General features: G+C 36.7%; 3 protein-coding genes, 1 long non-coding RNA gene and 1 pseudogene across 5 annotated transcripts; 2 read left to right on the top strand and 3 right to left on the bottom strand.

The window, feature by feature from the left end:
* The first annotated feature begins 17,979 nt into the window (after positions 1-17,979).
* On the top strand, positions 17,980-34,065 carry LOC132191857 (DNA gyrase subunit B, chloroplastic/mitochondrial). The gene is made up of 21 exons (XM_059606970.2): positions 17,980-18,182; positions 18,498-18,639; positions 18,870-18,950; positions 19,081-19,194; positions 20,049-20,105; positions 22,800-22,901; positions 23,488-23,638; positions 23,749-23,825; positions 24,013-24,123; positions 24,877-24,947; positions 25,356-25,497; positions 26,175-26,273; positions 26,432-26,560; positions 26,702-26,816; positions 27,986-28,053; positions 28,569-28,682; positions 28,871-28,987; positions 29,126-29,179; positions 29,266-29,371; positions 32,955-33,085; positions 33,533-34,065. The coding sequence occupies exons 1-21, from the start codon at positions 18,022-18,024 to the stop codon at positions 33,599-33,601; spliced, it is 2,211 nt and encodes a 736-aa protein (XP_059462953.1). The 5' UTR covers positions 17,980-18,021; the 3' UTR covers positions 33,602-34,065.
* Positions 34,066-38,043: 3,978 nt separating this feature from the next.
* Positions 38,044-42,359, top strand: LOC132162054 (uncharacterized). The gene is made up of 3 exons (XR_009438199.2): positions 38,044-38,168; positions 40,413-40,511; positions 42,274-42,359. It is a non-coding gene; the product is annotated as an uncharacterized LOC132162054 (long non-coding RNA).
* LOC132162053 (uncharacterized) lies at positions 39,247-44,512 on the bottom strand. Of its 2 annotated transcripts, XM_059572300.2 has the most exons (8): positions 43,386-44,512; positions 42,990-43,122; positions 42,287-42,502; positions 41,935-42,090; positions 41,413-41,665; positions 40,426-40,826; positions 39,728-39,844; positions 39,247-39,632 (listed from the first exon to the last, which is right to left on the bottom strand). In XM_059572300.2, the coding sequence occupies exons 1-8, from the start codon at positions 44,390-44,392 to the stop codon at positions 39,297-39,299; spliced, it is 2,619 nt and encodes an 872-aa protein (XP_059428283.1). In that variant the 5' UTR covers positions 44,393-44,512; the 3' UTR covers positions 39,247-39,296. The 2 variants fall into 2 exon arrangements, with proteins under 2 accessions (XP_059428283.1, XP_059428284.1); XM_059572301.2 differs by lacking the exon at positions 42,990-43,122 and having other exon boundaries at positions 42,287-42,533; positions 43,386-44,511.
* Positions 44,513-46,851: 2,339 nt separating this feature from the next.
* Positions 46,852-55,023, bottom strand: LOC132191709 (pentatricopeptide repeat-containing protein At1g80270, mitochondrial). The gene is made up of 3 exons (XM_059606801.2): positions 54,866-55,023; positions 52,701-53,304; positions 46,852-48,299 (listed from the first exon to the last, which is right to left on the bottom strand). Exons 1-3 carry the CDS (start codon positions 54,898-54,900, stop codon positions 47,055-47,057), a joined length of 1,884 nt encoding a protein of 627 aa, XP_059462784.1. The 5' UTR covers positions 54,901-55,023; the 3' UTR covers positions 46,852-47,054.
* A 10,593-nt stretch (positions 55,024-65,616) lies between these two features.
* Positions 65,617-66,967, bottom strand: LOC148583306 (uncharacterized; annotated as a pseudogene).
* Positions 66,968-72,089: the final 5,122 nt, after the last annotated feature.

Raw genomic sequence — 72,089 nt, forward strand, 5'->3', positions numbered from 1 at the left:
ACAAAGGGTGGAAGGACAAGTTCTTCTTCGCTTAAGGCAACTGGGAGTTCGGATCTTTAGAAGTTATCAGGGACCTGAGCATCCCTTGGGAGAGATGGCCCTCGGTATCAGGTAACTACTATTGCTGAATTTTTTTATTTATTTATTTTTTTCTCTTTTCTTCTTCTTTTAATCTGACAACTATTCTTTTCAAGACAAAAAGAAGCAAAGTTATCCGAGAAGGTGGAATCTCAGGTGAATCAGATGTTGACATATGCTCAAGAGAACCCTGATGAAGTGGATTATGACGCTCTGGTCACCCAGACTCGGCTAGAGGAATACTTGGGGTACCCCACCCCCCAACTGAAGAATCGGATGAGGTGGGTCATCAAAGGAAAAAGAAAAAATAGCAGCCCCCACCTCAGGCTTTAAAGAAAACGGTTGCAACTTCTTCGAAGAAAGGCCTTCTCCTGAAGCTACGAAGAAGACTGCTACTAATGCTTCCAAGAAACGAGCTCTTGAACCTTCAAAGAAACCGATCGTTGAGTCTCCAAGGAAGAATGTTGCCGACCGGGGCAAGAATGGTGATGCTCTTCCGAGAATCCCTATATTACCCAGACTTCAAGCCCTTGCTAAAGCTTCTTTGAGGCTCACTAATGAGCTTGAAGACCTGAGGTTCCTCCTTTGAAGAGGAAGAAAACGGAGATGACCGAGGCTCGTTTGAGAATAGCAAGTCCTGAGGTTAACTTGGAGGCAGAAAGGCTTGAAGGTGGCTCAGAAGTAGAGGTGCTTGAAAGTGGATCGGCAGCGGAGATGCCTTTAGATGGCTCGAGAGCGGAGATACCTGCTCCTGTCATGCTTGCTCCAATCGTCAAAACTTTCAGCAATGTCTTGGGTGGTGCCAGAAAGCTCTTGGGGAAAAATCTAACGATTCAGGAGGCTCTTCTCAAGGGTAGACCTGCCAAGCTGTCAACAATAACTTTGCTGGATGGGCAACCTCTAGCAATTGAGCCCCTCTCAGCTGTGCCACTATCATCTACTCTTATGGAGGTTGTGCACTTGACTACCTCCGAATCTGAGGCAGAGAGCTCCCCGGATATGGAGCATATTCTCAGGGATCTTGTTTCTAAGGCGCCTCTAATAGAGCCCATTGCTATGATGGTTCCAGAGTAGACCGAGTCAAGAGATCCCATTGTGATTCCTAAGACTAGCTACGGCGGGCTTAACCCTGAGCCTGTGATCAATGAACCTATGGCCACTGAGCCTTCTGCTACAGTTGCCGAGGCCGTTGTTACAGAGCCTGTGATCACAGAGCTTATGATTGTCGAGCCTACTTCTACAGTTGACAAGGCTGAAGAAAATGAGCTGACTGATCGTCAGGTTGGTGAGGAACCGATGAATATTGAAGAGCCTACCTAGTTACCTTGGAATGACCCGGTTTGCCCTAAAATAACATTGCCAGGACTTCACAAGCAGCTGGTTCTTCAGGGAATCATACATCGGAGTCGATCTGCTAGACATTTGGGGAACCCCTTTCTTGACTGGGCGACAATTGACTAGGCAACCCTTTTAGTACCTTAGCCGGTTTGATCCCATCATATCGCACGGCAAGTAGTAGCATATATCCTCCGAAAGAAGTGATGGAACATACGTTATACCATCAGCTCTATGTAAGTGTTTCTATCAGTCTTTCAATTTCTTCTTCTTTAATCTTTAGACTTAGCATATTATCTCTTTGCAGGGATCCATGAAAAGCCTTGAGTGCTTCCTTAGCTTTAGAAAGTCTACTGAAAACTCTGCTCCAAACACTAAAGTTTTAAAGAAGAGACTTGAAGATTCTGAGCCTGAAGTCACTCAGTTGCGAGATTTGTCAGCTCAGCAAGACAACGAGCTTCTACTTTTTGGAGAACGAGTAGTCTTGCTAAAAGCTCACTCTACTCGAGCTTCTACTGACAACATTGAGGCACAATCTTGAATCCGAGAGTTAGAAACTGAGCTTGCTGCTACTCAAGCAAAATCCGAGAGGCTTCTAATAGACCATTCAACTCTTGAAGATGAAGCTAATCAAATCAAGGAGAAGCATGCCAAGGTTGAAATCCAATGCAGAGCTTCTAAAGCTCGAATTAACTCTGTTTTCAAGGATCTTCAGGAAACGTAATAGGAAACCGCAGTTCAATGTGCAAAAGCTGAATTTGCCGATGAGACAGTGAAGATTGCTGAAGGAAAGTAGAAGGTTGCTGAGGAGAGAGCTTCAAACTTCAAAGGGAGGTTCTACCGAGCGAAAGAGCAAGTGCGCAGATATAAGGAGAAAGCTCGAAGCTTCTACAAGCAACTATCCTTTGCTTCTTAGGCCCTTGACTCAGGCTGGGCGGAGGTTATATTGCAGGCTTTGAGACTTTCCAAGACTAGCCCAAAAATCCTTCTAATCTCATCAACCTCGATACTATCAATGTTGAAGATATTCTTCCTGATGAAGAGGCCATTTAAGAGATTGCTAGCATCGGCCAGAAGGAAATGCCAAACTGTAAGGGGATCACATTCTTCGGCTATAATCCTTTTGCTGGGCCTGAGATTAGGGAACATTTGGAACACCTGGAGACTGAGGAACACTCGAATGATCACTTTTTAAAGTGAGTGAGTGTATCAGAGGAAGTATGGGACTATGTGTCAGATGATGCCGAGAGTCCTAAGACTTAAGCTTTGTAAATGTAATTCTCTGTAGATGTTTTTAATGAAGATCTTTTGTTTAAAATATTTGTTTATTTCCTTTACTTGCATCTAATGAAAGAGATTCTTCACTTAACTTATTGTTTTGCTCTTTTTCCCTTTCCTTTTCTTCGCAATATTGGAAACAACCTTAAATTTTGAATTTCTAAAATGATTTTTAGCCTTGATTATAAACTCGAGAAGCCTTAAAGCTTCCAAAGTTAACCTTTCTGAGGCGAAAGATTTTGCTTGCAAAAATTTTAAATTCTGCTTTGTCAGCAAAACGTATAAAATTTGATTTTAAGAGTTCCCCTGGTATGATTGCATTCCCCCGGATTTCCGTGACTAAGATGTTAGCAAAACTTATTTGGCATCGGGAATCTTAAGTGTTGGGTAAGAATGTGAACTCGGGAAACCATTAAGTTTTTGAGTCTGACCCTGCTGAGGCTAAAGATTTGCAAAAATCTTTGAAATATGTACGATAAGAAAGGTGTTTTGCTCAACCTGATGATTTTGCTTGTTTCCTTTTCTTTTCATAACCTTAAAAATTAAACTTAAAAGTTTATTCTTTGTGGTTATTTGGCTGAATGCTCAATCTCAAGAAAGCACCTTTATGGTTATATTTCTCCGAGGATATATTAGCCTCAGAATGATCCTACTTTAGAGGCTTTTCATTCTTAAAATGGGCTATGTTCAGAAAGTGCATTTATGACTATATTTGTTGAACATTTGTCTTGGGAAAACGCTTTGTTCAGCTATATTTATCCGAGGTCTTTAGTTCAGAAAGTGCTTGGTTCAACTATATTTCTTGAATGTTTACCTCGGGAAAACGCTTTGTTCAGCTATATTTATCCGAGGTCTTTTAACCACAGAACAATCCTTCTTCAGAGGCTTTATGTTCTTAATGGGTTAGTTCTGGAAAGCTCCTTTACGGCTGTATTTCATGGACTTCATCCTCGAAAAAGCGCCATAAATATATTGTACCGAGATTAAACTCGAGTTAGCACCTAGGCTATATTTTACTGAAGGGTTTAGCCTCAGAATTAACCTACGTGGAGGTTCTAAATTCTTAAGTTTGGGAAAGCGCCTTTACAGCTATATTTCACAAACATGATCCTCGGGAAAGCACCATTGCGGCTTACAAAATTATAGTTACTTACACAAAGTATTTTTTGAGATGCCCAGCATTCCATGGCCACAGAAGTGCTTTTCCTTCAAAATCTATGAGGTGATATGCTCCAGCTCTTTGGCATCCAACCACCTTATACAGTTTTTCCCAGTTTGGAGCTAACTTTCCTTCAATTGGATATTTGGTAGCGATAGTGACCTTTCGCAGAACTAAGTCTCTGATTTTAAAGCTGTGATGCTTGACTTTCTGATTGAAGTACTGAGCTACCCTCTCCTGATACGCTGCCATGGTTACTTGGGTCTGGTCCCATTTCTCCTACAGTAGATCGAGGTGTAGCTTGAGGCCTTCATCATTGAGTTCTGGTTGAAAGGTCTCTACACGGAAGCTTCCCTATCCAACCTCAGTTGAGATGATCGCCTCAGTTCCAAAGACTAGAGCATAGGGACTTTCTTCAGTTGGAGTTCTTTTTGTGGTTCGGTATGCCCATAGAACTTCTAGAAGATCCTCTGCCCAATCTCCTTTGCGCTCACCGAGTTTCTTCTTCAAAATTTTGAAGTTGGTCTTATTAGTAGCCTCTACTTGCCCATTTGCTTAGGGATGTCCCGGGGATGAAAAGTAGTTTCTGACATGAAGCTTAGCACACCATTCATGGAATGAGTCACAATCGAATTGCTTCCCATTATCTGTGACAAATGCGTGTGGACTGTCATAACGACAAACTACATTCTTCCATAGGAATTTCTCCATGCTTTTTGCTGTGATATTCACTAAGGCCTCCACTTCTGCCTATTTGGTGAAATAATCCACGACAATTACAGTGAATCGAATACCCCTTTACCTCAGGGTAATGGTCCTACTATATTCACCCCTCATTGCGAGAATGGCCAAGGTGAGGAAATTGAACTCAGCTACTCAGGGCGTTGCTTGGAAATATTGGCGAAGCGTTGGCAATTGTCACAAGTTCTGACCGTTTGCATCGAATCTCGACTCATATTCGGCCAATAAAACCTACTCGAACAGCTTTGTGTGCCAACACTCTTGCTCCTGAGTGACTGCCGCAAATTCCTTCATGCATCTCTCGGAGGATATAATCACCTTCCTCTTTAGAGACACACTTGAGAAAAGGTAACATGAAACCCCGTTTGTAAAGGGTTCCATTTACTATAGTAAATCGGGCAGCTTTGGTTCTTAGCTGGATTGCTTTCTTCTTGTCTAGTGGCAGAGTACTCTTTTCCAAATATTTTACTAATTCTTCAGCCCATTTAGGCATAACTTCAATTATAAAAATTGTAACCTTTTTGGTTATAGAAGGCTGTAGTAGACTTTGTATTGGCTCCCCTGTTAGTAGATGATCTATTATTAGTAGTCTTGAATTCCAATTTCAAGGAACTACACAACTCTTCTCCATCTGGTGCGATCAACACTACTCCAGCTCCACCATGTTTCTTTGTAGATGATCCATCTACGTAGATCACCCAGGTTTTGTCCTTCGGCCACTCTTCTGTTTCTGGCAGAGTGGTAAATTCCGCCAAAAAATCTGCAAGTGGCCCTTGATAATGGTTCGAGGGAGAAACTGAATATCAAACTCCCTAAGTTTGATTGCCCAATTTATCAACCTGCCGGATAAATCCAGTTTTCGCAAAACTTTCTTCAGTGGATACTCGGTTAGTAAATTGTATGAGCTTGGAACTATGGTCGGAGCTTCCTTGATGCAACTGTTAAAGCGAAAGCAAGCTTTTCCATTTGAACGTACCTCTCCTCAGCCCCATGCAATGCTTGGCTAATGAAGTATACTAGCTTCTGGACACCTTCTTCTTCTAGGATTAAAGTTGCACTAACCTCAGTTGGAGATACAGCTAGGTATAAATACAATGCTTCTCCGGGAATAGTTTAGCTCAATAAAGGCGGGCTGGTCTAGTATTTCTTCAACTACCCAAAGGCTTGTTCACACTCTTCGGACCACTCAAATGCTTTCCTCAAAATCTTAAAGAGAGGGAGACATTTTTCAGTTGACCGAGAGATAAACTTGTTCAATGCTGCAATCCTTCTTGTTAATTGTTGAAGCTGCTTTGTATTCTTTGGGGATTGCATATCTAGAACTGCTTGGATCTTTGCAAGGTTAGCTTCAATTCCTCGGCTGGATACCAAATAACCGAGAAACTTTCCTGAAGAAACTCCGAAAGCACATTTGGCAGGATTGAGCTTCATCCCATATTGCCTCAACGTCTTAAACGTTTATTGCAAATCATTGGTATGGTCTAGTGGCAATACACTTTTGACAAGGATATCATCAACATAAATCTCCATGTTTTTGCCGATTTGCTCTCGGAACATCTTATTCACCAGCCTCTGATAAGTGGCTCTAGCATTCTTCAATCCGACTGCCATAGCTTCATAAAAGTATAAGCCTCGATTGGTAATGAATGCAGTCTTTTCTTGGTTAGCTAGGTGCATATAAATCTAATTGTAGCCAAAAAATGCATCCATAAAACTAAGTAACCCCATATCCAACTATTGAATCCACTAATGCATCAATGCGTGGTAGTGAAAAGCTGTCCTTTGGGCATGCCTTGTTGAGGTTGGTGAAGTCTATGCACATTCTCCATTTACCATTAGACTTTTTGACTAGCACTACATTGGCCAACCAATTAAGATAGTAAACTTCTTCAATGAACTGAGCTTTGAGCAACTTTTTCACTTCCTCGGCAATGGCCATAATTCGCACGGGAGCAAACTTTCTTCACTTTTGTTTGACCGGCTTCATCTCTGGATCTACATTCAACTGGTGGACTATATCCTTGGGACTAATCCCTGGCATGTCTTCATTGGTCCATGCAAAGACTTTCACTTTCTCCCGAAGAAAGCTAATGAGGCTTTCTTGGATTTTTGGAGTTAATTGTGAATCTATCTTTACACCTTTACCTTCCCCCACTACAACATCTACTAGTTGCTCAGTTGGTTCTCCCTTTAGATCACCCTCTTTTTTGTTGCCCATATTACTGACTGTATAGGGTGCAAATCTCGAGGGTTTTTTTAGGGAAGTGTTGTAACATTTTCTTGCTACAATCTGATCTCCTTTAACCTCCCCAACTCCTTCAAGCGTCGGGAACTTCATCTTAAGTGGTAAGTTGAAGTTGCAGCTTTCAACTCATTCAAAGCTGGGTGACTAATGATTGCATTGTATGCAGTTGGTCAGTCAACCACTAAGAAATCCACCATAACAGTTGCTTGTTTAGGAGTTGTACCTGCCGTAACAGGAAGGGAAATCAGCTCTATGGGTTGAACTTGTTCACCAGCAAATCCAACTAACAGGGTTGCAAAGGGTTTGATCCTTTCCCGATCAATGCCCAGTTGCTGAAAAACTGTCAAATACAGGATATCATCCGAGCTTCCATTATCCACCAAAACTCTGTGAACAGCATGGTTAGCTACTATTACAGTTATCACCAATGCATCATCCTGGGGCATTGAAATTCCTTTACATCTTCCTCTGAAAACAACAAGATCATCGGGTCCTTCTATTGGGTCTTAGAAGGCCTTTCAAGAAGAATAATCTCCTCTACATTCACTTGTCTTGCATGAGCCTTCCTCCCCGAGTTGGACTCTCCTCCACCAGCTAATCCACCTAAAATTGTTTGAATCTCACGGATCACAGCTTGATTCTGAGGATTCTGATGATCATCTCGATCTCTCCTCGGTTCATCAAGCCTACTTCGCTAATCACGCTCCCTTCCAGGGGCATCATTATTCTACTCTAGGCTCCGAGCTTGGTTTTATTGAGGGTCTCTATCCTTCTCTCTTTCTCCGACTAGGAATTTTAGCAACTTCCCATTTCTGATGAAGTTCTCAATTTCCATTCGTAGAGATATGCAATCCTTGGTCAAATGACCATGATCATTATGCTATTCACAGGATTTTTGACTATTGCGTCTCTGTGGAGGAGTTCTCATCTTCGTTGGCACTTGAAATTAGGATCCCTCGTGATCTACATGAACACCTCAGAAACAGTAGTATTTAGAGGGGTCCATTTCTGGTTCTGTGACTGGATCTGCTTACAGAATGGCTCTGTCTTCTTCTCCGGAGTTTTTGGATTCTTCTTATCCTTCCTCTTCTTCCTAGAAGAAGCCTCTGGTTCCACCTTGGAGACCCTCTGCTTTAGACTCCTTTGCTTTATTCATAAATTGCTGAAGAGTTCCCAATGTTGGTCTCCGAGCTAGCTCGACCATCAGTGGCCCCGTAGTTTTAATTCCATTCATCAAAGCTGAAAGCACTGTTTATTCATTCTGGCTTTCCACAATCAGCTTCTCCCGATTAAATCTTAGTAGGTAATCTTTCAAGGATTCAGTCTTCCCTTAGATAAGAGACAACAAACAAGCAGGGTTTTTCTTCCTTTTCCGAATTGCAAGGAATTGGCTTAAGAATTTATGACAATCTTAAGTCCCTTTAGGGTATTTTTAGTTGACTCATAGGTTTTTTTTTTAAAAGGTTGGCTTAAGTTAACAATGAGAATGGACCACCGAATAATAAAAAAACAAAAAAAATAAATAAAGAAATAAAATAAAGAATATAATAATAATAATAATAATAATAATAATAATAATAATAATAAAGAAAAAAAAAAGAAAAAAAAAAAGAAGAAAGAATGAAAAGCCTACCCTTTGAAAACCCTTTATGTTTTTTTTTTCCCTCTTCTTGCCCACCCTATTTAATTGTATAAGACAAACCCTATTCAAGTCAGCCGCTCTTATACTCTTACAGCACACCAAAATTTCTTAGTGCTCTCTTCTCCTCAGTGTGCGTGTCAGGTATGGTTTCTCTTGCCTCAGATTGTTTTTTTCTTCTTCTTTTATATAAGAGTACCTTGTCTCTTGTGGGAATAAACTATTAGCAAGTGCCATGCATACATATTACACCCAAGATATATATATATATATAATGATTTGAAGGATTTATACATATATACATGAGTACTTTAAAGTATAGAGATACATAATGATTTGTAGTATTTCTTAATATACGTACAACTACATTGCTTCAAAATATGTAGATATATATAATGATTTGGAGGATTTCAAATATATGTACATCTGGATTGCTTCAATACATATATATATATATAATGATTCAAGGTATATATATATATATATATATATATATATATAGTACTTTAAAATATATCAATACATATAAAGTTGCAGGTTTTTCATATATACATATAATTGTACACATATTAATATATATAGTATCTGACGTGTATATTTATATATGCATGGTAGAGTTTAAAGTGTACTATATATATATAAAAGAGCACTACTAAATAAAATCAGTTATGGAAATTTTATGGGAAAACATACCTAAATACCTAAGTGAGTTCATTCTCAATTAATTAGCAAGCCAACTCATAGTAGTAATAGAATGCTTTACTGTGATGTGTATGAGGGTAGTAACGTGTTTGTATCTTCTTCAAGAGACTAGTTAGAAGTCAGAGGAAATTTTTACTGCAGTCAAGAGGTAAGTGAATTTACTATCCCTTCCAGAAAAATTATCATGTCATGCTATTTATGCAATTTTGTTTCAAACTGCAAATGATTATTTTGTTTATATTATGGAATTATTATGCATGCTTGATAAGTTTGAGAAAAAGAAACATTGTGAAAATATTGATGTTATAAAGAGAATTTTGAGAAAATGATAATAAACCCTCATACATTTTGCCCTAAGATGTACCAAGAGAAGTACAAGAAATGAGAAAAGAGTGTTATAAAATGAGGGCACATGTAAGGAGGAGTGTATTTTTGGCCCAAAGAGAAACAAGAGAGAAGCTCGGTACTGATGCTAAGGATGAAGGCGCAACCGCTGAAAGAGACTTTGCCAGAAGGTGGTTCTATCATAGTTTTTTTTACCATGCTGAGTGCACCTAGAGTTAATTGGCTGGTCAGGGGACGGGGCCGCGGCCACAGTATCTCATCCCAAGTCGCAAGGACTGCGCAACCTTAGTATACGGGGGTAATAGTATACATGGGCCTAGTATGAGATAAAAACTATCACAAATTTTATTGATGATAATATATTTTATTGCTTTCTATTTTCTTTAAAAATATACTGAGAACATATGTAGTTATGAGTTCCAATTTTTAAAACGGGGCAAGGAGTAAAACTGCTTATGGTTGTAGATTTCACTTACTGGGCCTCCTTTGGGCTCATCAGTTTTATTTCTTGTTTCAGATGGTGATCAGGTTGCACTAGGAGGCCGGAATGGGGGCGGGCGTATTTAGGAATTCTTTTGATTTCATATTAGTCAAGTTGATAAGTGCGTTGGCACAATTTTCTTTCAGAGATTGACAAATTTATTTTAATAAGGATCTCTATCTCGTTGTGAGACATATTTCTGTTAAACAAGAATATTTCAATTTAGTTATTATTTTTGGACATGATATTCTAAACTTTCATGCATTCATTGTTATACTAGTATTGTTTATTTGATAAACCTTATGGATCTTTGCAAGTAAGAAAAATTGTTAACAAACCTAACCCTAACTGGGCTGGGGATGTTACAATTTTGGTGTCCAAGTGAATCAAAACTATCCAAAAATTTGGGAACCAATTTCCAAACCACTCCTTGGCAACTTCTTTTAAAGTCAAAGGAAAGGCTCAACATGCAATCTTGTTAGGGTATCATGAAGAATGAGATGAGCTCAGAAACCCTCCATGTGATCAGCAGGATCTCCATTTCCATCATACTTATCCACCTGAGGTACTTTAAACTTGTTAGGGAGGGGATATCTCATCACCCGATCTGTGAAGGGTAGATTAGTATTCTACATAAGATCTTCAACTATTGAACGATCTTCTCCATTTTCAATCAAAAGAGTCATCTTCGCATACTTCTGTTTTAGAGCCTGGACCTCCTTGTCTACCATGGTCTCCTCAATCTTAGTATGATAAGATCGGTCATGGTAAGATCGACTATGTTGGGATTGGCTATGACGGGACTTTTCACTATGAGATCGTTTAGGACAAGCCTTCTCATGATAAGAGCTCTTTCCACTTTGAATAGCCGTATTATGGCTGCCATGAACAAAACTCTCATCATCTAGACGACTTTCTGGTTACTTCTCTTTGTGTATCACTTCATGTCTCTCTTTAGGTTCTAGATCCTTTCTAGTAGGTAGCCGAGATGTAATATCTTCATTTTGCTTCTTCATAGCTTCCATAGAATCATTGATACGTTTCATGAAATCTTCCAATGAAGCTATCTGAGCATTTGGATCATGAGATGTTCCAGGAACACCAATCTGAACATTCAGATCAGGATGTGGGGGTGTAGTCACTGTATCAGATTTGTGAATGGTAAGAACTGATGAAAATCGAGATTCCCATAGACGGCGCCAAACTGTTGATGACAGTTTTTTGAGAGCTGACGTGGCACGATTCCTGAAGAGTGTTGTGATGTCTGAGGATTCTCTAGGTTGCAAAATAGCAAGTGGCAAGGTCAGAGTTGTCGGTGGTGTGCCGGCAGGGGTAGCTCTGATGCCTAAGTTAGCAATGTGTTTGAGAGAGTGTACAAACAATAAGAACTCAAATAAGAGAGAGTTGAGATTACTCCAATTGAGATCCCTGAAAAATGAGCTGGAGTTCCCTTTTTAAAGGCGTTTGTTAGCGGCTGCCTTGTTGGCATAGTAGGTCCCACATTTCCCGAGGATCCATGTATGGCATCTGAGTGGAGTGGATCTTGGGTAGAGGATACGTGCGTTGATGACATTCGTTCCCAAGTGTGGCTCGGGAATGTGATCGTTTAGATAATGGGTTATCATCTAAAAGACTAATGAACCCTCATTGGACCGATCTATTAGTCAATTGGACCAACTAAGTCTCGGTTTGGGCCTAGTCCTTAATGGGATTATGCCTCGGAACATGTCTAGAGGTCTGTTGGGCCTCATGTGGCCGATCTATGACCTAACAATGCCCTACACTTGTATGTCGATCAACTCTACCAAATCTTTTATCCCCACTCGGTTCCCCATGAATTCTTGATGGCCCAAAAATTTCTCTCTTTGCCGTCCTCCTTTTAAACCGTTTCGAAACCAATAATGACAACCGTATGATTAATCCTTTCAATTTTAACTGTACCATCATACACTTGTTCTAATTCTTTTGGAGTTGGCCCTTCCCATGTTTCCTATCACATGACAATAAGTGAAAAAATTAATAAGAAAATAGCACAACATTAATAATTGTAATTTCATTACATGCATGCACTAGTGCTTATCAGCCTGCCCAACAGTGCAAAACTTTCGTACGACAAGAGTTTCACAGCGACGAGTTTTTCCTTCACCGAGTCCATAAGGAGTGACTCGTTCTCCCAATCAAATTTCTGAATATCTCATAGAGATACGCACCCCTTCTCCTCCTCATCCGTCTTCACCATGTATGGTTGCTTTTTACCCACAAATGGGTAATGACGCTCCATCCTTATATTGTATGCTCTGATCCATCTTAGAGCTAACTCGTAGTCGTAGGCATAGATCTCAGATTCGTTGTCGGGGTCAAAACACACATCGATCAAGTCTTGAATAAATAGAGTCAGCAAAGGTATTTCTCTATTCTTTACCTTCATTTGCAGCTGCCAATACCTTAGTCGCTACAATGGCCCAACAGTTGCCTACAACATAATTCAAATTTATATATAATTAGTAATTTTAATAACTTTTAATGCCCAAAATTAGAATTACATATATACTTAGCGGATGTCTGCTTATAGATCGGTTACTGTACACCTTCCTCTTCTTGCTAGTCGTAAACATCATAGTGCTTCTAAGAAAATCTAGAAAAAAAGATTTGTGAGGATTTAGAAAAATCTTCTTTTAGAGTTGGTGTGTACATGTAGATATGGTCATCATAATATTGCAGAGGATTGGAGAAATTAAATGATTAAGATATATGGTCTTCATACGTTACCAGCAAAAATTTTATCTTCTTGGGTGTTGATTATAACTTGGTTAATTAAAGCACAATGTTCTTGATTTTTTGCTTTGATAGTCTTAGAACCTGTTCGTGATTGCGTTGTGAAATATAGCTTTTTAAGCTTTTCTCATATATATATATATATATATATATATATATATATATATATATATATATATATATATTTTAGGTGCTGTAAAATCTAATTTGGACCAAAAAACCTGTTTATTAGTCTAATGGTGATAACTACAACATATCTTGCAACTTATCAAGACTATGTTGGACTTAAGAGAACACATTTTTTATTTTTTTATTTATTTTTAACTATTCAATGAATACCAAAGGTTCATGGCTCATTTGATACCCAAATTATTATTATTATTATTATTATTATTATTTAAAAAAAAAAAAAAAAAAAAAAAAAGAAAAAGAAATAAAAACCATTAACATTTTCTTTAATCTCAATTTGTTGAAATTGCTGCTCTCACTTTTATCGGTTTATTTTTTGGGGTAGACCCTAAAAAGCTTGAACCTTGCTTTGTGCACGATGATGCTTTCGTTTTATTAGGTTTCAAGTGTTTAAACGAAAATTCATCCAAATTTAGTGTTTGAAATCAATATAAGGTGTTCTTTTTTCTATGATTATTCTCTTCCTCGCAATCCAACTGACGGGATAAGGATCCTATACCATTTCAAATAAATTTTAAATTCTCAAATTATATCATGTATAAATTCTTAAATTACATCATGTAGGCCATTTTAGGCATCAAACGAGTTTAAAAATGTCACCTAAACGGCACAGGTTGTGTACAAAATTTTTAACCCTAAATGAGAGTGATGTTTGTAATGGTTGAATGATAAGTTGATAACCAAAACGTAAAATTAGATTTATGTAGTTTGTTTTGGTCTCTTTTTTATTAAGGCATAAGGAACAATTTTCAAATATTAGTTTGAGGCTTTAAGCATTTAAAAATTGATCTTGGTTATTGTCCATTTGCAAAGATCTTTATAGTTAAAGGAGATTCAGCTGGTGGAAGTGTAAAACAAGGTCATGACATACGCTTTCAGGTAAATTATTCTTTAGTTGTTAGTTTGGCAATATTGATACCACTCAATTTTCAAGCACTTGTTCGAGCTTGTTAAGAACAATTGCATGGAAAGATGTAGACGGCGCTCACATCCGAACGTTATTGTTGACATTTTTCTTTAAATATCAGGTAGAGAATGGAGATAAGTTCCTACAAAATTTTTTGCTACGAAATAAGAAAGGAAAAAAAGAAAAGAATAACAACCTCTAAATGCTCAATGAATTCAATAAAGAAAAAAAAAAATGAACTTGATGTAGTGGTTCTTTCTTGTAGAGAGCCTAATTTGATGAAGGTTGCATATGTTTGCGTTCTTCCCATTTTCAAGGTTAGTTCTCGCTTCTCCGGAGGAATTTGTTACTCCCTCACTAGTCTTTTTCATGAGATTTTTCAAAATCCATACAATATTTTTGTCTCTAGATTTTCCTGGCAGTGCAATGACTTTTACAACTGGGGTGAAGAGGAGGACGTACTACAACCTGTGCATAAGCAGACAATTGGTAAGTTTGCAATTCTAATTTTGGCAGTAATTTGGTTCAACAATATTTAGACTAAAATATATTAAAATTACTAATAATGTACAAATATGAATCATGTCTTAGGCTACTGTTAGGCCGTTGTCACCGCTGAGGTATTGATAGCAGTAGTCAAGTTGAGTAATAGAGATTTAACTGCGGTGAAGCTATTCATTTAGGACTTTATTGATTGGTGTTGTGACCTTGAATATGCTTACGATTGTGAGTTGACTTTAAGATGGATCAGAGCATATGGAATAAAGATGGAGCATCACTACCCATTCATGTGGATAAAACAACAATACATTGTGAAGCCAGATGAGGAGGAATGTGTATCTCTTAAAGATGTTTGAAAATTGGATTGAGAGGACGAAACATTCCTTATGGAATCGGTGAAAGAAAAACCTATGATTGTAAAACTGTTTGTGTATAACAGTTTTGTACTACTGCACACGAGAGGACCTATCCAAAACTGTTGTACGTGAACAGTTTCATTAATACTGGTTTTTCTCTCACCAAGTCCATAATGAGTGATTTGTCCTCCAAATCCAATTTCCGAATATATCTCAAAGATATGCACTCCTACTCATCATTTGTCTTCACGATAGATTGTTGTTTTTTTCCCCATGAATGGGCAGTGACGCTTCATCCTTATGCCATATGCTCTGATCAATCTTAGAGCCAGCTCACAATTGTAGGCATATATCTTGGATGGGTCTTCAAGGTCAAAACACCCATTATTCAAGTCTTGAATGGATAGCGTTACCAAAGGTAATTCTCTATTCCTCAGCTTCATTGCGGCTGCCAATACCTCAATCGTGACAATAGCCCAACAGTAGCCTACGACATAATTTATATTTGTATATAATTAGAAATTTTAATGATAGTAAGTCCAAATTTTGTTGAACCAAATTACTGCAAAAATTAGAATTGCATACTTACCGGTTGCTTGCTTATGCATAGGTTGTAGTATGTCTTCCTCTTCTCTCCAATCATAAAAGTCATTGTGCTCCTAGGAAAATCTAGAAACATAGATTTGGTGCAGATTTTAAAAATTTCACAGAGGATAATGATGAGGGAATAATAATTTATCTGAAAAAGACGAGAACTAATTTTCAATCTTGTTTATTTTAAGATCATTGGGAGATTGTTGGAAATATGTAAAATATTGAAGTTAAACAGAAGAATAGTAGTACTAGTCTTTACTTGGTCATTGGAATGTCAACTTGTTTATTTAGTGGATCTTATGAGAAAGTCATTATAAATCTTTGTGTGGATGGTTGCTATATATATATATATATATATATATATATATATATATATATATATATATATATATATATATATGTGGTACCTCTCTCTTATGAGATGATGCAACGAGCTCTTGCCAATGTGAAATGCGTTCTTTTATCATTCTTTTAGGCATACTTGTGAATGTAAAATGTTGATGTGAATTTAAATATATTTAGTACATTTTTATTGGTCTGACGTGAACAAATGACAATGGGTTGGTCCAAATTGGTACATTTTTGTTCACAAATATAAAAAAAATGTGAGATTGAAATTTGTGGGGGCATTATTTATACTTACTGAGCATCCAAATTGACCACATTCCCATTAATCTCCATGCGTTCGGTTTATTTGATGGGAAAATGAAATTAAAAGATAGCTCCACCCAATAGCAATGAAGCATTGCCTTGAACCTCAAAAAACAGTATACAAGGCAGTTCCAGGGTTTTTGGAAGCCATGGAAGCCCTTGGAGCAAAGGTTGCAGTAGTCTTTTGAACACGTGTTGTGGAAATGTAAACCAAGGGAACCAATCAAAAATACCCATCTCTGAATTCAACCAAATCCAATCAAAACCATTAAAAATCCTCTCTTGCTAAATCAAGTTAGGGTCCTCTTAAGTCTCAAATCACTCATCTTTGATGTCAAACCAATATTCAGCCCAAAACCTTCCACACATCTTCAAACTATCTCCAAATATATTGATACCAATAGAATTGCAGTTAAAACATATTGTCATAGTGACTAATTAAGAAAACCAAAAATAGCAGAAAAAGGAAATGGTTGCCGAAAACTTTGCAATAGTGTTATTTTGCCTTTTGGAGGTAGCAGGACCACTCCTATAGGCCTTGGGACCACCCCCAGATTGGCCATGGGCGGTTCCAACCACTCCCTTCTTCTTCTTCTTCTTCTTCTTCTTCTTCTTTTTTATTTTTTATTAATTTATGTTTTTCAATTATATTAATATTACTCATTGCCATGTGTTAGTTTTTCATTGGGTTGACGTAGACTTCCGTCAATTTTTTTGACAAGTACTATATCCGTTTTAATCAATAAGTGAGATATCATCGGCAATACAAAAATGAAACCTAAGACTTGATTTGGTTTGCAGAATGACTGAATTAGTATTATATTAGAAAAATGAATGGTTATTATTGAAAATGTAGAAAGTTGAAATGAAATAATTATTCATATTTTTTAGTTTGAAAGCAATACAAATTTATAATTAGAATTTAACTAAAATTACTAAAAAACTCATATAATTTCTGACTTTCTCAAAACTCCAATTAAAAAAAAATAAAATAAAAAAACTGTGAGAATATGTGGATGACCAAAGTGAATATAGGGTTAAGTACTCTAAAACCCCCTGGGGTTTCACAACTTTATTTTTTTCTCCCCTGGGGTTTCATTTTTATCACAGGAGGTCCCTGTGGTTTTGATAAGTGACCAAATTAGTCCATCCGTTAGTTGACCGTTAAACTGACACGTGGACCAATCAGACGTCGACACGTGGCACATATATTAATTTTTTTTTAATTAAAAAAAATGTTTAAAAAAAAAAAAAAATGGGACGAAACAGGGGGTGGCTCGGCCACCCCCTTGGCAATTTGGGGGTGGCTCGGCCACCCCCTTGGGCTCCAAGGGGGTGGCCGAAACCACCCCCGGTACCCACTGGGGGTGGCCGAAACCACCCCCAATGGTGGTTGGGGGTGGTTTCGGCCACCCCCAAGGCTCCATGGGGGTGGTCGAGCCACCCCCAGTGGGTACCGGGGGTGGTTTCGGCCACCCCCTTGGAGCCCAAGGGGGTGGCCGAGCCAGGGGGTGGCTCGGCCACCCCCATCCGGCCAGATGGGGGTGGCCGAGCCACCCCCAAATTGCCAAGAGCCACCCCCTGTTTCGTCCCATTTTTTTTTTTTTTTTTTAATTTAAAAAAAAAACATTTTTTTAATTAAAAAAAAATTAATATATGTGCCACGTGTCGACATCTGATTGGTCCACGTGTCAGTCCGTACAGTCAACTAACGGTCAACTAACGGATGGACTAATTTGGTCACTTATCAAAACCACAGGGACCTCCTGTGATAAAAATGAAACCCTAGGGGGGAAAAAATAAAGTTATGAAACCCCAGGGACTAATTTAGTATTTAACCCTAAAAATAAATGTGATTTCTCTCTCTTTTTATTTTTTATTTTTATTTTTATTTTTTAATCACTTTAACCCTTTTTATTTTATCACGCTGTGACGGGCTTCCAAAAGGTAGAGGCCCAAAAGGGTTTGAATGGGGTTTAATCGTTGATTGTAAATACCGCAGCTCGAAGGCAGAAAAAGAAACGGAGAGAATTTTGATAGTCTAAATGGCGCTTCTTCTGAGGCCCTCTGCTCCTTATCATCTCTGCTCTCTCCGACTCCGCTTCATGGCGTCTCGCTTCCTGGCTTCTTCTTCTTCTTGTCCTCCTCTCTCTCCTTCGTCTTTCTCTTCCTCTCGTCCCTCCGTCTTCTTTTTCAAGCCCTCTAGGTATATATACTGCTCTTCGCTCCATCTCCCTCGCTCTTTCTCTTTGCGTGTCTGCCATTTGGTTTCCGGGAAAGCGTAGGAAAAGAAGGCTAGACTTGCCTAAATGTAGTTTTTTTTTAGTAGTTAAGTAACATTTTTTTTTTTTGGTTTTTTCGGCAACCCCATTTGCTTGTCTGCCCTTTGGTTCCCGGGAAAGCGTAGGATTGTGGATTTTGGGGGGTTTTTTTTCGTGCATTTTCTGGGAAACCAAATGGGGTTTTGGAAGTTTGAATGGTGATTTCATTTTTGTGAGAATCTGTGTGGTTGTTGTGACAGGAAAAATTTTCCGTTGAGAACGATTTCGAGTCGCTTTTTGACTCGAAATGCAGCGTCTCCGAGGGCTTTTATGTCGACGAGCACGGCCGAAGCTCTACAAGCGAGTGCGAGCTCAAAAGCTTACGGGTCTGATCAAATTCAGGTAATTTTAGTGGAAGCATTATGCACATGTGTTACTGTTATAGAAATTGTTGTTCTGAATGTTCTGTTATTATATCTGAAATTGATTATTTGAGAAAGACGCTTCTTGTTGTTGGAAATGGTTTTTGTATTATCAGCTTGTTGAGATAATTGTTTTCTGTTGGGGCTTTTAACTAGTTGCATTGACAAAGTGATGGTGTTGGGCTTATGCTGTTTGTCTGGTGAATTTAGGTACTGCAAGGGTTAGAACCTGTTAGGAAAAGGCCAGGGATGTATATTGGAAGCACCGGACCTCGTGGTTTGCACCATCTGGTATCTCCTTTTTCACTTTTTTTTTTTTTTTTTGTCGTGCTAATACTATTATTTTGCTGATTTCATGGGAGCAAAAAGGAAAAAAAGAGGAAAAAAAAATTTGGCATGCTCATTGGGTGCTTTCCTTTAGGTTTATGAAATATTAGATAATGCTGTGGATGAGGCTCAAGCGGGTTTTGCTTCAAAGATAGTTGTTGTTTTGCATGAAGATGATTCTGTTAGCATCACTGACGATGGTCGTGGGGTATGGTGTATCTCCTTGCTCACTTTTGTTTTGTTGTGTTTATACTATTATGTCTGTTAGCTTTTTCCCGATTCAATCTTGACAATTGATCAATATCAGTCTGAGCATTTGCTTTTAAGGTAACTAGTTTAGAACTAAGGTATGGAAACTTGTGGGCTATACTTGTTTTCTATGGAACTGTAATATTACCCAATCTTTGTAATCAACATGTTGAGAGTCTCTACACATTTCTCATTGCCAAATGCTGAGTTTGCTCCTTGATTTCCTGTGATGCTGTTGAAAATTTAGATAAATTCAGGTGAAAGTAGTTTGCATGAAAAAACTGTATTAAGGTTGGAATATTTTTGTAATGATGTGGCTTTTTATATGCAATGATATTTTTTAATGAATTCTTGATACATTTCAATGGTTGCAGAAATTGTGTAGTTTTGAGTATACTGTACTTATAGCTACAAACTTGATGAATGAAATGCATAGAACTATTATATTGCTCTCTCTTCAAGGACTCAAATGTGCCCCATAATGTTTTGACTAAGATATGGTTCCCTGCCATGTTTGTTGCTCTGACATATAAGTTTTGTTATTACCTTTTTAAAACTAAATTAGAATAAATTTTTAGTAGTAAACCTGAAAACTTTGGGGGCTTGGAGGCCATATTCCCTTGGGTCCCACTGTAAACCTATACCTGGTTTTGGATAATCTGCTGATTCTTGGCTTTCTCCAGATGATTTTACATTAAGAAATTTTTTGGCTTTTGAATAATCTGCTTGAGAGTTAAGAGTTAATTATGCTAGATTTTAATATGCTTTGCTACTGATTTCGCTTGCTTTCTTGGTCTGACTTGTACATTGCAGATTCCTACTGATTTGCATCCAGTCACAAAGAAATCTGCCTTGGAGACTGTGTTGACGGTATAATTGCATACATTTACAATTTTGATTTAGAACTTCTATTTTGACGTTAGCAAGGAATCTGCTTCACACCGACTAATTTCTGAGGGCTGTGCATAGATTCTTTTAAACTTCACACAGTTAAATGTCAATTGGGGATCTTTAAAAACTTAAATTACATATGTTACTGACTAAAATAATGCATGTGCTTTAATGGGGTGATGACAATGTAGTAATTGTGTCAATTTTCTAACATATTTGAGATGCCATTCTTTTTTATGTATTTATCTATTTTTGCGCTTGATATGATAACATATGATATTCAAGAACCTATTTTTTGTGACTGTGCCTGTGTGTTTCTTTGCTTTCTTAGATTGAAGGTGTTTTTTGTCACAACCTTCATCTCTATATAATGTTGCTGTCAAGCATCAGCCATTCATGTGATAATACAAAAAGCATTAAATGTAGACAATTTACAATGTATTAACTGTCTTGACCCATCATTTTACATATATAAAAAAACAATGTATTAACTACTATATATTTTTCTTTGACTTGTAGAATCAATGTGTTAAAATGGCATATGGCACATCCTTTGAGTTGAATTGTTGCTTTGTGGAATCTAGCCAAGTTCTTGAACTAAAGGATGAGAGTTTGCTATCATGACGCTAACTAATGTCACAAGTTCACCTTGATTTAGTTTTGGTCTGAACTGATTCTAACAAATGTTGTAGTGTTGAAACCTCTGAATCCATTTATTTATTTGTCTCACCACGCTTATGAAATACATGTGCTTGGTTTAGAGTAGTATTATAATTCCCAGGATTCCATTGGCTAGTTTCCTTCTTAACCCAGTGTTTTCCTTAGTTTCCTTTATTCCAATTTCCAGTCTTCTACACAATGCTAGCCAATTTTTAAAAATATTCACTTTCAAAGTTATTTATTTATGTATTTTTCTATTGCTCTTGCTCACTGTCTCTAATTTTTCACTAAAGGCTAATACACAAGAGCAGAACTTGTCACAAGGTTTCCTCCAATGATCGGAACATAAGCATTGTCGTTATTAAGGTGCTGAGAACTTGAAATAACCCTTCACAGAAGGTGAAGCAACCGCTCCCACCAACAACCAGACACCTTAACTTTGACCTCAACTCTCTACATTGCTGGAGCTCTCATCGGCTCTGGTAGAGACAAGGTTTAGAGTTCTGAAGAAGCCCCAATAATTAAAATTTATCGAGATCAGTAGATTAGGACTTTAGCCCTTAGGGTGCTTTGTCTCTTTATCTAGGTATTTTTGAGGTTATTTTATCTTAACTTCTGAAAGTGTGACAAGGCATAGAAGAGGGAGGCATTTAGGTCAGTGAGGCAGGGCAGTGAAGACAAGCTTTGTTGGACCCCTTCCAAGGGAGGATTGTTCGATGTTAGGTCAATTTATAATGTCCTTTTTCCCCATGATAGTACTCTTTTTCCTTGGAAGAGTATTTGGCAGAAGAAGGTTCTCTTGAAAGTGATGCTTTTTGCTTGGTCAGCCACTTTAGGGAAGATTTTCACTATGGATAACTTAAGGATGCATCATATAATAGTGGTAGATTGGTGTTGCAATTACAAAATGAGTGGGGAATCCGTTCATCACTTTTTACTCTATTGTGAGATTGCTAGTGCCTTTTGGAATAGTATTTTTAATCTTTTTGGGCTAGATTGGGTCATGTCTAGATGAGTGGTAGACCTCTCTGCCTATTGGAAAGGCCAGTTTGGTAGTCTTCATGGTGCAATGGTGGAGAAGATGGTTCCGTCTTGCCTAATGTAGTGTATTTGGAGAGAGAAATGATCGAAGTTTTAAAGATGTGAGAAGACACTGGTGGAGTTAAAGGCTTTTTTCTTCAATACCCTTTACCACCGGACGACTGCCTATGGTTGCTCTTGCTTTCATATTTCTAGTTTTTATGATTTCTTTATCTTTTTTCATTTTTTGGTTAGGTGTTTCTCTTGTATATTTCCTGTGTATTTGGGTTGTACCCTTGTGTTTTTTAATGAGTTTCAATTACTTATCAAAAATAGAAGTTAAAATTTTTCTCTATAAAAAAAGTAACTTAAAATTTAGGATGACCATTTATATATCGCTTAAATAAATGCAGATAGTCCTCCTCTAGTCATCTGAATGCCCGTGACCGTGATTAAGTTTAAAATACTTGATCTGGCTTCTCAAACTATGTTTTAGCTGATTGTTCAAGTAAATTGGACAATCTGAATCTTTCATTGCCCATGGAGCACCCATTTCCAATGCTTGTGCGTCATTATCTGATTTATTGGCATTATTTTGAATATGCACAAACACATAATTTTTCCCTTCCGTTACTTTTCTTCTACTAAACTTTCATAAGTAGATAAGAAGTTTATATGACCAACTACACATTTTTGATAGCCTTGGATTTTCTTCTCTTTGCTTCTGCAACTCTGAAAAGTTATCCTTCTATGTTGGGCTTTAAAGGAGTTGAATCAATGCAATGCATGTAGAGGAATGTATTTTGAATGACAGAACTATCATAGTTTTTGGTTCTTTAAATGTGTACTAGATTTTGGTTTTCAGCTCTGAAAATGAGTCCCTTGTATAATATAGGTCGACACTTGTGTGTTGTGAGCCATTTTTACTATGAATTATTATTTTTAACAATTCTGATTATGTAGTAAAATATGGATGTTTGTCAAATTTTGCAGGTTTTGCATGCGGGTGGCAAATTCGGTGGTTCCAGTAGTGGATATTCTGTGTCAGGTGGTTTGCATGGTGTGGGTTTATCTGTCGTTAATGCCTTGTCTGAGGTTTGTGTTGACTTCTCTTTTAACTTCTTTGAGCTGCCATATGATTTTTTAATATCCATGTTTGAGTCTTCATTTAAGATTTCTTGAGGACTGTTAATTTCCTCAGGCTATAGATCAAATTGTGAAATATCTTCTCTTTTTTCTTTCTTTCTTTCTTTCTTTTTTTTTTTTTTTTTTTTTTTCTCCCATCCAAAGGGATATATATATATTTTGGTGAAATTTACTATGTTGGTTTATCCTATTTGCTACATCCCATTGAAGTGGCTTAACTTTTAAAAAATGAATAAAGCTAATGATTTTTTTTTTTTTTTTTACATAATGATGGGTTTCAACTTTCATGTAATCTTGGATTGAACGCTGTAATGCATCTTGGAAAACTTCAGTAAAAGATGTTCAAACTAAAAGGGATGCAGATGGGAAAACATATTATAACATCTTGACATTTCCTCATGGTGATAATGAAGATTTAAGGAATTTTCCTTTTTATTGAGTTTTTATCACTTTTTATGTCTTGCTTTTTGTATATTTGAGGTTTTCAGCTCGGCTATTATTATCTAGAAGGCTCAGATGATGTCTTACTTCACAGGCACTGGAAGTTACCATTTGGCGTGATGGAATGGAGTACCAGCAAAGATACTCTCGCGGGAAGCCTGAGACAACTCTAACAAGTCAATTACTTCCACCTGAATTAAAAGATCGTCAAGGAACACACATCAGATTTTGGCCTGACAAAGAAGGTTTTCCTTAACCCTCCAAGCCCCATATGCATTTGATGGTCATCAAAAGATGATTTATACCAAATTATATAATTATAATTACAATGATTTATTCTGGATCTCTCATGCAGTATTCACTTCCGCTATTCAGTTTGACTACAACACAATAGCCGGAAGAATTAGGGAGCTAGCTTTTCTCAATCCTAAGGTAAAATCATAGTTTTTAATTAGGTGAATCTTTCCTCACATACGTTTACTTTTCTCTTCTAAAGTGGATTTTTAAGATTTATTCGTTGATCTTTTTGTTCTTCATGTGGTATGCTGCTGGTTCTATGAAGTTCCTCTGTTTCTCTGTACTTCACAGCTTACTTTCTCCTGTGGCTTGACCTTTGCAGCTCACTATCACTCTTAAAAAAGAAGATAATGATCCGGAGAAGAACCAGTATAATGAGTACTTCTATGCAGGGGGATTGGTTGAATATGTGACATGGCTAAATACTGATAAGGTATTCTTGACCTTTTACCACCTTCACTATTCTTGTAGTCTGCCCTTAGTTGTTGATATATTCCACTTCACCTAGGATTCCCATTGGTTGAGATCAGATTTGAACCTCTTGTGTATATATATACACAAGTCAGTTGAGATTGGATTTTTCCTACGATCCATAACATGCATAGAAGCATCTGTGTGTCTTTATATGACTACTTGCGTTACACATAGGCTTCCAAATGAGTGAAGCTCTTGTGTACATATATACACAAGTCAGTTGAGATTGGATTTTACCTATGATCCATATCATGCATAGAAGCATTTGTGTGTCTTTATATGACTACTTGTGTTGCACAGAGGCTTCCAAATGAGTGAAGCAGATGTGTTAGCATACCAGCACTCATGGATTATAGTAGACACTACCAAGTTTCAATTTCTATACTTGGCATCACTTAATCATGATTGACCATAATATACATTTATGTTAGCACCGACATAAAGATTCTATATTAGTAACATAATAGTAGGATTTGGGGTTTAAGGTTTAGTAAGCCTAAATGCTTGACCTGGCTCATCTTTAATGGGGCAGCTAGATACCTCTATGTCACAACTCACAAGGCCTGTGCTGAATAGAATAATCTGGTAAAAACATTTTTAGTTTCTTTTTCTTTACTTAAATGGTTTTTGAGATGTTTGAATATCTATGGGTTTCTTTTGGCATGTTCATCTTTTTTGTGAAGATGGTTTGACTGACGACTCTTTGATTTAGAAACCGCTTCATGACGTCGTGGGTTTCAGAGCAGAGAAAGATGGCATCACAATTGATGTAGCTCTCCAATGGTAAAGTATTGAATCTCCTATTCCTGCGCAATTCTAAGTCTTGCTATTCCTTCATCCAATAAGGAATAAAAACAATACAAATAGACCGAGAGAACAAAAACAAATTCTTTCTCGACCTTTTCTTTTTCTTTTGTTTGGGGGTGGGGGTTTAAAACAAGCTTCACCTCTTTATTTGTATAGTGATGGATCTGTATCTTTTTCTGTTGGTGCTTGAGTTGTTCTGTGAATTGGGATTAATATGCTGGACTTTAAATTATGGGCATGTATTATTTATCTCAATGACATCAATCTCCAAATACAAAGTTTATTGGGATAATATTATGCAAATTGTTGATAATCATTAATTCTGTTGAAGATCATTGCTTGTATTAATCTATGATATGATTCAGTTATTTTATTCTCTACTAGGTGTTCGGATGCATATTCAGACACAATGCTGGGATATGCAAATAGCATACGTACTGTTGATGGTGGGACCCATATAGATGGTACAAAGGCTTCTATAACGAAAACACTGAATAACCTTGGGAAGAAGTCAAAGATTATCAAGGTGCATCTTTTCTACCTTATTGTGAAGGGATTTTCACCATCCCTGCCAACAACCTTTGTGACTGTTTTCCATTTTTCCCCCTCCCATGTAGGGACCCCATCAACTATTGACCTGTTAAGGAGTTGAAAGACTAGAATCTCTTTTACTATTTGTTGGGTGAGACAGTTTGCCCGTGCCCTGAGATACATATTATTATGAAAAGGACTAGGGTAACAGATGAATTTACATATCTAGATGTATACTTGAAGGACTTTGTCAGGATATGTTTCCATTATGAACTTCTAAAGGTTTTCTCCTGTCCTCCATCTATAAAGTTTCTTAGGTGCTCTTCATCTATGACATGTAAAGAAATAGCAAGACACAAATTTTTGATGGCTCAGTTATAACCCTTGAACAAGTTACCAAATGATGTTGCTTGTATCATGCCAATGGCTCCCGGACCAGATTGCATCTCTCCCCATAATTGAGGGATGGAGGATTAGATCACAGGATCAGTCCTGTGTGGGTGTGAACTGTAGTTATATTGAAAAAGCTGTTCTTTTTGTTTCATTTAAGAAGTGCTCATTCTCCTAGGCAAGTTTCAGTAATATTGCATTTACAAGATTTACTGCCTTTCGTTGATTCAAGTGAGTAGCTGAAAATTTCAGTATTGTGAAGCATCTTCTGTTTTCATCCAGGATAAGGATCTTACTTTAAGTGGTGAACATGTAAGGGAGGGATTAACATGTGTTGTCTCGGTCAAGGTTCCAAATCCAGAGTTCGAAGGACAAACAAAGGTACTGGCTATTTTATAATTATCTAAACTGAGTAGTTATGTCTTTTGCTCATATGGTTGCTTTGAACACCTTGATGTCTGCACCATTCCTTTGTTTTTCTTTTCTTTTCCATAGTCACTGTTGTCTTACTTTAGTGGTTGTCTGTCTGTTGCCAAAAGACTAGGTTGGGAAATCCTGAGGTGCGAAAAGTGGTTGATCAATCCGTTCAAGAGTATCTTACCGAATTCTTGGAATTACATCCAGATGTACTTGATTCAGTCCTTTCTAAGTCTTTAAATGCTCTCAAGGTAGCGCTTTTGGGACACAAAAACATTACTTTGATTCAGTAGCTATCTTACTAATCAAAATGCTCTGTTACTCTGTGTATCTACCATTGATGTATCTTAAAATTCAGACCTTTTTCTCGTGTCTATTGTTTCCCTTATTAGGCAGCTCTGGCAGCAAAGAGAGCAAGGGAATTGGTGAGACAAAAGAGTGTATTACGATCATCATCACTTCCTGGAAAACTAGCTGATTGCTCATGCACTAATCCTGAAGAATCAGGTACATTTTGGTTTTTTTTCTTATGTAGAATTCAAGCTTCATGGTGGAAATCTATCTAATATTAATGATTCGAAGGTTGTGGTTAAGGATTTGTTTGAATTTATATTGCTCTATAATGCCTTACTTCCTCGTGATACCACTCTTTTCCCATGGAGGTGTATTTGGTGGAATAAAGCTTCTTTGAGAGTGACTTTCTTTACTTGCTATGGAATAATTTAAGAAAGCATCATATCATAGCGGTAGATTGGTGTTGCATGTCTAAGAATAGTAGAGAAACCATTGATCATATTTTGCTCCGTTGTGAGATAGCTAGTGACTTATTGAGCTCTATTTTTAGTCTTTTTGGAATAGAGTAGGTCATGCCTCAACGAGTAGTGGATCTCTTGGCTTGTTGAAGAGGGCTGTTTGGGAGAGATCATAGCTTAGCTGTGTGAAAAATGATTTTGTCTTAATGTGTTGTATTTGAAAAAAAAAATGCAATAATCAGAGTTTTGAAGATTATGAGACGACAGTGGCAGAATTAAAGACCTTTTTGTCAAAACCCTTTACCATTGGTTGGCTGCCTATTAACTGTATTCATATTTCCAGTGTCTAGATTTTCTTGATCTTTTACATTTTGATCAGGTAATGAGTAAAGAAGTTCAAGATCTTAAAAAGATTGTAAACTTATTTGGGGAGTTATATGGTTAAGCTGTATATTTTGTTACTGTATGTGTAAAATTCAAAATGCATTGAACCATAGTATGCAACTGTACTAAATTTAGTTTATACGAGCAAGATTTATATCCTGTTATTGCTTATAATTATCATAGTCCAGTTTGCCATTTCTCATTATTGAGTTCATTTCTTGTTGGAATTCATTTTGCTTACCTTTTTCGTAGTCAAGTATAGTGCATTTTTTGGAGTTTCCTATAATTGTGCCACGTCTTTGATAACAAGAAATTACTCGAAAATTTTTCATTGGTCTGGTTGGTATCAGAAATCCAATTTGCTGTATTTATAAATGAGAGTGATGTTTGTAATGGTTGAATGATAAGTTGATAACCAAAACATACAATTAGATTTCTGTAGTCTCTTTTGGCCTCAATATTTGACTAAGGCATAAGGAATAATTTTCACATATTAGTTTGAGCATTTAAAAATTGATCTTGGTTATTGTACCTTTGCAGAGATCTTTATAGTTGAAGGAGATTCAGCTGGCGGAAGTGCAAAACAAGGTCGTGACAGGCGCTTTCAGGTAAAGATTTTCTTCTTTAGTTGTTAATTTGACAATATTGATACCTCTCAATCTTCAAGCACTTGTTCAAGCTTGTTAAGAACAATTGCATGGAAAGTTTGTATTCTTTCCCTTGGAAAGAACTTGACAAGAATTTCACAATTAACAGCATTGTCTGTTCCTCACTATAGAATACTCTTACAGAAGTAAAGATTAGGTAAAAGAAAATTTCCTATAGATTTCACTTTGATAGCATCTCTTTTAAGGAAAGCCGCCAAAAGAAAATGGTTATAGTGGAAGCAGACATTAATCTTCTGGAGAGCAAGTGTTTCTATTCCTCCTTAGTTTTGCCTGCCAATACAGCTTCTCTACCACTACATTGCCACCTTCACCATCTATAGCGCCACTAACAGTACCGATTTTTGGCATATAGCACTACCATAATCATTGCCCTCTGTCCTGCAGGGCGGGGGGTGTTTTGGGTTGCATCTTCGTATTATTTTCTTTGTAATGATATCACAAAAACGTTGGTGCAGGCTATTCTTCCTCTGAGGGGTAAGATTTTGAACATTGAAAGAAAGGATGAGGCAGCTATGTACAAAAACGAAGAGATTCAAAATCTCATTCTTGGTCTTGGACTTGGAGTAAAGGTTAATCTTTTCTTTTGTTATTCACATCTTTCTTTCCTCCTCTACTAACCAAAATCTGGAAAAGAAGAGAATTTTCTTTTCTTTTCCTTGATTTGAGGATGAACTAGTGTTTAAGGAAAGAAAAAAAAAAAACAAAAAGAGGTGAACTGCTTAGCCATGCATCATGTACATAGTTTTGTTTGTTTCAGGGGGAGGACTTTAAAAAGGAAGCTCTACGATATCATAAGATTATAATCTTAACAGATGCTGATGTAGACGGTGCTCACATCCGAACGTTGCTGTTGACATTTTTCTTTAGATATCAGGTAGAGAATGGAGATAAGTTCCTGCAAAATTTATTGCTACGAAATAGGAAATGGAAAAAGAAAAGAATAACAACCTCCAAATGCTCAGTGAATTCAATAAAAAAATTATGAACTTGATGCAGTGGTTCTTGCTTGCAGAGAGCCTTATTTGATGAAGGTTGCATATATGTTGGTGTTCCACCCCTTTTCAAGGTTTGCCTTAAACTATGATGAAGCCAGAGAGGATCTATTTTGATTCAGCAAGTTAAACTTCTGTAATCTTTTGGTGAAATCTGCAGGTTGAAAGAGGAAAGCAAGTGCACTACTGCTATGATGATGCTGAACTTAGAAAGCTTCAGAGGTCTTTCCCTTCAAATGCATCATACAATATTCAGAGGTTCAAAGGTAAGATAAACACCATACTTTCTATGGTGATGAATGCATTGGGAGGGCACATATGTGCTAATCAGTAGTGTTTGTTAGTGTATATGATCCGTTATTACCTTTCAACTTGAAATGTGCTCAAATTTGACATAAAGTGCTTTTCTAATTACCTATCATTTTTACAATTGCTAGAATTTAATATTTGCCTCCATCTGCTCGACTTCAGTATATATATGCTCCACATTTGATGTCTCGGGCTTCTGAGTCACCACATTAACTATTAAGTGCTCTCTTCTTACTACGGGGACCGGCTTCCTTTCCATCATCATCATCATTATTCTCTCGCGTTTCCGAGAGCCTGCATGCTCTCAGCGGAGGCGCGTGCAGGCGCATTTCCACTAGTCTGTTCTTGAAGTGTGGGATGCGCTTGGTTTGGTTTGGATGGAGCGACGATTTACTGTGGAAGCTAAACCGTTCTCCTTTTCGGCGAACGCAGGTAAGTTTGAGCTGTGTTTGGAGGAAAGGAGAAAAAGGGTTCGTTGGATCGTTAGATCTGAGTCTCCAGTGCTTGGATTGGCTGGCGGACGCGGTTGAAGTGGCATTACGATCTCCAGGGAAGAAGGAGTTCGCCAAATCCTATAGGGAGATGGGGAAGGCCTTGAAGGTCCATAAGGGTTTCAATAAGGCGGGGCTGTTTCTTAGTGGCTGCTGTACTTGCTGAGGGTGTTCGGAGAGGAGGGATTTGTTTCCCTGAGGGTCGTGAAGGAGGGGGTTGGCGTCGCATCATGGGTGAGTTGCGGAAGATCTTGGTTTTCCTTGCTGCAGAGGAGAGGCCGTCGGTCTATGATGTTTACTCCAGGGGGGGTGTCTTGTGTTCAGATCGTTCTTACGCAGCTGTGGCCTCCTCGAAGTCGGGTAGTTCGAAACAGCAGCCGCTGTCTGATTGCCATTTGGACTTGTTCCCTGTGGCGTCTTGGTCCAAGCTGGTTGGCAGTGGGGAGGTGAGTTCGCTGGTGAATTGTTTTGAGTTTGAGATGGGCGGAGGTGGTCGTTCTAGTCCAATCTGCGACGGAGGGCGATATGGTCTTGGGGGTGGCAACTTTCCTTGGACAAAGGGCGCTAGGGTTTCTCGTCTCTAGAAGAAGCTTCTTGAGAGGCTTGGGTCGGTCCTGGACTGGGTTTGTTCCAAGATGGGCCTGAAGCCCAAACTTCTTTTTGGGTTTAGGTTGAGGGCTGGTTGCAAGTCCGCTTCTGGGCCTTGTGTGAAGCCTTGCACTGGGCTGTCGGGTTCTGTTGTGAGTCTTGGGTCAGCCCACCCGGAGCCTTTTTTAGGGGATTTGGAGCCACCATCTAGGTCTTCTTCAAGTCAGATTGTTGAGTCTTTGCCGGCGAGTTCTCTTGGGTTGGTTTCTGGGTATGCAGCGCCGACTGGTTCTGGGTCTACAACGCCGATGTCTTCTCCGGCGATTCCTTCATCTTCAGAGGTTCTTCCTGGGTCTGCATCTTCTCCGGTGGGTTCTCTAAGCATGGAGAGTGCGGACCCAGGGCAAATGGAGGTTGCAGTGGATTTTGTTTCCCCAGCGATGGAGGAAGCCTCTGTTAAGACCGATCGGAAACCCTCTCCGGCAAAAGGTCTGCTTCGGCGAGGTTTTTTGGGTCGAGATCTGTGACTCCTCTAAGGTGAAGAGTCGACGGTGAAGGAGGTGTCCTCGTCTACCCTGGTTGGTTTAGAATCTAGATCGGAACCAGCTTTTGCTTTGGCTCAACCTCCTGATTCTAGTCTCTGTTTGGTTCTCGGTTTGAATTCCTTGTCAGCATTGGAGTTTCTGAAGACTACTGGGATTGAATAGGTACATTTAGTGGAAACCTCTGTCCTTTCACGTTCTTTTTCTTTGATACCGGTGGCTGCCCATTTGTTAGAGGCGCTAGCTTTGGGAGATAGATTACACTCAATTTCTAGGTTATCGGAAAATGGGACTCCCATAGTTCTTGACAAGCAGATGTTAAGCTACTATCGGAGAGCTAAGAAAGAACGAGGAAGCCGGGTGAATGATTCTCTGCTTCTTGAGATGGTGGAAACCCTTAGTGCTCCGCTGGTACAATATCATTCCGACCCAGTCGCTGGGTTCGCTGGGTTTGCTACTTACAATGCTCAAGCAAAGCCTATTCCTAAGAACACTAATCCGATGAGGGGCATAAGTCTGAAGGAGAAAGGGAATTTTGTTCCGGAAGTGGAGGTTGCACAGCCTAGGACCAAAGGCACTTCTGACACCATAACTGTTGAAAATAGTTTAACCAAACCCCAAAAGTGGCTGATTGAGTGGATGAGGGCAAGTGTAAAGGACGATGATCCGCATATGGCGAGCTTGAAGGTCATGGTGGAGGATTTTCGTCGGGCAAATAAGGTAGCACGCAATGGGAAGCTATCCCCCGATCCTCCTAATCAGGGGCTGGATGGCAATGAAGAGGATGATCGGAAGTTGGTGTTGCTGAATGAGGTGAAAGAGAATTTCCTTCGGGAAATAAAGGTCGTGCAGCCTAGGGCTAAGGGCAAGAGAGAGCTGTTAAATTTAAAAAGCTCTATTAATTACGGCATTGCTAGCGCGTCTCCTCGGAGAAGGAAGGGCAAGACTCTTAGGATGTAACGATTCATGTGGGTTTTGAGGGCTTTGGGCTTCTTTGGGTATCTGTTTTTGAGGGTTTTTGGGTGGGTTTGTTGGGGTTCTTTTGTGGGTGAGCTTCGGCTTTCTCTTTTCTTTTTCTAGTTAGGCGTTTCGCTTGTATACTTCCAGTGTACGTAGGGGCGCCTTACGCTTTTAATAAAACTTCTTATTACTTATCAAAAAAAAAAAAAGTGCTATCTTCTTCTATCTCAGCATCAAGCATAGATTCTCAAATGTAATTCATCCTCCATTTCATTGAAAGGAAACTAAGCTCTTTGAAAATGAGTGTGCTAGTGATGATGGTTATGTATTATATGATGGTTGTGATTTTTGGAATGCTGTCAGGATGGTAATGTAAGGGAGCTGCTTTTCTTCAATGTGAAAGATATGTAGTATGTGTTATAAAAAAAGGTGGTATATACTATATGTTATCAATGAAGTATCGAACTTTTTGTGCTGAAAACATAGTTGCTTTCGGAATTCTATCAAATATCAGCTTTTGTGTAGCACACAGTCTTCCATCTCCAATTGCTTTCATCCCTGCTCAACTTCTAGAATCCATTTGTAACTTACATTGGTCATGAATTATGTCAATAGTACTTCAGTGAAATAACTAGCTGTTACACAATGTTATTGCTGTTGATGGAATTCGCTCCTAAATGCAAAATACAGTATGGATCATGTTATGGTTATGCTCTGATATCTCTACAATCTGATTGTGATAAACCCAGATTTTGATGTTTATATGAGTTTGCAAAGTTTGAGTCCTCTTTTGTAGCATGCACTGTGCTCTGGTGAATCCAATGGGTGACAAAGTTTCTATTTTCTGGCTTCCCATAGCCTAACCTTTCTGTAGGCAGAGCTAACTATTTTGTTATATTCCTATGCATCATGCTTTCTCTTTTGAGGTATATGTAACATGATAGTATGGGTGCAATCAGGCCTGGGAGAGATGATGCCATTACAATTATGGGAAACAACAATGGATCCAGAGCAAAGGCTGCTAAAGCAATTAGTTGTTGAAGATGCTGCTGAAGCAAATGTTGTCTTTTCCTCCCTTATGGGTTCTCGGGTAAGTAGATCATGCATATTAGTGCACTTTTTTTTTTTTTGATAAGTAAAGAGAAATTAAAAAGTTAGTGCGCTTTAGATGTACCTTATGATAAGGTGAAGCTATCTAACTGTTTATGATCTTTTGAGGAAGCCCTGAGTGAAATGGCTTGCTGCTGCTGATTTTTATTATTTGTTTAGATTAAATTGAGTGAAATGGCTTGCTCTCTCTGAAATATTAGAAACTGAAAAGATAGTTCTGTCAACTAATGCACAAATAATAAGAGGATGTGTTTGATAAAATGTCATGAATTTTTATTTTGTTATCACCTTTATACAGATGCAATGCCAGATGTAACTTGCAGTGCTTCTGCATGTCACTCTTTCCTCCCAAATCATCAATTTTGATATTCCAGAATCCCCGCCTTGTGTTTTCGCAGAAGCTAATGGTTGTTACTTGTGTCTTCAGGTGGATTTTAGGAAGGAACTCATACAGAAATCTGCAAGCATGATTAACCTTGACCAGTTAGATATTTAACGGTGCCAAAATGCCGAGTGATTAAGTGAAAACTTGATTACAGTTATACAGTGGTAACGCTGAGGCTTCATCGGTGTATCTTCCGATTCATTGTGATTGACATCATTTACAAAGGCGTCCAATTTTCCTGATCATTGGGCTAAAATGTGTGGAATTGCTCCCCTTTTGGGTGTGGGGGGAAGATTTAGGTTAGGCAGATAGATGGAGATTTTGCGCTATGTACAAATACTGTTTCTTCACATGCTATTACAGGAATTGCACCCTGCTTGCTGATTGTTGTGTACTTTTGGCTGTTCAAGAATTTCATGAAAAAAAAATGCCATAGCTCAATGTATATCATTTATGTATTATTCTGGGAAAATTGACTGAATCCCTTGTTTAGGTTTAACCCTACACAGTGACCAATTGAATTTCCACCATGATATAAATATCAGAACCTTCATGAAGGTTCTGATTTACAAGTAGTGATTATTTTTGGATTACCTTTTTCCCTTATGATCTATCACTTCATTTGCAATGCCCCTCTGAACTAAAAAAAAAAAAAAAAAACAAATTGCAATGTTCCTTATAGACTATTTGCCTCTTTTGCTTATCCCTCTGTTAGAATATTTCGTTAAATTTGATGGAAAATGGATCACTTGCAATGCATGTGACCCAAAATGACCATGACACCCTTATTAAACTAAAAAAATAGCAATTATTTTCGTCTTAATTTAAGAGCATTTTAGTATTTCATGCATCTCAATGAGGGTATTTGATATTTTCACACATCTCACTAGGGTATAATTGACATTTTATGCGTTTGCCAGTTGACTAAGAGTTAACAGAAACACTAGTGGCAAAGGGTCCAGTAAAAGGGGCAAATGGTTTTAGAGCATCATCAATAATTTCAGTCAAATTTTAGCTAAAATATCTATTTTTGTTATTTTATTTAATTACTTTTTATAAGCACTAAATATCAAGCTCTTTAAATAATTTTCTATTTTAATTAAATATTATTTTTTATTGACAACAGTGAAAGTAATAAAATAATGAATGGCTAAAAAAATTTAGCATCAAATATGGAGAGATTTTGACGAGAAATAATTTGGAGAAAGGATGGGGAGCTCTGATAAATGGTTACTTTTTAGAAAGGAAAAATATAATTTAGCCCCCTAAGTTATTAGTTATTTTCATTTTAACTCTCTAATGTTCAAAAAGTTATAAAATAGTCCTCCAAATTACTAAACAGTTACAATTTGCTTATCCCGTTAGTCATTACTATCAAATAGGATGAAAAATTCAAAACTACATCATTTTGGCAAGATTAAATTACTAAAATGCCCCTTTGGAAAAAAAAAAAAAAAAAATCCTACTAGAACAAGCAAGTTGAAATTAGGGTTTCTTAAACTTACCAAAACGGCGTCAGGAATTAAAAGAAAAATCCCCTACCCCACACGGATCAGGATCCCCGACAATCTCTCCAAAATTGTCCATCAGCTTTTTCTCAAATCCTGGTCATCCAATGTTATCCAACAGTCATAATTTCGCCACATGTCCTAACTAAAAATAAATATATAAAATATTAAAATTAAAAATTAAAAACATTGGGGTGGGGCTGGCCGGCCACCCCAATTAAGCCATGGGGGTGACGGAAGCCATCCCCAGGGGCCGGTTGGGGGTGGCCGAATCCACCCCCATGGGCCATGGGGGTGGCCGAACCACCCCCGAAGGCCACAAGGGTGGCTTGGCCACCCCCAACCGGCCTCTAGGGGTGCCGAGCCACCCCTAAGGCCATGAGGTGGCTTCGGCCGCCCCCAACTGGTACCTGGGGGTGGCCGAAGCCACCCCCGTGGCCATAGGAGGTGGTTCGGCCACCTCCCATGGCCAAAACCCAAAAATTTTAGGTTTTGGCCATTATTTCCTCATCCTCCTATTCATCCTCATTATTTCCTTTTTCCACATAATAATCATCAGTAGCGATTCTCCCCTCCATTTCTTCATTCTCATTATCAACTTTCTCTTCTTTACAGCCATGCCAATTTCCAAGAGAAGGCAGAATTTTCCGGTGCAGAATATCCTTATCCTCCTCCTCCTTCTCCTTGTGAAAATTTGTTTCTTTACAGAGAAACCAATTTACCAAAGAATGCTGGAGTCTCCGCTGATCCTCAAACTCATTCCCATTATCAATTTTTTCTTCTCTCACGGCCACATTTTCAAGAACAAGATCATTGGGGTCTTGCTGAGCAATTCCGCACCACTTCTGATAATCAGCTAGCAATTCAGCATCCATCTCTTTCGGTATCTCCTCCACTTCTCCTTTCTTAAAAAAATTGCAGGTTGTCGTGAGCTTGAGGGAGAAGGGCTGCTGGGAAGAAGACGTCTGCGTGGGGTTGGGGGCTTTTCGTGGGTCACCAGCGTGGGGTAGGGATTTTTCTTTTAATTCCTAACACAACGGCGCCGTTTTTCTTACTTGTTTTAATAGGATTTTTTTTTTTTTTTTCCAAAGGGGCATTTTAGTAACTTACCCTTACCAAAACGACGTAGTTTTGAATTTTTCATCCTATTTGACGGTAGTGACTAACGGAGGGGCTAAATTGCAACTGTTTGGTAGTTTGAGAGGCTATTTTATCACTTTTTAAACATTAGAGAGCTAAAATAAAAATAACTGATAGTTTGGAAGGCTAAATTATATTTTTCTCCTTTTAGAATCTTCTCTAAATTTTGGCTAAATATACATTTTAAAGAGCTCATTGGTGATGCTCTTAGGGGATGTTACAACTTTTTTTTAGGATGAGATGGCATTGCAAATGGAGTGAAAGTTCACATGGCTAAGAGCCTGTTTGAGATTGTGTTTGAGGATCTTAAAAGTGCTTTTAACACTCAAAAAGCCATTTTGAAGAAAAAAATATTCGTTTGGTAAACAAAAATTAAAAGCGCTTTTAAGAGTCCAAAAAGCTTAAAAATTGTCAAAACGCACTTTTGGCAAGCTTTTGCCCAAAAGCTCTTTTTGACTTAAAATCTCTATTTCTCAAACACAATCTCAAACATACTCTAAGGCTCCGTTTACTTCGACGTAAAATGGTTTCCTTCGTAAAATATTTTCAGGGAAGTCATTTTCCTTGAAAATATTTTCCGTCGAAAACATTTTACGGCGTTTACTTTGCACACGGAAAATAATTTTTTTTTAATATTTTTTTTATATATATATTTTTCCAATAAGGTCTCCGCCGGGACTTGCACGGGACTTGTTCGAGACTTCGCAGGGACCTGCCCGGGACCCCGCCAGAACTTAACCGGGTCTTGTCCGGAATTTAACCGGGACTTGACCGGGACCCGCCCGGGACCTGCTCGGGCCCAAGACCCGCACGGGACCTAACCAGGAGGGTCCTGGTTAGGTCCAATGCGGGTCCCAGGCAAGTCTCGGGCGGGTCCCGGGCAGGTCCCGGGCGGGTCTCGGTCAAGTCCTGGGTGGGTCCCTGTTAGGTCCTGGGCGGGTCCCGGTCAAGTCCTGGGCTGGTCTGGGGCATGTCCTAGGCGGGTCCCGGTCAAGTCTCGGGCAGGTCCTGGGCAGGTCACAGTCAAGTCCCGGGCAGGTCTCGGTCAAGTCCCAACGAGGTTCTGGGTGGCTCTTAGCAAGGTCCATCGATTTAAGAATGAGATGCTCATAATCGGAAAATTGTTTACGGTTTTCAAAATCGTAAACCATTTTCCGAAAATTAAAGAAGAATTTTCAGTCAAAAGGAAAATATTTTCCGTTGACCACTATTTTACGTCGAAGTAAACATCGTAAAATACAGAAATCATTTTCTGAAAATCATTTTACGTCGAAGTAAACAGAGCCCAAGTATAATTTTTCCTATCTTAAATACTTCTAAACGTCAAAAATCAGTAATAATAATTTTTTTAAAAAAAAATTTAAAAAAAAATAATTCAATAGCAACATTCATGAGTAATTTATCATCTTTCAATGAGAAATGCTACAAGTCTTTTCTGTGTTAATTTTGTGTCCCTTCAAGAATGATGAGACTCATAAAATCACTATTGACCTTATGATTGATATTATTAAATTTTGATCAAATTATGATTTTAAAAGTTACCTCATTTTTTTGTAATGTAAAACATATATATAACTATATTGCAAAAAATTAAAAGTTCGATATTTAAAATTAAAAGTATTTGAACATTATGGATAGTATCAAAATGCGTTGAAGTTGAAGAAAATTTTGTGAAGTTTTTCTTTCTTATTATTATTATTATTATAATTATTATTATTATTTCACCTCTAATTGTAGTTGTAGTATACGTTAACTTAGGGTCCTACCCGTTGTGGTAATATAGTGGTAGACTTAGGTCAGCATGACAGCATGGAAAATAGGATATCCCATTAAAATATCCGAATCCTCTTGAAAACCACGTAATGAAAAAAAGGAAATATTCCTATTTTTGGGTATTGGAAGAAACTTGTCAACTTTACTAAACACCTGAAAATAACTAACAAATCCCATCAACCTCTCTTCCCTCTAAAACTGCAGAATTCCACCTCAGCCTTCGCCAAAAAGCTTCCCATCACCTCAATACCACTCATGTAAGCTTCTTGTTTACTATATTTTTCTTTTCTTGTTGAATTTTGTTAAATGGGTTGTTTTTGTACACGTATATGATCTCGAGTCTCAGTTTTGGATGCCCAGATGTTAAGTTTTTTTTTCTTTTTTTGTTGTTGGATTTTGCTGCAGTTTATTGTTTTCTGGTCAGAATGATATAAATGTTGCTGGGATATTTACTCTTTTAAACTGTGTTGAAACTTTTTTCGGCAATGTTAAATTATGTGGTTTGAAAAGTACAATTAGTTTGTAGCTAGATTATTTCTGGTGTTGAACACTCACTTGGCAATGCCGTCTAAGATGAGATCAAGCGAAGTTGACTTTTTTCATGCACAAAGGTTGTTTGATGAAGTGTCTAGAAAAGGAAGGGTTGTAGTTGATATTTGGGTTTATGGCCGTCCTTTTTGATGTACATTGGAGTGCTTGTGTTTTATGGTTAGAAACTAAAATCTTGGAAATCACCTTTTTTTCAGACGTGGGTGTGTTTTTTCAGGCATTATATCTGAAAAGTTAGTTGCAAACCTTCCTCTTATAATCTAATAAAGAAAATGTCTCATTGGAGCTGCTTAATTTGCTTGTTCATGGGTTCACTTTTCCTGGAGATTGTGAAAGCAAGTCTTGTAACCTAAGTTGTTAGCTCTTATTTTTGATGTTCTATATTGTAATATCTTTTTTCGTTTGTTACAAAAGATGCAGTAATAGTAGCTTCCAAAATCCAAATATGTACCACCGCCAATTCAGATATAGCCACCAAAATGAACTTGTGAATTTCATTGATTTCCAGTCATTTGCTTGTGCTAGGGCAGTTTCATTCCTGTTAATTTTATATTTAATTACTTCATACTATTTTTTTCATTCTATATGCATATTGGAAATGAGAAGTGCTTTATTCCCTCTCCTTTGCCCCCCAACAAACTTAAAAAAGCAAAGCAAATAGGGAAAAAGAAAGGGGGGGGGGGGGGGGGGGGGGGTGGTGGTGTGGGCAGCAATGAAGCATATGATATAATATATAGGTTATTGGCCCATGAACTGGGAACGCAGGATTGTAAGAATAACGAATGATGAACAAATTGAAAATCATTACAATGTCCCCCTCCTTGAGGACTTCGATGTTAAAGAATGTCAAAATCTTTCAAATTTTTTACAAAGGTTTCTCCGACAACAGAGCCGGCCTTTACAAATACGGCAGGATAACCAATTGGAGCTTCTACCCAAGCTTCACAACCTTGTTCTCTAAATAGTTTCCCAGTCCAGATATGTTTCCAATCACTACCTTCTCCCAGTGGAAAATAGACCTTAACATTCTTCTTGCCTTTGTCTAGGACAGGCACCACTAGGATCTCATTACCAACCAAAAACTGTTGGTAACTCAAGCTATGAACATTTTCATCTTCTGGGTAGTGGAGAAATAGGTGGCGGCAAACTGGCAGGCCTTTTTGAGCAGCTTCCTGTATTCAAAAAAATTACAGTTGGGGGTTGAAGTCCTTTCTTAATGCACTCACCAGATTTGAAAAGAAATTAATACCTAGAGTTCTGGGAATACCTTTACAAGTTGGATTCTGTAAAACTTCCATGCTCTGTACACTTTAGCGAAGCGAGCAAATTGTGATAAAGTCTGGTGGTTTGAGTAGAATTGGCTATTGATGGACGGTTTGTTCCCCTGCATGCGCAAGACAGGCAGATATCAATTACCATTGATTATACAGCTTATGACTTCAGGTGAAGGAATCATAGTGTTGGTTTGAAACCAAGGGAGCTGTAGCTGTCTATGCCTGTTGAAATTTGCTTCAGTACAACAAATCAGAGATATGTGTCTCATTGTTTGTATATGGCGGAATACAATTTAGGTTTCATCACTTTATGGAAGGACTCTTAACTGAAAATGAATTCTTGAACTGAATACTATATTCTTAATTTGAGCTTCTATATCAAGTTCAAGTTAATAGCTTCATACAATTCTATTAGTTTAAACAACTCTCTATATTCAAAAAGTAATCAGGAAAGCATAGGAGAAAAAGTAGGCATTTTTTGCAGTTTTGGAGGTGATCATTCAAAAGGATTATCTTTAGAAGCCTAATGGATGTGTTCCTCTTTTAGGTGTACATGCCTGAGCATTAGATTGAGCACAACCTACATTATTCTTGTCCTTTTTTGTCTTTTGCTTTTTTCTTCATATAATAAGGATGACAATAAAGACAATTTATTTTTATTATGTATTCATGTGACAGGTTTTTGACTTACTTCGTGGGTCCGGAAGACAGTGGTGAAAGCATTTAGCTCCATCCAACGCAAAAGCAACTCTTCACTTCTTTTGTACTTGAAAAAAGGTAAGTTTACTGCACAGTAGCCTCCAATATCACTGTGGTTGAAAGCATACCCTGAAAGTCCACTGCTCAGTAGGCCAGTAACAGAACTCTTTATCCCATCATTCGCCTGCCAACTTACCATTTGGTCTCCTTCCCAAAATAGCATCCCCCATTTAGGACTATTTCTGAAACCAGCTCTCATGAAGAAGACTAGGGCCTCTGTTGGGTCATCTTTTAATTTACCCACACAGTTACTTTTCCATTCTTCCACGAATTCTCGGTTTATCTGGGCCCATAGCTCAGGGTACCTGTTATGTGCAGAAATAGGATCTTCACCTGAAATGGTGAGCGGTAATTATTAGAACCTCAATTTATATAGGATAATCATGCTAGGAAAAGCACCAAGAATATGTTGTTATGATCACTTAAACCATGGGGAACCAATTTAACTATATAGGTTCCCACCCTTTGGCTTGGGACACAATTTCTTTTATTTTGTTATTATTTTTTTCATTCTTTGGGAGCCAGGGAGGCTGGCCGCTCTGGAAATATAATGGTTAAAAATGTTAACGATTATGGAGATGGACACTTTTGCGGAAAAGCTTTCTGATATGGCCTGCCTTGAAAGTCTTAACTTAACACTACTAATGTGATATCATCTAGTGCGTATGGGAAAAGGCATGGGTATAGGAGACGTGATGTGAGGAATTAGTATGGGGATGCTTTAACCCTTATTAAAAGCTATGGGAAAACATGGTATGGGTAGAGTGCTGGGAAATATATTATAACTACTAAAAATATTTCTTTTTTGTGGAAAAAATCAGTTGCGGGAGAAACTTTCCCTAGAATTTATATAAAGTTCCCAAAAACTATCTTTGAAATCAAGAAATCTATAAACAAATATAAGTTCAGATTTAAAAACCTGAATAGAGGGTGGCATCCACGGGCAGGCCTTCACCAAAATCAGCCATCCATCCTCTGACTCCATCATCCACCATTTCTTGTAAAATCTGTTTGAACCAACTAGCAGTATTTGGGTGTGTCAAATCCAACATTCCAACATCAAAAGCTGTATTTGGAACCATGTATGGTTGTCCATGCTTGTCTTTCACCAAGATGTCCAACTCCTTTGCCTCCTCAAAGAGGTTTCTCCTTCTGTTTGGCTTCTCATGAGTCTGTCAAAGCAAGTGAACACCAATAATAAATTGTCAAACTCTCGATCTATCGCTAATTACAACATAACGTTTTGCTGTGCAAGGGGTACTGCCATCATTGCAGTTACAAGAGAAAAATGTGATTATTGATATCAAAAATCACTTTGGCTTTCACATAATATTAGGGGCATTAGACTTCTTACAGTGATGCAATTGATGGCAGGTTAGTGATTTCAGGAATTATAGCTGAATTTACTATGGAAATCATAAGTAAGGGAAAAGATTTGTACTGGAGCTAGACAAGGATTGCAGTATGTCATCACTTTGATATGCCGAGCACTAAGATCTTGAACTAGTTGTTGCCATCCCTTGTACCTTTCTGTATCCACTTCCCAATTCCACCACAGTTGTGATCCAATCAATGTCTCCCTCTGCCCCACCCAATCCTACAAAAAACGGGTACACCGTATAAGTGAATGCACATAGATAAACAGAATATTGTAATGTCCAATCTGCTCAATATTGACATGGGTGTTAAATTTGCTAAGCAATTGTTGAAATGAAATAAAAAGTTCATTGTTTTGAATTGTTTAATTATGTTTTTCTTTACCCTTTCTTTTTTCATGAAGAGACATGCATTACCTGCAACCAAAATGCTGAAATGGGAACATCGTAAGTCCTTAGTTTCTCCCAAATATGGCGTACGGTTTCCGTGCCACCTTGCATTCCAACCACAGCACCAGATATTATCCACTCAGGAAGCTCAGGGGGCCTCCCAATGGTTTCTGTGAAGTGTTCAATGAGCTCGGTAGGTGAATTCCCATGCAATATCCGTCCTTGAACTGAAGTCCCGTGTATCTGCAAGCTCCAGCATACAGAAAATGGGAAACTGCAGTTTTAAGATCTTGAATGAGCCCACAAAGCCTTGAGACTTTTTACTATTCCATTCATGCATGGTGAGCCCATCTTTTGTTTTCATAGTTTTTATGATTTAACCATATAGAAGTTCATCACTGATCTGCTAGTGAACCAATGTATTAATCCAAGTATTTTCACATAACATCATGAAAACTGTGCGTCTTCCTTAATAAAATGTATTGCTTCTCTCTAACCAAAGTTCAATGTCTGCTTACAATTGAAATTCTTATTTCTGCAAGCATAGTTCCTTTCAAAAACTTCTCCTGATTAATATCTGAATTACTTTATTACCAATAAATAAAAGTTATCTGAATTCCTTTGTCTCTAACAAACATGAAATTTTAAGATGTCATTACTGTTGTTTCTTATCAAAAAAAAAAAAAAAATGTCATTACTGCTGTAAGATCCAACAGCTATCAAAAAGTACCTGAATCTGAACTCTATCATGTCTTGTTAGATCGAATACCGAATAATCATATCCTTCAAGATAAAGAGACCGCAATTTCGATGTCATATAGAATGGAGAAGGAGCATAAGTTGTACTCCAATCACCCCCAGCCCTACAGCGAGGAAAAACCATTTATAAGTGTTAGAATATTAATAAAATGATTAAATTTATTATTCCTTATCAGCTTAAACTTTTAAAATAATTGGTTATTTAATACAATATCTGAGTCTGACTCTACGATACATTTTAGTTAAATATTTTACATATTGAGCCTCATTCGTTGACAAATAATTTTTTTATCAACTTAAGCTTTTGAGATAAATGATAATTTAACAATATGCATGAGGCGGTAAAAGAGCTATTCTTTTCATCTACCTGTAGCTAACCAAGTTGGCCGCAAGAGTAATAGGTTGATCCCCTCTTCCAATGCCTTGTTCTTGAACAAAAATAGGTACCCTTTTGCCTTTGAAATCCATGTGTGAGAACTGCTCCCCAAAACCATAGAATCTCTCATTTCCTTCACTTGAATATGTCAAGCAGACCCTGTTGAATTGCGCAGATTCTGCAACTTTCATCTCTTCTGTTTCCTCCTCTGCAGAAGAAACTGTCACATACGCCCGTGGCCTTGAGAAGTACAAACAGAAACCAAGCCTCCTTTTTCTTAACCTTCCCACCCTCCGCCTAAACCCCTGGTATCTTCCTGAAGCTTCTGGCGGGGCTTTATGGCGCAGCTTGAAGCTTGGCTGCCCAAGCATCACTTGGAAACCAATCTGATTGCTGTTTTTCTGATCGAACAAAACCCAATACCGTGCAGAAGTAGAAGGTTCCTTCTTCTCAAATTTTGTGTCGGCGTAATTGCCAGCTTTCTGGAACTGCTTTTTCTTTTTCTTCGTGCTGAAAATCGAACCAGTTATTAGCAAAACAGGGGACTGGGTTCCGTTCAAATCTTTTTTCTGCTCAGATCCCAGATACCCAGATGGAGAATCTTGATCTTTAGCTTCTAAAGAATGATTGATCACTCTTATTTCCTCAATGGTTTGGTGATTACAAACCAAATGAACATCTCCATCTTTCACAACGAAGGATCCCCTGCTCTCCTCCACCTCTGTTTCAGCCAAGGCTGCAGACACAAAGGCTTGGCCTGGGATGGTCGACCATATGGGTCGATCAGGGCGTGATTGATGAGAAATTGATAGATAGCCACCATTGTCGGAGCTCCAAAGAAGCTGGAAGTCCTTCCCAATTGAGAAGACCTGGTGTGAAGGCACTCTCTGGGAATTGAAAAACAGAGTTCCTTCAATGAAAGGGAGGGATGATGGGTTTGAAGGGAAAGGATTGTTAAAGCGTTTGTGGTGCTTTTTGGTAATTTTGAGGGTTGCCATGTTGGGATTATAGAGAGAAATGCCCCATGTGTCTTACTTATAGATTCTGAATCTAAAATTTGGGTGTACAATTTTTGTCTAGATCCTGAATGAATAGGACCCCCAAAGGGAGGAAAGTCTTTCCCTTTTCAAAGACCCTTTCTCTTAGGAATAGGACATGACATCCTATGAGGGATTTGGCTTAGGTGCCGTAAAAAAATTACAACGTATTTTTTTTAATGGTCTATATTTAATTCTATATTCGGAGATTTTGTTTTGTTGCATGGTGTAGATGGGTTACGTTATTTCTTCGAAAGTTTAAATTTAATCCAAACTATACAATAAATCCTCTCTATTTCAATGGAGCACTCTTTGAGGTTTGTAGTAATGGAGGAGATGGATGCCATAGCTGTCCTCGTTGATTAATACCTATGATATGAGAAGTGTTCTTTTTTGCACTTAAAGCCCCCATTTTTTGATAAATTTTGCTTTGTTTCTTCTTCTATTAGTTTCCTACTTTTGAACCCTACGTGAAAAATGATCCTCTTCATTTCAAATACTTTCCATTTCTTTCATTTAGTGCATTTTGTGCACTACCATCATTAAAACTTTTGGACAATACTATCTTTCAAAATGCACTAAATGAAGAAAATTGAGAGAATTTAAAATGGAGAAAGATCTTTTTTCACGTACCCTTGGGAAGAGTCTAGTATGCTTGATCTGAATTTTTCAATGGGGTTTTCAATTTAAGATACAAGTCAGAATTAGTTTGTGTATTGAAATTTCCTTTTCAATATTCCCCTTTCTTTTAAATAAATTGCCAATTTTTCCAGACAGAATGAGGACCATATCCATTATCCAAGCTTGGCAATTATTTTTTCCAGCTAGGATGTGATTTCAATTACTCATAAAAAAATAAAAATTAAAAAAAAAAAAAAAAAAAAAAAAAAGAAAAAAAAAAGTGTAATATTAGTTTGGATAATAATGAATAAGACCTTCAAGGGTCCCAATTGGCGGCGTCTTTTAACCTTTATTCGGATATATTTGGCCATTTTATCAAAGTTTATTATTATTATTATTATTATTATCATTGTAAAGAGAAGGATTCCTCTATTGCGTCACTTTCACTCTCACTCTCGTAACCTTTTCTTTCCCCTTGCGTTTACGTTGCATATTTGGTTGTCCCACTGGGCAGCCTGCGATTTGGCACTTTCTTGACGCCTCCATTAATGCCAAACTTAATACAAATTTCATTTTGCATTCTAAGAATCGAATATATGACAATATATATATATTTTTCTAATTCTTTCTTCAAGGAGAAACAAGTAATTAAGGGGGTATTTCTCATTTTATTTATTTTATGAGGATTTACAACAATTATTTATCCGAATCGTTAGTAATTTAGATAAATAATATAATAGATCCTATATAGGACCCAACTGTTGAAATAAATTGACGTATTTGACCACCACCTACTAAAACACATGTGCTTCATATGGAGTTTCGAGGGCTCAAATTAATAGCAATTTGAATACGTTATTGCCGTGGATTCACCCGAAAAGATTTGTTGTTATGTTGTGGCTTGCGTGAACACTTCCACCATGGTGTGCTTGCTGGGATGGAATACTGTTTCTAATGATGCATGCATCTGGCCTACATATGCTTCTTGGTTCCTTCTTTAGTGCATCTAGCCCTCATAACCAGCCCCATTCACCATTTTGTTTGTTCATATATATATATTGCATTATTATTATTATTATTGTAGGGTTGTGTTTGAACTTGGCCTTGATGAAGGTGTTGTTCGTAAGTTGAAATGAAGAAGAATGAACGTGGCCTTGTTCTCGGCCCATGTTCGTTCACTTCCCAAATTTTGGATGAAACAAAAGTACGTACGTGAGAACACGTGTTTCGTTTCCCTCCTCGGTTCAAACAAACCTGGGGTTGCCATGTGTTGGTTGAGTTTTATTCTCAAATTGAATTATTGGTTCTTCGTTCTTCATTGCAAACAAAAACGAATTAACCTCCTTAATTGTAGCTTACTGTGAGTTAGTTAACTTTGTTGAGTAGAGGGTTTGTCGACCTTGATATGATTTGTATTAAATTAGTAGGTTGAGAATTAACCAAAATTTAATGTATAAAATGGTTTTAGGGTGTGAGAATAACCAAAATTATATGAGAGAGAGAGAGAGAGAGAGAGAGAGAGAGAGAGAGGGTGTATAATTTTCCCTTTCCCCCCAAGCAAATCTGTTTTCATTTACTTACCAACAGCACATCGGCCAACGAGCGCCAGCAATTGCCTGAATAAAGTACCTTTATGGATCCCGCTCCTATTTCTCTCCTTATCCATTTCCCTTGGTATCGTATAAAAATAAAATAAAAAGAGGGCTAACACATTGCAGCCAAGCACTGGGAGCACAGCCAACTTCGTTTCACAAGCATGTGCTCTGGATTGGCATAAACCCTTTTGAAATATCCCTAGATGGGTTACAACTACTTGCCATACCATCTGTAATCTTCAATATAATCAGCAGTACATTATAGACTAAGCGCAGAAAGGTGTTGCATATGGATGTGAAATAAAAACAAAACACTATAAATCCAAAATGCTCAACACACAAATTAAAGGTGTAGAAAGTTGAGAGACTAAAGTGGCTACCGCATACCAAAGGAAGCATAAAAATCCTCAATCAAGCAAATCTGACACAGCGGTCTTCCTAAATGCATCAACAAGAACCAATTGGCCTAACAAAGCTCTGTTGGGGAATAAATTATCTGCTTTCATCCTCTCCCTCATCCCATAAGCTGGCGCCTTTGCATTTATATAGGCCTGGATTAGAGCCTGGAACGGCCGCAACCGACCCACATATCCAGCCTGTCTCATCCTATGAAACGCTTTTTCTGAATTATGGATATCACCCCTCTTTGCATACTGTTCCATAATAGCCAAGTAAGAACTGAACATTGGCCTCATCTGGTTCTGCTGGGTTGCCTTCAGCAGGATGGAATCAGCCTTTTCCACCTCTCCTGCCTCCACATAGAGCTTTACAAGTGCATCCCAAGTCAATGGGCCAATCCTGCAGCCGCTATCCCCCATACGCTTAACGAGATCCTTGCCCTTGGCCAGCATCTTATGATTTGCGTACACCTTCAGAAGCACAGAATAATGCCTTGAAGAAAGCTTATTCCACGTTTTTGACATCCTATCAAAAACTGCCTCTGCTTCTTCAATCTTATTCAATTTTCCCCAAGCATCAATGGCAGCCATGCACTCGTGAATCCGGGGACTCGTCTCGCATACCTTCCAAACCCTACTCACATCATCAGCCTTTCCCAGCTGTGCATAAAGGGGAAGTAAAACTTGGCAAACCCAACGATCTTTCAAGTTGTCACCTTCCATCTCCCTTAAAATTGCCTCAGCTTTTTCTTTAAGCCCGCCTGAGGCATAATGCTTTACTAAAATGGCTTGTGTATTTATGTCTGGTTCAATGCCTTCGGACTTCATTGTCTGTACAATTTGATCCATACCAGTAATGTCATTGGATTGGCCTTTGGTGTCGATTAACAACTTATAAGTGAATGGAGTGGGTTTGACATTTTCTTTCTCCATTAATAATAATACATCAGCTATTTTCTTCTTGTCCATCCTCTTGTAGAGTAGGAGCAACTGATTGCAAGCAAATGATGAAATTGGGAAGCCCAGATCTTTCATCTTGTTGAATATGCCTTCTGCTTTCTTAATGTTGTTGGCAACCGCACAGTTCGCCAGCAGGGTTCGGTAGATTACCTCCCCTCTGAAGGATTTCGGGATCTTCTCAATGTAGCTCTCCGCCTTTTGGAGGCCACGTACCTTGGCAATTAAATCAAGGCGAGAAGCATAATCTCTCTCAACAAAGTCAAGATGCTTATTTGCCTCCAGCCACTCTGAGAGCTGCAAAATCAATGTAGCACAAGGAAGAGTCGCATAGCCTTAAGTACAAAACTGATGCTATGAAAGAACTGGAAATCAAACATACAAAGGACTATATATACCCGTGGTGCCAGTATATTAACATTTCTTTTCTACATGTTTAATGGTAGAACAAAAGTGAAACAGATATGAAAACAAATATAAGCAGTCTAACTAAAAGATGGATAGATGAGTGAAAACTTGACAAGGGTGTTCTAGGCATTTCAACAGAAATTAGACATATTCTAATGCATCTTATAACTCACATATATGACTTCAATGCCCTAAAGACCTCAAAAAATGGATTGCTCGTGTCAAAACTAGTGGCATCAAGAACTCTATTCATGCATGGCTTTTCTTATCAAAAGACAAAGTGCATATACAGCAACCAAGGATCTACGTTTAACCCAGTAGCACCAAGGTCAATACTGAGTACAGAACCAGATGGCATTTGCCTTCTCAATGTTCCACCGCAACGAACTCCATCGCCTTCATTTCCTCCGAATATATATTTTTTCAAATAAAAGTAAATATAACTCACGCACTCATATGGGAGTGGATCCATGATCTCACCCTCCACCCCCTTATATATGGGGAAAGGTAATGCCTTTTGGTCCAAAAACACATTAGCATATCCTTCAAATCATTTTAAATTCATTTCAACCCTAGCCCATAAAATGGATAGTGGAAACCATAACGTCAGTCCTCTTAATCTCAAGCAATTAATTTATTCTCGATTGTGGAACTCCAATCTGTTGCCTTCAGCCAAACAACCCTGAGGGCCAACTATGATAATTAACGGTCCTAACTTGTCAACCTCAAACCAGTTCAAGTCTTGGTTTTCTGCAAACTTTTTTCTATAAGTAATTGAAATTCATTAAAACGCAAAAGAGAACAACCCAAATACACAAAAAGTATACACGAGAGACTTCTGCAAACCAATCAGTGATAAAAGGAAAATCCATCAATGTGCATAAGAAGGTAGTCATTAAAAATAATTGGACATGAAAGAAAATTTCAAAAGATATACAGGAACATGCTACACGCAACAGCAATGAAAGCAACTAACAGTAATGACTAATATAAGAGGATAAATGCAATGATCAATCTAATAGAGTCATATATTATGTCTATGAGAGAAACCCTACTTGAAGCCTTTAAACAGACCTATGATTCATAATAACCAGCTCCCTACCGAAAAGGAAGGTATCAAACTTCAACTGCACTCAATCCTGTTGACTTAAACAGTGGCTCATTCTACATATCAGTACTAACTACATGGTCCAAATGTACAGCATTTGTGCAAACAACTGCAACACCATCATATTTTACATTATTTGTGCTATTTGCATGCCTTAAGCTCTCTTGAAGTTGAAAGAAGCACTATTTGATACCAGACATAAAAAGTTCAAATGCAAATTAAAGGCCCCAAAACCAAATCAAGCCTTTACATAATCAAGACCATGTAAGTTCGTTCTATGCCAATGATACAGAAAAGAAAAGAAAAGACGTCAAATGTGAATACAACACAGGGAAAGATCTAATGTGATCAACGATATGCACAATTAATCCAATGTTCATCATAAAGTGACGAAGGATACTTTTCTTGAAAGTTTCTTAGAAGAAAGAGAACATCAAACTGCAAAAGTTTGCCAGCACTGGGTTTCTCAAAGGCATGTTAACAAAAGCATAGCCATAACATATTCACCAGGGATCACTCGCACAGCCAAGAAAAAGGGTGAACAAAGTCTATAATAATCAAATAAAACTAACCTATATGGATGTTTCTTACATAAACCAACTTAGCAGCAAACTATTTGTTACAAGTCCTCAATATGCTCATAGCAGCTAAAACTAAGCAATTAACTTGGAATTTTAATACAGATACATTTTGATAAATAATTTTAACACATATAAATGTGTATAATATTGACTTCACTGTTGTAATTCTCCTTTTTTTGGGTAAGTCGCTATAAATGTCCTAACTAATACTATTAGCTACTTACTTATCAAAAAAAAAACTAATACTATTAGCTACTTCAGTATTCATTATGGATACACAAAATTACCATTATCGTCGGCATCGACCCTTACTTAACTGGAAAAAGAAAAAAAATTCTACACAGGGGACAACCAGGATAAACCAAGTCAAAGTACATTTCCTTTAGTATAACCCTTGTGCAGCATTGAGAGAATTTCCTGAAATTTTTACACACATTTTCTTAACTACTATGAACTTAACAAACAACAAAAAACAAGCACTTCCTTCTAGACCATATTCAGGAGGCAAAATCATGCTACAGCATGGTTGACAAACAAGCGAGAGAAAAGGTAAATAAACATTCAGCATGTTATTGAGCAACAGCTTTATTCAGCTCTGAGGCAATGCCTTGAGATAAATAACTCAGCTCCAAACAATTTTTCTATAATTGCTCCGTTGAAAAAGCTAACATCGAAAATTTAAAAGATCAAAACTCCTACAATTTGTTAGGAAAAACAACTCATAGCCACTCTCCAATCATAGAGAGAACACAAGAATAGAAATCTCAACTACAGCATCGTTAATTCACATCCCTTAAGATTCCAGGCATTTGTTTCCAAATACACCACATGATACACAAGGGAACTACCTTCCAAATTTTGCCACCACAAAATGTCTTCCAAAATGTCCCTAACAACATGCCAATAAATCAAAAACCATTTTGGGGCATAACCTAGAACACACTAAACAGTCAGACACCAATAACCACCATTCTCAGGCTATGCTACAATGAACGAGTAGTTAATCTGCTCTCTCTGCTTGATTTTCACATGTAATACCAATCTACTATGGTTATTTGATGCTTCCTGAATTTTTCCATTGTTAAAATCTTCCCCGATGCCACCGTCCAAATTAAAAATGTCACTCTCTGCGGTGCTCTTACCTTTCAAATACTTCAACTGAAACTCCATTACTAAAAGTTCTAAAAATTTAAAATACTACTTTACTCCATTTTAACCTCTACTACCAAAATTTAAAATATATATATATATACTTTTCTTTTCCTCTTATCAGAACTACTAACTAAACCAATAAAAAATGGCATTTAGAAAATTTTATTGATAAATGATATTATTTAATTTGGCTTCCTTTAATTTTACATTCATTTTATTGGATAATCAGACAAAGTGCTAGTTTTACTTGAAAATTATAACTTTTTTTTTTTGATAAGTAAAAGGAAAATATATATATATATATATATATATATATATATATATATATATATAACTTCTAGATGGTATCCAAATCATTTTATCCTCAACCTCCTGAAGATTTTATTTTATTATGAATAATATTTTTATTAAATAAAAGGGCAAGGCGTACACGGATAGTAAACAAGAAAGCCAATCACCCTATAGGCTTCTACAATCTAAAAAATTAATCAAATCTATCATATCTGATAAAGAAAAGTTAGGAACATATACAACAACCCAATCCAAAAGAGATCTCAAAAAAGAGGATTTTAGAGAAATCATGTTGGACTCACAGTCCTTAAGGAGGAGTTGATTCCTTACTCTCCAAATGCTTACTAGAAAAGCAGGAATAACTTTCCAGGTTCCCTCTTTGAAATGTACATGCCCTTTGATCTTCTAACAATAAAGCAGCTCTAGGATGTTGCTAGGCATCACCCATGAAGCCCTGAATAAGTTGAGAACTATGTGCCAGAAATCAGTAGTGTATTCGCAATGAATGAGAGAAAGTGATTTACAGTCTCCACATTCTTTTGCAAAGGCAACACTAGTTAACAAGAGAGAACTATGATCTTCCATAACACCCACAACCAACCTAGCTCCAAAGGAACCCAAAAAAATCAAGAACTCGAAAACTCCAACAAAAAGAATTAGTGGACATGCCTAGACCTGCTGCTGAGAGGGAGAGGGAGAGAGGCATAGAGATGAAAAAAAAAAAAGTCAAAAACATTTACTATCTTTTTTGGTGTGATAAAAAACCACATATTTTGAAGTAAAACACGTCAAGAAAAGTAAACCACATATTTGTTCCCAATCTTGCACCACTTTATTAAAATTTGGATTCCAGTGACAATTTTCCATTTGACCAGCCCATATTCTCATTGGTATTGGAGATCCATCTTCGGTATAACTACCCATTGATGATTTCAACTACACAGACCCGTACAAATACATGTATACATGTACACATCATAAGCTTGCACAAACCAAATTACAGCCATGTAGCATAGGTTTACATAGATAGCCACCTAGAAAATTATTTGATTGACAATTGAAGTCCATAAATATCAGGAATGAGACCAAGACAAAGCAATTTCTTGTGCTAGCAAATTTAATTAAATTTTAAGTAAAGATAAGATCACATAAATTTACCTGCAATGCCCTCCCATACATCCGGCGTTTACGAAGATTAAGCATGGCCAACGAGATCTCTGTGCGGCTCAAATCATTTCCTTCCTCAACCCACTTATCAAGTGCATTATGAACTGACAAACCAGGAGCAGCCAAGATGGCGTTGAACAGTGCTGATTTAGCCTTCTTCTTAAACGCTTTTTTCTCACTTGGGTCAATCTCAGAGTCTAGTAACTCCAGCTCATTTTGAGAAGGCTCTTCGATATCAACACCATCATAAGAAAGTTCAGGTTCGGAAATTAATTCATCATCACTTTCATCCTCTACATTACCATCTTGATTTGCCACAGCACTAGAAGGCATCTCAAGTTCAGAAAACCCATCTTCCAATTCATCTTCCTCTCCACTGCTTTTTGCCCCAGCTTGCGAAGAAAAATTGTGTCTAACCACAAAGACATTTGAAGAACCATGTGCAGTGTGGTAAAACCTCTTTAAAGACAGATGTCTATCATACGCCTCTTGAGGAGACTCAAAGGTACCAGCCTTGTCTTCCTCTATGCCAGGACTTAGCATTTCTAATTTAGCACAAGACACACGAGAAATTCTTATGCTGACTCCTCGGCTCCTGAAAACAGAAGAAAAAATAAATAAGCTATCAAAGCAGACAACTACAACAAGAGAATCGTGAATAATACAAGATTTATTCATTCACAGGGATTTTACTTCAAAGAATTTGCAGGGGAATACTTTCAGGAAATCATAAAAATTGAGAAAGAGGTATCATAAAATATCGAAGATGCTTGTTGTGAAAAAATTTCATACAGGATCCAGCAAACGGTTAGAGGGCTTGGACAAAATGGTAGATCCTTTATAACAAAAGAAAACATAAGGGATAGCAGACAGTTCCCATTACAGGAGAAATTTTTTTAAAAAATAGGTAGTTGTCAAGCTGTTGGTCTGCAAACAAGATATTCCCTCCCTTCTCTAACTTCTTTTAGTCCAAGGAGTCACTAAAACCCATGTCCCAGCATAACCCTCCAAGTATAGACCCATAAGTGTCAAAGACACAAGCAAAGAAAGGGATCTAGAATTCGTACGGAGAAGATATTGAATCTTTTAGTGCAGATAACATGTTCAATGAAAAGTTTGCAGAAAGTAAGGACTAATTGTAAGATTAACATGAACACTTAAATGAACTCATAACCAAGCTATTGTATTTAATAAAAGCATTACGCAATACTATGACTGAATGAAAAAGAAGAAAGTTAACCCATAAATAGTGTGCAACACAAAATCTTATACAATTTGAAACTAATACGAGATACAACACCAGAGATTTTTTCTTTAACTTCATACGTTTTTTTATTTCAAAACAGGCAGTGACAGCAACTTCCGGGAAAATAAAATCAGGTGTGTTTTGTAAAAGAGGGAAAAAATCTGTCTATGAGTACAAGTTAGCCAAGACACATTTGGTTAAGCAGATAATAAATAATGATGATGGTGACAGAACTAATCCAACGAGTTTTTTTAAAATATTCTAATAAAACAACATGACAAGAATTTTGTTACTGCTCGGTACAAAAAGTTCGTTATGTTAAAAAGAAATCTCAAATTTTCTGAAACCCTGGAAACTGATTATTATGAAGAGGGAAAATTTAGAAAATACAGAAAACAAAATGAGCCATTAAACTAAAAGTTCCACTTTCTTCCATTCCTTAACACTCTCTGAAACAACGAAATCCTAGGGTATCAGCCAATAAGAACCAGAGAAAGTACATTTTTCATTATATCTAATAAGAAACGAAAATAACTGGAACCATGAAAACCAAACCTCCCACTATCCTTTACTCTCCTCATCTTTCTCAACAACCAAACAGAGGCATCAGATACTGAAACCCAGGTAAGTACACAGTTCCACTGCTAAACAGAAGCCAACCAGCCAACAAAATCCCATTAATTCCCAACATTTATCTTCCCTTTCATTTTGCTCTGCTTTCTCAGAGACCAAACAGAGGGATCAAATACTAAGAACCCAAAAAGGTATGTTTTTCGCCACAAATAAATACCGAACTAAAAGAACCGATTTAAAACCCTGCGTTCAACTTTCACACCATTTCCCCCACTTCCTCAGTAACCAAACAGATAACAAATCCCACGCACACATGCACACACAAAGAGAGTGTTACCTGAGAGGAATACAAGCACGACGAAGAGCCAACATGGCGAAAAGAAATTAGAAACCCTGATGGTGGAAATGGAGACTGTAAGTGGTTGTGGTGTGACGGGGAGAAAGAGAGAGTAGTGTAAAAGGAGAGGCAAACTCTTAAACCCTAAAAACCCTCCCAAGTGCCATTTTGGTAATTTAATCTAATTTGGGACTGCGATTTTTTGTGTAAGGATTTTTCTTATTCCAGAAGTATCCCATATTTTGTGGAAAACGCAATAAGAGCTTCCTGCAGTATTACCGCACTTCAAAAAATAAAAATATTAGTACTACTACTACCCCCGGAATTTTCTTTTTGATTTTTTTTTTAATTGATAATGTTCCTCTGTTAATATACTATTTGGGTTTTTTTTCCAAAAAAATATACTATTTGGGTTTATATATATATAACGTAAAGGTGAATACAACTATGAATAGGAATGTAAACTCAATTCCGGTTAGTGGTTATTGGATAAAACGTTAACCGAAATATGGGTAATCAGTTTAGCAATTTTAAAAACCGGAACCGGTAACCGGCTACCGGTTAACCGGTTATGTAATAACCACCGGTTGGTAGCCGATTATGCGGACCTGTAACCGGGTCTTTTAAATAATTGGGTATTTTGGGCATTGAGCATATTTTTTGGGCTTTTAATTTAACTATTTTTTAAAAACAATTATAACTTTTTTGGGCCTAATAAGCTAGCTTTGTTGTGGTTGTTTAAAAAAAAAAAAAAAAACCTAATATATATATATATATATAACCTGGTGTATATAAATGCAAAAATGGTAACCTGACTGGTAGGGCTGGTTACTGGTTATTTTCAACCACTTTTAAAAGCGGTTGGCCGAGTACTGGTTGGAAGCCGGTAACCGGTTGGTGACTAGTTATAACCGGCCGAATTTACACCCCTAACTATGAATGTTTGTTGTTTAAAGTTTTTTGCTAATTTTTTTATTTTAAAAAGACAAAATGATATGGAAAATGAAAAGGCTTTAACAAAGAAAGCTAATTCTTTCCATTTTTCTCTCTCTAATGACTTATGGCACATTTGGTATGCTTAATAGACCTCTGGAATGTGTAAGATTATACATGTCGATAATGGTTTTAGGATAGGTGAATAACTGCATCCGCATATTATAGGATGCTTCTTTGCTTTCTATGCCTTTCTTTAGGGTTGGATTTTCATATTACTTAGCAAAATGGGTATGGGTTCTTGCATGGGAATAGCTTGGTTTTTCAAAGGATAGCACATCTCAGGATTTGCCGTCAGCCATATGTTTGTGCCTAGTGCAGTGAGGAGCTAGAATCCGGTTAATGGAGGGGCGAGACTAATATTTAATTAATATAATATAATATAAAATTATATTTTAATACAATTTACTAAAAAATCAATATAAATATTTTCTTTTATTCCAAACACCCTACAGAAAATATTTGATGTCCGTCTAATTAATTGTTTTGAATATTTAATTATTTATCAATGTTATGCAATTATTTTAAAGTTACTTTTCTCCATAGTCAATAGAAATTAAAATGCAGTGAAATAAAAATAAGATAGCTTGCATGTTGTAGATTGCTAAATGTATAATATGGCTAGAATTTAGTAATAAGAAGTATTCCATTATTCCACGTTAAATAATAGAATACACTATTTAAATAACCCAATCAATTCAGAATCGAGATTCCCTACAAGTACCTACAACACCCAACTTGAGATCATTATGCTATTAATGCAATCCGCACCTTTAAAAAAAAAATTAAAATCTTGGGTGGTCAAAAGATATTTGGCTTCTCTTCCTCTTTATGTGAATTAATGAATCATTTCTCTTTCCCTCTCCCTATCAATAATATTTCACAAACACTCAGACCCACTTTTCCCTTCTAACCATCTCCTCGTGATAAGCAACTAATAAGCAAGCCCCTTATGATTCGACCCATTCTATAATACCCTAGAAATTAATTAACTAGTAATTAACTCCACGGTTCGTTTTTCAGCTTTATTCCATGATAAATAAGACTCAAGATCTATACTCCTCAAAAGAGAGGATACTAAACAGTAGAAACATTAAGATTCTATAAACATTAATCATTACAACCAGAGCATCTATCAATGGTCATCAAAGTAGCCAAAATCACACTATACATATCATCGTTACAAGGGATTCATTTTATACCTTAATTCGTAAGCATGCATCAAAGCTCTTAAGTCTACAATATCACCTTAAAAATACTAGTTGTCATAAGCACCCGCCTAAGCTCGCAATAAATCCTCAAGCATCCCCCAGATCGAATCCTCCAAGATAATCGAATGCTTCGCGGTATCCATCTTCTGCTAAACTATTTATAACAGGATAGTTGTACATACAGAGAAAAATTGGAAAGAATACAAGGGTAAGCCCGACGACTTAGTGAGTATTAACGCACATGACGTACCCGTCATTAAATTGTGAACTCGGTTATTTATAAAACACATGCAGCATTATGGGGTGACAGTTTATCATGGATGCAATATAGATATAATATATGTTGTAATATGAGAATCATGTCATAATTCAACAGTATGATTTACCCGAGATATTACTCATTTCTCAACAGGGTTGGCGTTGTCCCGAGGGACCTGTAATACAATGTCGGTGCCCCAACCATTGTACGCTACTGTCCACCACTAACAGCCCAATCGAGTCCGACCTCGATTGACCCATACTACTAGTGATGTACATCATGTAGTGACCAACCATGTGGCAATGACTGTGCCGGTCACGAAAACCACTGGAACCAGGGCCCACACACACACTTGACCATAAAGTTAACCTGTATAGTAAGCCCATGGCCGTTATCCCGCATGTATCGTTGTACCATGTCAAATGATGCAATTAATATTATTCGTCTTTTACATGCATGCTTTTACAAGCCTCAATGTCATTATCTTGTTAATTAACAAACGTTTTCACAAAAGAGAGTTCACAATAGTTCCAAAATGTATTTCATGAAAGTTGTAAGTAAGCATGTTTGATATATATAAAATAGACATGCAATGCGGGAAAAGAAACAACAAACATCCATGTGATTTTGTACTACCCAAGTTGTAAGGTTCCTCCATAAAATTCCCTTGAGACTCCATAACCTTGAATACTGAGAAAAGATCTATCATTAGTTCTAAACCCAAGCTAAAACGAACCTAGAACATAAAATAGGGGCGATAGAACGTCGGGCCGAGATGACGTTCCGTGGAATGTCTCTGGGCGAGCGCTCGGCCCCTAGGGCGAGCGTCCAGCCAGAGAGGTTCAGGTGGAACCTCATTTGGTCCAACGATCTCCTAAGCTTTCTCAACTAGTCGTAAGGCCACGAAAGGGTGTCTAACACTTCCTAACTCAAAACAACGTCTCCAATCATAAAGAAATATGCTCAACAATAATGAAATGCTAACTGATAAGTGCCAAATATTGCATACTTGGACCCCTTTATTTACATTAGTTAATCATTTAGTTGTGTCGTTATTTAATGTTTTGTGTTTTTAGTATTTTGTAGGTCATTGAAGAAAAACAACAGTTTTAAAGGGAAAAATGTAAAGTTTGGAAGAAAGCATACATTGAGAAGACCTGGATGATGTGGTTAAGTTTAACCAAACCCAAGAAAAGGTTAAATCGGATTAAAGATCAGATTTGATTAAAGTTCAGATTGGATAAAATTTCGGATTGGATTCAAATTCAGATTCTGCTTATGTCTTAGTATTTTAACCATAACTTTCTACTCAAATATCGGATTAAGTGATTCAAATTGCATTGGAAAGATAACTCTAAATACTACATTTTCTTATGAAATAGAATTTTTCTAATTCGAACGGTTACTATGCCAAAATCACCCTGCAATAATAGGTCACAAATCTGGATGAATCCTATTCTGATTTCAGACTTTTATTTTGACTGGGAGACAGACCTCCGAATTATCTAGGTTTAATAGGGCTTCTAGGACTCCCTAAACCTATAAATAGACCTCTTTGCATTCAAGAAAAGATATACAATTCCAGAGACTAGTTTTTGGATACAATTTTAGAGACAAAATGTAATCCACAACTTTTCTTTTAGTTTAATTTTTCTTTAGGTTTAGGTTTAGGTTTTAGTTTCATAATCGTGTGGAGCTAAATTCTCAACTAAGGTTGAAGGTGAAGCCTCACCGATGAAGAATAACATCGCTTTATTGTAAGTTTTTATTATTCCGATTTTATTGGTTTATTATTTCAATTGTTTTACTTCTTTTCAATATGTGGCATGATTCTTTGATATCTTGTTGTGATTCAAGGATATACTTGATGATTTAGGATAATTTCACATAATTGATTGCTTGGTTTTTAACTCATAAAAATTGCATATCCCTTATGATTTGTTCTACGGATACATCTAGTGTTTTCAATTAAATTTGGATTGTTTTTGTGATTTGGTCAATGAATGGATACATGGAATGGTTTTGATTAATTCTATGAAGCATAGTAAAACATACATAAGATTTAAATTGTGAGAACTTCGGATTAATATTGATGAATATAAAATATGTTATGATTTGGTGAGTGTAAATTCTGCATCTTTAGTGCCTTTATCTATTGATTTACTTAGTTTATTTAGTTTATGTTTAGTCTTTTAATTTTCAAAACCAAAATCAAAACCCTTTTGGAACTATGTTAGGATTTAATTAGTTTAGATATAAATTGCTCTTTCAAGAATACAATTCTCTGTGAGATCGACCTCGCACTTGCAATCCATTAACTACAATCGATTCATACACTTGCAAGAAGGAAGAGGAGTAGGGGCTGAAGGAGGGGAAGGAGGGGTTGGAAGAGCAGGAGAGGGGGCTAAGGCTAAAAAAAAAAAATTAAAAAATATATATATACTTGGGTAGATTTTTCTTTTAGAGTTTGTAGGGGGCGGGCGCATGCCCCCCTTTATATCTGCCACTACAGTAGTAGTACTGCTATGAATAAAGAGTGTTTATTTTTCTTTTTCCTATTCTTTTCAGTGTTATTCCGGAAAGTATTATGCAGCATCAAATTACCAACTTGTCATTTAAAAAAATTTCACCAAATTCAAAAGGTTCAAAGATATTCAAAGATATGGTTATGCATTGAGGTTTGAAAATTGCTCAGTAAAAAGAAAAAAAAAAGTTTAGAATACAACAACCACAATTTAAAATGAATATGTCGTAAGCATGATCATTGGCTTCACTTTCTATTCAATCTATCCAAAACGAGGGCTAGAAGAGGGGAAAAAAAAAGGTGGTTTGTGAAGCATACATATTCGCAAAGTTATTCTAAGATTAGTAAGATGCTAGAAATTAGTGTAATAAAAATGTGTTCTAATAGATGCCTAAAACATTTTCAAACTCGTTTAAAATAAGTTATAATAGAGGCACAAAGAAAGCCCCAAAGATTAAAATAGGCTAAAAAGAACCATTACCTGATATGTAGATAGCGGTTAATAACCGCATTCAATAGCCACAATAACCTCGCGGATAGCGTTTAATAACCATATGATGTTCATGCAAATGCAATTACCTAAAAGTGATAACTGCAATAACCGCATCCACATGTATAACCATACTAGAATGGAATGGATATTCCTATGGAATAAATCCATAGCCACTCCCAATGGCGCCGAAGGTGGTTGTGTAACACCCCACTTCAAAATCATATATTGAAAATGTGAAACCGGGTGTAATGTTGATAAATTCGATGGAGATACGTGGTAACTAAAAGGCAATGATTAGGAAAAGTAATTATGGGAGAAATTATGGTGCAAAGTTAAGGTGGGTTTCCTAAATGACATGAAAGCATTGGAAACAATATCTTAAGGGGAAAATTATTATATTTTGAGCCCTAAAACGACATTAACCAATCTTAGAACTATCTCCACGTATGTGTTTCAAAACTAGCTTTTAGGAATGGGGTTACATGCGCAATTGTGAAACTCATAGCAAAAGTTATGCTCACTTTACTAAATATTGTGCAGTGTTGTCTAATAAGATGATTTAACAGTTTGGAGTACCGATTGGACGATGGTGAATTAGAATGCAAGAATGTCACTTTTGAGGTATAAAAGAGGGTTTTGGGACTAGGGTTCCAACTACCCTATGAGAGAGAGAGTGAATGGAAGTTGAGAAATCACAGGAAAACCCGGAAAGGGCAGTCAAACCCAAGAAATCACTATACAAAGAACTAGATTATAAGGAAAAATTACACTTTACCCCCTAAAGTTGGTAGCGATTTTCAATTCGAACTCCAAAGTTTCAATTTTTGCAATCCACCCTCCCAAAGTTTCAATTTTTTGTAATTCAGTCATTCCGTCAGTCAAAGCTGTTTTGACTGACGAAACAGTGATCACTGTTGGCTGTTTTTTTTTTTTTCCAAAATGCCCCCAGCCCTACCTCCTCTTCTTCGCCTACCTCGTCTTCTCCATGCCAAACCGATCGATTTGCTGTTGGTCAACAAGAAACGGGAATGAGTGAGAAGGGTCTTGCAGGATAAGGCAAAGCAAGTCTTAGGAAGAAGGCGTTTTTGTTTCTATGTCCTCCTGTTCATTTGAACGAATGATTCTTGGATTTTCCGGCAAAGGTCATTCTCCGGCAACGACAGAGAAGATTGATCCCTCTTCGGCAACAACAGAGGAGATTAATTTATCGGAATTGATGGTTGATTTATGTTAATAGATGTTAGAATCATATGTTTGATCATTCACATTGTATTGAGTTGTGATAAATTTGAAAAAAAATTTGAATTAGGGTTCTTTATGCATGAAATGTAAGGACTTCGGTTCTTGGATTTAATTGTTTCAATTTGGTAGTTCCATTGTCGTTTCCAAGGTGTTTCAGGATTGAATTCAGCCAAAATCCCAACAGTTTTGTGAGGTTTGGGCCATTTGGCCAAGGAAAGATCAATCTTCTTCCTTTTGGAGGCATCAGTGAGGGAGAGGGGCAACAACAGTGGGCATTTTCGGTACTAAAACGCCTTAAGTGATCACGTGCGATCACTGTTCAGTCAATCAAAGCGGTTTTGACTGACGGAATGGCTGAATTGAAAAAAAATTGGAATTTTGAGGGTGTGGATTGCAAAATTGAAATTTTGAAGTTCGAATTGAAAATCGCTGTCAACTTTGGGGGGGTAAAGTGTAATTTTCCCAAATTATAAACAATAGAAAAACACTTACAACTATGCAAGGTTCTATGCTCTGTAAGACAACAAGTTCTCTACTTGCCTCCTAGCTGACCATCTTCATGAAGTGAATCTCCTTACCGACCCACCGGTAGACTTCTTTGCGATTGAAAGAAATGTATAATGTGGTTTGAAATCACAAATAAAATACCCAAGTAAGAGAAAGCGTGAAACTTTTTAAGAATCCTTACTTGGTACAAACATCGACAAAGTGTATCACTTTTTTAAGGAAAAATCTCACAAACTTCTTCATCAGAAACCTCCAAACTCTCGAGAGTGTAAATTGAAATGTTCAAAGATTTCTGAATACTTGTCATGATGGTCATCCAACGGGAAGGCAGTAGCTCCCCATCACAACCATGTTCTGACATGCCATCCAATGGTGAAGGCCGATAGCAACACTGGTACATCTCATTACTTGCTCGTTTTGACACTCATCCAACGAGGAAGGCCGAGAGCAACTCTAGTGCATATGTTACTTGCCTGTTATGACACTCATCCATCGGGGAGGATCGAAAGCAACTCCTGTACATCCTATTACTTGGCTGTTCTGACACTCACCCAACAGGGAAGACAGTAACTTCTCATTACATTACCATTCTAACGCCTCATCCAACATGGAAGGCAATAGCTTCTAGTTACATCTCCATTCTAACATCTTCGTTCTAACATCTCATCAAACGGGGAAGGCAAAGAACACTTCTAACACATCTAATCTTCACTCGAACACTTGGGAAAGGAATGGAAAATACAAAAAAAAAAAAAAAAAAGAAGAAGAAGTTTTGACCATTGAATAAGGCCAAATTAAACCTATCAAAAAAGCTTGAGACTTTGAGAGTATATAGTGAATGATCGGTTGTAGGAGGATGGAAAATGAGATTAAAATAGTGTGTATATGATTTATTATGGATTAATGATTATTTTACGATGATACAGTTTGATTTTTATGGATACTTTGAGCTATTTCATTTTTCCTATTGTTAAAGAGTAGATCATTATTGTTTAGGAGTTAATGTGTAAATCAGTTTTATTTTTTTTGTTGGAGTTGATGTCCAAAACTCCAATTGGTTGGATAATGTTTTGATTATATTATAATAATGCTATTTATTCTATAATTTTATTATTGAACAATGTGCATATACATTTATATTTTTTACACGATATATATGTGTGATTGTGTATTGTCCAATTATATACATATGAAGATCCCTAAGTTGTATTATATTTGACCGTGGTCTGAATAAAGGAATTATCATGGTCAAATGTCCTTCCGACTTAACAAAATTAGGGGTAATTACCTTTTCCCCTCATCAACTACAACGCATTGTCACTTTGTCCTCATTAATTGACAATACCATTGCTCGATCCCATCAAACTACCATTTTGTGCCCAAAACCTCATTTCTGTCAGTCAAAGGTGTTAACTTAGACGGTCAAAGTGACAATACGTTATAGTTCAGGAGGCAAAGTGATAATGCGTTGTAGTTCATGGGAGCAAAGTGATGGGTTGACTGTCTGAGTTAATGCCTTTGACTAACAGAATGAAGGTTTTAGGCACAAAATTGTAGTTTGAAGGGGTCGAGCAGTAGGGTTGTCAGTTCATGGGGACAAAGTAACAATGCGTTATAGTTGATGGGGGAAAAGGTAATTACCCCTAAAAATTATTGTTCATAGTTATAAATGGAACTTAAAATTTCATCTAAACTATAACATATCAACCTGAACAATTTATCTTGATAAAGAGAAATAGGTAGGCTTTGGGTGGACAGGTTGGTGTAATAGCAAGGTGTAGTCATGCACCGAACGGACTATGTGAGTCATCATTCTTTTATAACACTGTCATTTAAAGGATGATGTACATGCACGTCGACTTATAACGGTTACTTTGAATCTATGGGTGAGACCTTTTTACAGGTCAACATCCCCACTCATTGAGTGATCGCATGTAGCATTGTGGCCTTGTGGGAACACTTTCTTCAATAAGGAATCAAAGTCTTTTGTCAATGAACAAAGCAATAAAGAATATTCATCTTATTTTAAATTTAATGAAAATGATTATTTTGAAGCTCGGGCATGAGTGTTTCAATGAAATTTATTGAAACTTATATATATATATAAGGTGGGATTTATTCTCACATTGTGCATAAAGAATAATCATGTAATTATATCAGCTACTCAAGGAAAAAATGTAGCGAACAAAGTGGCAGTAATATAGACTTTGGTTCATGTGATGTCCCCGAATATTTTAAAACCCAAAAAGAAATGCATTTTCATACGGTGTTAATATCTTTCATAATACACCCACTCTTATAATTAAAATTGTTTAAAACCTTTTATTGAAAAACCACAAGAAAAAAAAAAAAAAAATCCAACTTTTTAATTCGAACCGAACATTCAACCCCGGACAACCAAACGTTCAATCAAAGCCCTAGCACTAAATGTTCGACCATGAATCACAAGAACATTTGATTTGTAACCCTAGAACCGTTGGATAATAGTATGCCGAACATTCGTATACTATTACACGAATGTTCAAGCCTATCAGAAAAATAATTTTAACCTATTATCCACCATCTCAACCTTATCCACACCCACCCCCCACCTATAAAAAGGACCCCCCCCCCCCCCCCGCGGCAACTCTCAAACTCCATCATTCATCCTCACACCCCAGTAATCCTAACCCTACAGAGAGAATGAGGAGATTTTGAGGTTGTCTAGCCATCTTCAAGGTAAACCTTGATACTCAAGTTTGTTTTCATGTTATCAAATATATATAAATATATAAGGGAAATTTCTAAGAGGAGAGCATATCAATGTGACAAGTGGCAATCAATTATTTAGATAAGTGTATATGTACTTCTGAAAAAGAGAAGTACATGTTTAAGAGCTTGTTTGGGATTGTTGTGGAAAATAGAGCTTTTAGATATAGAGCTTTTGCCTATGAGCTTCTGGCAAAAATGCTATTACTGAAAAACTATTTACATGTTTGGTAACTGCATGTCTTAAGTGTTTTTTTGATGTTACTGATGTTTGGCAACAAAACTAAAAAAATGCTTTTGTTGCAAAAATGACAATAAAGAACATGTAATGATTTTTTTTTAGTATAGGCTGAAAAAAAAAAAAAAAATCATTACATGTCCCTCCAAATATATGTCATTTTACGTGAAATCATGACATGTTTTTCCATAAAGGCCTAAGGTTGGTAATGATTTTTTTTTTTTTCCATTTTATACCAACCTTTTTATATAAAAATGATTAATGTTAGCTTTAACAAGTAAAAATTATTTTGTAATGGTTTATGTAACAAAACGTCAACATTTTCTTTCTTTTGTACTTATAAGTAATAAAAAGTGATGTCAATCATTTTCTTTATTTCTTTTTTAAAATTATTTAAAGTATTTAACATTTCAAAGTATTCAACACACTTTTTAACACCACAACACTTCAAAGTATTTAACACATAAAAAAGAATAACATTCAAGGAGATCCTTACAACATTTTAAATAATTTATAACAAAACAACATTAAAAAAATTAAAATAAATAAAAACATTGGCGGGTCATAAGTAGATTAGCAATATGATCACGCTCAATGTTCATAGAATTTTCATTGGACGTCTCTGATTGTTGTATGCTTGACTAATCTTGTGCTTCATGATCGCCTATACTATCAGTAGGTAGTAAATCCTCATCATCATCATATGGTTGGAACTCAACATCCTTTATTGCATGCTTCCTAATGAAGTTATGAAGAGTCATAAACGCCACTACGATTTTCACTTGTTTATCATAAGGAAAATTCGACGTGCAATGTAATAACTTCCACTTATTTTTCCAAACTTCAAATGTTCTTTCAATAGTGCATCTAAGTGATGAATATGCATGATTAAAAATTTCATGCATACCCCTCCTTTGGCTTCCGCAACGAAAGTCTGGTAAATGATACCGCTCTCCTTTGTATGGCCCCATGTATCCCTTCATGTGAGGATATCCTGCGTCTACCAAGTAATATTTTCCTGCAAAAAATATATGAATAACGATCATAAAAATATTGAAAAATATATTTTTTTCACATATAATTCATAATTGTTATTTTTATTAAATACAAACCTCTAGGTGGGTGTGGAAATCATAATTCTTCCTTCCGAATAGCTTCCAAAAAAATATGTGTATCATGTGCAGTACCTTCCCATCCAGCCCAAACAAAGGTGAAACACATACGAAAATCGCAAACAGTCATAACATTTTGAGTAAGAGTCTTTTTTCGACCAATATATGGTATTTGTTTTGATGAAAAAATTTTAACTGGCACATAGGTTCCATCAATGGCTCCAATACAATCTTTGAAGTACGGCCAATACCGCTCATCATCACGAATTTTGCTTGGAACATCCCTAAACTCTCTATCAATAGGATTAATAATGTCAATCGCCATTTTCGAAACGGCCATTAAAACACTAGTAAAATGTCTACTAATTGTTTCTCCTGAATATTGAAACCTTTCTTGCACTATTCTATTCCCAAACCCATAGCCTAAAGTATTCAAAAACATAGCTACCAACTCTTCAACAATTAATTTCCTAATACCTCTTAAATGATATATTTCCTTCAACTCTTCACACAAGTAAATGAATACATGTATTTCCATTCTGAAATTTTGTTTGCACCTATCAAGATTACCTTGTAAAATCTCCATAACCCACTTGTAACCTATTTGAGAAGAGATCCTACAAGGTTCCTTTGCAATATATGGCATATAATAGTTCTCAACAAATTCTACTGCTGCAGCTATTAGAATAAAAACATCATTTTTATTTTCATTTTCCTCTTCACCATAATCACTATCACTTGTATCATCTTGAGTGCTATAATCACTATTGTCCATGTCTGTAAGGAAAAAAAATAAAGAAATAAACACAAAATAAATATATAAGCACCCATAAAAATAAGAAAAAGAGATTAAAAAAAAAAAAAAATTCAAATAGATCCTTATAGTTTTTCAAATAGTTCAGAACAAAACAACATTAAAAAATAACAATATTATTCCATGCCATGACGATTAATTTTTCTATTTCCCATTTGCTTGATAAAGTCAATCTGCAACTATGGCTCTTTAATAGTCACAAACATCTCTCTATGTGATCTCTTAAGAAATACCTCTGTTGCAAGCTTAAGGATGTCAATGTCATTTTCTCTTTCAGCAATCCCCAGAACAACATCCATAACATCTTCAATATTACATCGAAGTTTATCGTAGCTCTTAGATATCACTGTATTCTTACTTTCTATTACATCACAAATACGACTCAAATGTTGACTAATAATTTGAACTCCGTTCTTTCTTTTCTTACATTAAACCGCAAGACAAAACTTCTTATTTCTTTTATCCAACGTATCTAAATCAGCAGGAATATCATTAATGCCATGTGTATTGAGATTTGATCCATCATCCAAAACATCTAAACCTTCTACAACATTGTCATCTTCATCAAGCATTACAGTTGCAGCATCTATGCCACCAATATCATTAGGAACCAACCTTATGGATGGTGCCCAAGATCCCTTTCCGGTGGCAGTTATATCTCTAAACAATATTTCCACCTTCATAGCATAAGCCAAACTTGTCGTGCAAAACTTGGTTGCTTTTGGAACTTCTTGTATTTAGGTATTTGTAAAAATCAATAATAAAACATTTTTTAAAATCATTTAAGCAAAAACAAATAAGTTACAAATATTATACCTGCAATTTTTTTTCTCACCAATCATCGAGCGCATCAATTGTCTTTTTCACCGAATCCCATCCAAGGCCAATTTCCTTACCTATCAATCTCTTCCAAATGTTCCACTCGTTTTTCAAACTATCCCGCCTGTTCGTTAGTTGTTTATAGCAATATTATTTTCCAGTTTTTTCATTAAATTTATCTATCACATTTTTTCATCATGTCCTATTGAAATGTGTTCCTGGGCGGTTACCAACATGAATCTCAGTAATATATATGTCAATATAATCTTCTAGCATTTTTTCAGTCCAAACTACTTTCTTTATTTTAGTATCTGCAGTAGCAGCAACGTTACTTTGACATTTTTTACTCGTGTTTATCACACAATAAATAAGCTGATAAAATTATAAATAAAAAAAGTATGTTAAACACTATTAACAATTAAAAATTTGTTTCAAGTGATCAACGGATAGAATACAAAAATTTATATTTACTTGAATAATATGCATGTCCATCAAATAAAAGGGCAACAACAAAAAATAATAGAATCAAGTTTCTGCAACAGGAATAGCATTAAATAGTTCACACAAACTAATTGTTTCTCCCCCATTGTAAGCTATATATATATATATATAAAATTAGCACACTGTACACTCAAACCCATGTGGGGGCTTTCCCACTGCACACTCAAACCCATGTGGGATAATTATGAAGCCAAGTGGGTTATTTTATTTTATTTTATTTTTTAAAATATTGTTTGAACGTGTTGCAATGGGGGATAATTCATATTATTTTTTGGGCAGAAGAACCCACATGGGGGCTTTCCCACTGCACACTCAAACCCATCTTCTATCACTGTCTCTCTCAAACCCATCTCACTCTCAAACCCATCTTCTATCATGACGCCCAAAGCCATCCAGGCAGGTGAGTTATCTCCCCTTTATCTTCTTCCCTTCAATCTATTCTCTATACTATTCGATGTTAATCTATATTTTATGTGTTCTGTAATAATTGTCAAAATATGTGTTTTATTGGAAAAAAAAAAGAGATGAGCAAAAGCAAAATTAAACGGAGCTATAGCTCACCTGCCTGGATCTCCCTCTCTCTGGAGCGGCTAGAGGCAACGCGAAGGATTTATCGAAGGGTGGGAGGAGATGCTTATATATGGATTTTGTTGTCATTTTGTGAAATTTGTAAGGGTATATTTGTCTATGCATATATTTCATTAATCACAAAATTGCAGCGCCCCCTTCTTCTAACGTCCATTTGAACAGAAGCTTCATTATTCATTTTATGCTCAAACGTGGGTTTGAACGTTTGAAACTTCAAAAGCTCTTTCACAACCATTTTACCAAATGATCGTATTTTGGTTGAAACAAGCTTTTGAAGCTTCAGGCGCGCGTTTTCGGTCTGCAACCGCAGACCCAAACATGCTCTAACTTGTCTTTAGTTAAACATGTGCTTAAGTTAATTAATATTATGAAACATTGTGCGTCTATTTTTCTTCTCAACCGCCTCTAAACACTCCAACAATAAATAACTTTTTCTTTAGGTTGTTATAGTTATATGATTTATAGTTATAAAAATAGTTTCATAGAAATCAAAAGGCTCATATACTCAAACTTAAGTTACTTGCAACTAGAAAACAGAGTTCTAAAGCATTGTATCGAGTTTGTCTCAATTTTGAATATTTTTTGTTTGGAAGACTTTTTTTCTTGAAATTATATATATATAAGAACTATTCTTGCTGTTTTAATTTTAATTTTTTTTTTATATTATTATTTGTCTTTGAAACAGGTTTATCGCTATGATTATCTATCGGAAAGTATTTGAACTGATGTGGGTAAGATTTTCATGTTTGTAGATTCAATATATTAACTGCGTAGAAAAGAAAAAGATTGAATATATTAACTGATTGGTCTCCCTCATTTCTCACACTTACACTGCAAACTCACATTGTCACACAAGCAACGAATACGAATATAACCCAATAGACCAATAGACCTTAGAAACAACAACAACATGATTTGAATTGAGGAGTAGCAAGATAAAGGAGAAGAGGAGATATTATCTGATCTGTATTTTTTTTTTAAAATTGGAATTCAGACCTATATCAATTTATCTTTATGATTATTCAAACTCTGTTACACAATTTTTTTGAAACAAGGTTTTAGACTCTGTCAGACTAAACATCTTTTTCATTTTCATACTAAACGTTCATAAACAAACGTGCGTTAAGAATTTTCTCAACAACGTTAAAAGTACTATCAACAACAATGTGCGTTTAGAATTTTCTCAACCACCTAAAAAAAACTGCCAACAACAAAAAATTGTCGCTAAACACTATTTTAGAATTTTATTTCACTCATAATATAACACATCCTTCCACAAATATTCTACACCAACTGCAGAAACCACAAATATTCAAACGCTGCAATTCACAGAAGACTCACACCAGCAGTCTATCTAGTTATCCCATTACAAGACTACACTGAGTAAGTTTTATGTGGTTTTACATTTCTTTTAGAAATTTGTTTTGTGTTGAGTTTATTATGTAAATGTTTGTAGATAATGTATTTCTATCAAATTTTGTATTTTGTATTTTGTATTCTTGCATTATGTTGGTCACTTCGTTGTTAGAACACTTTTTACTTTCACTATTATACCCACTTTTATTCAAACATCTAAAAATACATGAAAATAATGATAAACGCAATAATAGAAGGCCAAATCCATTTGACAACGAACTCCACGTCTACTTTTTTGTGCAGTGCCCAAAGCAACATGTGTTTACATGTAAATTCCACCAAAAATGATGGTAATAAAATGTATGTGATGAAATAGAGAAACATGAGAGATTTAAAATGTCAAGATTACTCATATTCTAGAGATAGAAAAGTGACTTAAAACGTATGAAACTGAAATAAAAGAAAATATGAAAATATTCTTTAAAAAAATATATTTTGTCACAAAGCCATTTATTCTTAAAAAAAAAAAATCATTTCAACCTCTCATCACAATGCCATTTATGCAAATCCAGATTGAAAGATTCTCTATAATTTCGAATTCATAAAAAATATATTTTGTTAAGTTATTTTTTTTATTATTATTTTTAAATTTTCATAAATATATGAGTTTTATTTATATTGGAATATAATAGTTATCACACTAACAATAACAAATATTCTTGCCAATTTTTTATTAATATTTTGATAATCAGAGTTTTCTTTTCTTTTCTTTTTTCTTTTTTTCTTTTTTTTTTCCTTTTTTTTTTTTTCCCCTTATACTTCTTCTCATTTTAAACTACACTTCTATGAGAAAAATATTTTAACATGTTTTAATTTATATGGATTAAATTAAAATTAAGGTTCTTATGTTTTAATTCATTTTAATGTTTTTTTGGACTTTTTTTTTCCCATTTGTGACTTAAACATTTTTATAATAACATTTTTTTTTAATTTTTAATTTGAAATGAAGGATAAATTTGGAATTTTATAAAAAAGTCAAAGATATAATGGTCATTTTATTACTTTTAACATTTAAAAACTGACGGATGGGGGTATATTGGATCAAATTAAAAGTTCATGAGTGAAATTTGGAGTTTTAAAAATTTAGGGAGTCTTCTCAAAACAAGTGCTAATTCAAGGGTCTAAAGTACATCAAGATCCTCTCCAATTCAAAATGGACTGGAGAGTATCCAGTTCATGGCTAAAATTTCTACTTCTTAGAAATCTTAGGGCCACAAATGGGACACATATCCCACTAATAAAAACTAATAATAAAATATTATTTAAGATTAAATAAAAAATAAAAAACAAATTAATAAAAAAAAAAATGCCACCCCATCTTGCCATAGGGGGTGGCCGGCCACCCCCATTTTAGTTAGGGTGTGGCTTGAGTCACCCCCAATGGCTGGCCACCCCCATCTTCCAAAAAGGGGATAGTTGAACCACCCCTAAGAGCCTCGTTGGGCTTGGGGTGGTCTGGCCACCCCCAAGGGCCAAACGGAAAAAATAATAATAATGGGTTGGCCATTGGGGGTGGCCGAACCACCCCCGAGGGCCATGGGGGTGGCTTGGCCACCCACCTTTTGAAAGATGGGGGGGGGGGGGGTTCGGCCACCCACCCTTAGCTAAAATGGGGGTGGCCGGCCACCCATCCCCTTGCAAAAATGGGCCAGATATTCCTTATTTTTTTTTAATCTTAAATAATATTTTATTATTTTTTTGTTAGTGGGACACGTGTCCCATTTGTGTCTCTTGGATTTCTGAGAAGAAATCCTAACCA

This window comes from Corylus avellana, chromosome 10, assembly GCF_965113065.1.
Source record: "Corylus avellana chromosome 10, dhCorAvel1.hap1.2, whole genome shotgun sequence".
NCBI classification, from domain to species: Eukaryota; Viridiplantae; Streptophyta; class Magnoliopsida; order Fagales; family Betulaceae; genus Corylus; species Corylus avellana.

What these genes read in the sequence shown, in the direction of transcription:
- LOC132191857 (XM_059606970.2), top strand. Translation starts at nt 18,022, where the DNA reads ATGGCGCTTCTTCTGAGGCCCTCTGCTCCTTATCATCTCTGCTCTCTC. An exon ending in CTCGTGGTTTGCACCATCTG is followed by an intron (nt 18,951 to 19,080) that starts GTATCTCCTTTT and finishes GCTTTCCTTTAG; the next exon opens with GTTTATGAAATATTAGATAA. An exon ending in CAATATTCAGAGGTTCAAAG is followed by an intron (nt 29,372 to 32,954) that starts GTAAGATAAACA and finishes GGGTGCAATCAG; the next exon opens with GCCTGGGAGAGATGATGCCA.
- LOC132162053 (XM_059572300.2), bottom strand. Translation starts at nt 44,392, where the DNA reads ATGGCAACCCTCAAAATTACCAAAAAGCACCACAAACGCTTTAACAAT. An exon ending in TTTCAGCATTTTGGTTGCAG is followed by an intron (nt 42,091 to 42,286) that starts GTAATGCATGTC and finishes CGTTTTTTGTAG; the next exon opens with GATTGGGTGGGGCAGAGGGA. An exon ending in CTGTCTTCCGGACCCACGAA is followed by an intron (nt 39,845 to 40,425) that starts GTAAGTCAAAAA and finishes TTGCGCATGCAG; the next exon opens with GGGAACAAACCGTCCATCAA.
- LOC132191709 (XM_059606801.2), bottom strand. Translation starts at nt 54,900, where the DNA reads ATGTTGGCTCTTCGTCGTGCTTGTATTCCTCTCAG. An exon ending in CGTGCTTGTATTCCTCTCAG is followed by an intron (nt 53,305 to 54,865) that starts GTAACACTCTCT and finishes TTCTGTTTTCAG; the next exon opens with GAGCCGAGGAGTCAGCATAA. An exon ending in TGTATGGGAGGGCATTGCAG is followed by an intron (nt 48,300 to 52,700) that starts GTAAATTTATGT and finishes TTGATTTTGCAG; the next exon opens with CTCTCAGAGTGGCTGGAGGC.